This window comes from Leiobunum rupestre, chromosome 9 (genome assembly GCF_980474605.1).
Source record: "Leiobunum rupestre chromosome 9, qqLeiRupe1.1.hap1, whole genome shotgun sequence".
Classification (NCBI taxonomy): domain Eukaryota; kingdom Metazoa; phylum Arthropoda; class Arachnida; order Opiliones; family Sclerosomatidae; genus Leiobunum; species Leiobunum rupestre.
This window is the reverse complement of record NC_143392.1, coordinates 11,707,123-11,772,579: the sequence shown is the minus strand read 5'-3', so window position 1 is coordinate 11,772,579 and position 65,457 is coordinate 11,707,123. Positions and strand designations below refer to the sequence as shown.

Here is a 65,457-nt window from a genome sequence, read left to right as displayed (position 1 = left end):
GAAATGGTCTTCGGCCGTTTTAAAGCGAATGGCGTTAAATTAAAACCCAGTAAATGCTCTTTTTGTCGAACTGAGGTGGAATATTTGGGACATTTGGTATCTGGTCTGGGTATTAAACCTAATCCGGCAAACACATCGAAGGTCTTAAATTGGCCACAACCACGTTCTACGAAGGATATACAATCATTCCTCGGACTCGCGTCGTACTATCGTAAATTCGTTCGGAACTTCGCGTTTATTGCGGCGCCGCTTTTCACGTTGCTCAAACCGAAAATGGAATTCAATTGGTCGGTAGACTGTCAGGAAGCGTTTGAAAAGCTGAAACATCTATTAGTAACACCACCAGTTTTAGCTTATCCTGATTTCAAAGAAGAATTTCGGGTTGAGACCGATGCGTCGGGTCATGGTATTGGTGGAATTTTATCACAGATACAGCGAGGAAAAGAAAGAGTTATTGCTTACGAAAGTCGATCCTTGAACAAGAGTGAAAGAAATTACTCAACGGTTGAGAGGGAGATGTTGGCTGTGATGTATGCTATTGAAAAGTTTCGCCAGTACTTGTTCGGACGTCCATTTGTCATAATAAGTGATCATAATCCATTGGTTTGGCTTCGAAATATGAAGGAACCACGAGGCAAGTTTGCAAGATGGATACTGAAACTTGAAGAGTACGAATATGAAGTACGATATCGAAGCGGAAAAAAACACGCCAACGTCGACGCCTTGTCGCGCGTACCGGAAAGCTCACCAAATGTTACGGAAAACGGTTTGCCTCTGACCACCAACGCTACGTTTTACTGTCTACCTAAGATAACTACGGAACAACTTAAACACTTTCAATCGGAAGATAAAAACATCGAGAAAATGAAAAGAATATTGTTAACAGGAATCAAACCAAAACCCGATGATTTAAAGGGAGATCACAACCGACAATTTTCTTATTTTTGGAAAAACTCAAGTAGTCTTTATCTGGAAAATGGATTACTGTGGAGAAAGAAACCTAATTCTACGGTTTCTCAAATTGTTGTACCTGCGAGGTTAATTCCGGAACTAATTCACGAGTACCATGACGCTCCTTATTCCGGTCATCGTGGAAACGTGAAGACTTTAAAGGCTATTCAATATCGTTTTTGGTGGCCGCTAATGGCTGAAGATATCACTACATGGTGCAAGGAATGCGTTTCATGCGCTCAAACTAAACCACCGCATCATTACCAGGTTGCACCAATGGTAAACATAACTGTGGGACAACCGTTTGAAAAAATAGCGGTAGACGTAATAGGTCCACTTAGGGAAACCAAGAAGGGCAACGTCTACGTTTTTACAATTACTGATTATTTTACTAAATGGCCGGAAGCTTATGCGTTGCCGAATCAGAAGACGGAAACTATAATATCAGCGCTACTTCTCTGTGTCACTTCTTGGGGTATACCATTAACGATGATCACCGATCAAGGTCGAAACTTCGAGTCTGAAACGTTCAAAGTTTTTTGTGAAAATTTAGGAATCAAAAGAAACCGAACTTCACCTTACCACCCTCAATCCGATGGCCTATCTGAGAGGCAGAATCGTACGTTGGAAGAAAAATTAACCATGCACATTTCTAAGGAACAGAACGACTGGGATGTCTGGCTTCCGTTTATGCTTATGTCAATGAGAGGAAGTACCCACAGTTCAACCGGATTCACCCCATTCAAATTAGCTACGGGCAGGGAGGCGCGATTTCCTCCAGACCTTTACCTCGAAATTAGTAACGAGTCTCCACAAACTACAGATATGTATCTTCGTAATCTGGAAAACGAAATGAAAACCGTGAATCGCGCAGTCTTAACGGAAATTCTCAAGAGACAAGCGTACCAAAAGAAACAATACGACAATCGCGTCAAATTAACACCTTTCCAGATCGGAGACCGCGTGTGGCTAAACAACCCATATTGTCCACCAGGGCAAAGCGAAAAATTTCTTAAACCATGGACGGGGCCGTTCACAGTAATACAAACAATCGGACCGGTCAATTACAAAATCGAAAGAGATGGCGATAACAAGATTTCCGTAGTCCATCATAATCGGTTAAAAAAATGTCATGTCAATACAACGGTACCCAAACGTTTCCTCGTTGAGAACGTGAATACAGATTTGGATACAGAAGTTTCAAGTCAACAGGAACCACATTCCGAAATTTCTCAACGCTTCACCCCGACACTAGTTTGAAATCGATTTTAACATTATTTTGAGAGACTTTAATGGAAAAGTGATCAACGAAAATTCTTCATAGTTAAACACGAGGACGTGTTTTTTTTGGGGGGGGGGAGATATGTAATATAATTAGAATTGTTCTTGAGTCGCAAAATTAATGATGATATTTGTTAAGTTGAATAATTTGTGTGAGAAAGAAAACGGGCGAGATTAACGAATGGATTTGGTAATAACGAGATGTCGCGAGGAGTCTCGAGGAGTCAGTTTTAAAAAAGATCGAAAAAGGGTTAAGACATGTATTAAAATTAGGAAAGAAGGAGAAAAGATAGTAATAAAAGTATTAACGTAAAGTTCTATTGTATCAACTCTTTTACAGTAGGGTCTTCGAGCGGGTCCCAAAAGGCACAGTGGAAGGCGTCCTCTCGTTCCACCTATTCCTCCCATTCCACCCGTTCCATCCATTCCACCCATTCCTCCCATTCCAGGTATTCCACCAGGGAGTATACAGTGGAAGGCCACCTCCCGTTCCACCCATTCCTCCCATTCCACCCATTCCACCCATTCCACCCATTCCACCAGAGAGTAAACAGTGGAAGGCCACCTCCCGCACCAACCGCACCTCCCGCGACTATACACACAGAAAAATATTATTGTAGGTTTTACAGTAAGCTGCGGTCAGCATAGATGCCAGCAGAATGCTGTTAATTTCACAACCAACTCTGACTGGCTTTTTTATTGTCATGCTTCCTGTTAAATTTACTGGACACTCTGCTGTTTAAAAATACAGCAAGATAAAGTTATATAAAGAGTATTGCTGTTTATTTAACCTTCATTCCAGACATATTTAATACGGTAAATGCATGCAGTTTTTACAATAAAATCCAATATTTGTAAAATTCCAGTGTTTGCCGTAGTTTTAGTTATCAAACGTATTAAATACAGAACCTATTCACAACCTTAAATTCATCAACATTTTTACGGATCAAACCATTGTCACATTGGTTAAATTAAAAATTTTCACATATTTTTTAATCAATTCATGATAGAAATATTTAAAAATTTTCATCAATTTTCAAAATTATTATAACAAAAACTTTGTCATAATTTTTTCATAATGCAGTAGAAAAATTAATCGAAAATATCAAATTGACAACAACTCTAATTGATCATGTCAAGTTCGAGCCTTTGTACTTTAGAGTTATAGGGAAAACCAAAGGAAAGTAAACTATTAACTTGGTTTCAAATTATTAAGCACACGATGAACAAGGGTTGTAATTAATAAAGCATTTTGCGTGGGGTGCTACTTATACAAAAGAGTTTATAAAAATATTTTTATCGGATATTATTATATTTAAAACTAAAATGAAACTTGTGCGATTTAAAAAAATGTTTCGACAACTAAATAATAATTAGTTGTTTTATATACTAGCGCTTGCCGTTTATAACAGAAAAACAGCAACGTGTGGTAAATTTTACGCATTTTTGAAGTAAAACGTCAACCACGGTTTCATATTGTCATTTTAAAAACAGTACGAATATGAATTTTTACAGTCGCTACTGTTTTCTTCAAAAAACAGCAGAAAGCTGTAAATTTTACGACAAACTGCTGTTAACCCACTTCAACTGCACCTTGCTGTAAATTATAAGCCGTATTTGCGGTTTTTTTAACAGTAAGTTTTGAGTGTGTAGTGGTAAATACTTAGGTGGTGAACGTATGAAGGCAGGGGTGGTGCAGGTGGTGAACTTGTAAAGGCAGCTGCCTTTTTGTGTATTAATGGTTGACGTTCATCTCTTTACCCCCTCGTCGAAAGAAGGGTTATAATCATGATTAACAGTCCCCGCTTTCGTTGGGCGCATAAGAAAACGTAAAGACTGTACACTCAAAACTTACTGTTGAAAAAACAGCAAATACGGTTTATAATTTACAGCAAGGTGCAGTTGAAGTGGTTTAACAGCAGTTTGTCGTAAAATTTACAGCTTTCTGCTGTATTTTGAAGAAAACAGTAGCGACTGTAAAAATTCATATTCGTACTGTTTTAAAAATGACAGTTATATTGAAATTTACAATATGAAACCGTGGTTGACGTTATACTTCAAAAATGCGTAAAATTTACCACGCGTTGCTGTTTTTTCTCTTATAAACGGCAAGCGCAAGTATATAAAACAACTAATTATTATTTAGTTGTCAAAACATTTTTTAAAATCGCACGAATTTCATTTTAGTTTTAAATATAATAATATCAGATAAAAATATTTTTATATACTCTTTTGTATAAGTAGCATCCCATGCAAAATGCTATATTAATTACAACCCGTGTTCATCGTATGCTTAATAATTTCAAACCAAGTTAGTTTACTTTCCTTTGGTTTTCCCTATAACTCTATAAACTACAAAGGCTCGAGCTAAACATGATCATGAATTGAATATTTAAATATTTGAAATTTTTTAATTAAACCAATATGATTATGTTTAGTTGTTTTTATTAGCGACTAACAATATGATAATGGTTTGATCCGTAAAATTTTTGATGAAATGTTAAGGTTATGAATAGGTTCTGTACTAAATATGTTTGATAACTAAAACTACGGCAAACACTGGAATTTTACAAACATTGGATTTTACTGTAAAAACTGCATGCATTTACCGTATTAAATACGTCTGGAATGTAGGTTAAATAAACAGCAATACTCTGTAAATATAACTTTATCTTGTTGTATTTTTAAACAGCAGAGTGTCCAGTAAATTTAACAGGAAGCATGACAATAAAAAAACAGTCAGAGTTGGTTGTGAAATTAACAGCATTCTGCTGGCATCTATGCTGACCGCAGCTTACTGTAAAATTTACAATAATATTTTTCTGTGTGTACCCCGCTAAAATGAAAGGTTTATAGAAGGTAACAGCCTTTCTCTGTATTATTGAATTCCTACCGAAAAGAAGGGTTTTAATCCTGATTGACAGTTCCCGCTTTTCGTTGGGTGGAGAACTAGTAAAGATAAGACATCAGTGGTGGTGAACGTGTAAAGTTATAGAGAGTCTCAAAGTATTGCTCAATATTGTGTTTGGGGTAAACATAGAATTCTCCACCCTCTCGGACACCGTTTAGGCATACGTCATTTTTAACCAATGAGAATCTTGGTGGTGAACTGGTGGTGAACGTTCAAAGGTAGGGTGAGGGTGAAGTTAGCAAATTGCATCATGTCTAACAATGGGTATAAAAGGGACGTGTACACTGAGAGAAAAAAGCCCTGTTCAAATTACATTAAAGTGTTGGAAGCAGGGGATGCCAAGACGTTTCTGTAAATATAACAGCTTATTCCGTATTATAATATTACAAGTAATTTTATGTTAATTTAACATGATGAAATAGCTGTAAATAACCCAGTAATAAAGTCTGTCAAATCAACATGAATAACAGTCTGGAGTACGTGAACCTTATACGTAGTTTTATTGGCATATTAAAGTTGGTTTTACACATCCGTTGGTAGAAAATACTTTTTACATCGCAGTAAATTCGATAAGTAGCAAATAATTAATTCAACAAACAATATTGTAGAATATACACTGACGCGTTTAGTGAAATTTACGAATATGAAACGGAATTTTTTACGTGGTAGCTAGAAACAAAACAGCTAATATGCCGATCTCACATTTATCAATAAAATATAATTAAAGGTTATCCGAACAGACAATTCGGGGCTAAACGGGTCAAATCTCTCAGAGAGACCCGATAAGCACAACTTGTCCTTGAATTTTAATGGCTCAGCTTATGTTCAGTCTTTTTGGACTAGTATTTTTTAAAGTTTCATGCTTAAGGTTGATTTCTAGTATATAGCTAAGGTAGCCTACGTAAAGAGACTATATTCCAAAATATAGCACCATTATAATTTACATGCTTACGTAATCACTGATACACAGCTATTTCACTAGTAAAAATGATTTTGTTTAAAAAATAACCATAAAATCAGAAGAATGTTTTACGAGGCAACTGGGTTTTCCAGATAGGTACGAATATAATAGTGAGCCTCTCTGGTTCAAGAGAAATCGGGCCAAGACTTTGGCCTCTCTATTAACCAAAGTAAATAATCGCGTAAGTATTTAGTATTTTAGCGAATTGTTTATTGCTGTAAATCAATTCGACAAACGACTAATATTAAACGCTCGCTCTTTTCCGATAGAAACTCTCGCCTAGGTTGTATCAAATATCTCGCGCTTTTTTATATTTATTAATTTTTCTTACTTATTTCGTACAATTTGTATAACGTTTTAATTAATATTTAATTAAAACCATTTAAGGCCAATATCGGATGGCTATAGCCACAAAACATATCATGACTCTATCATTAATAGATTTCTAAATCGAGCTATTGAAAGTCAAAGTTTAGTCAATGCCTGCCTTGGGCAGTGCACCCAAAAATATAACTTTGGGAAATGTCGGAATTGAAAACATTTCTTTATCACTTTTTGGTCTGAGGGATTATCAAAAAAATTGCCATGAATTATGCCTAATTAAATTTATGGTATTAACTAACCCTTGTAAGTAGATGAAGGGTGATCGTACGCCCCCCCCCCCCCACAGCAATTAACAAATAAATACAAATGTTTAAAACATTTGTGTGCTTGATGAATTATATGTTTGAAGTTTGTAAATTGAAATTATTGGATTCCAGTATCTACAGTGTCAGATATGCTAAATGTTTTTAAAGAACTTCCATGTTAATCTTACTGAAGCTAGCCGTTTAAGTACATATCTGTTATTCAAGTAAACTTTACGTAATGAACTGTTAATTTTACACTCTCGGTGTGTGTAATAAATACAGCTGCAAATATTCTTGAACATTTTTACAATGTCCTTCTGTACATTTTACAAGACCAACCCATTTTTATAGAATACAGGCCATTTATGTGCTTATGTTCCTGTATAAAATAAAGGATACGTGTAATTTGTACAGGATTATTCTGTACAAGTTGTACACACACGTTTAATGTAAATATCTTCTGTTAAATTAAAGGATAACAGTAATTATCACAGGATTATTCTGTGCAAGTGATATACAGACGGTTCAAGTAAAATTATCCTGTTAAAACTAGGGTTTTTTCTCTCAGTGTAAGGGTGAAAAGGTTACATTCGGATTCAAGATGTATTCGTGTAGTATCTGTTCAACCGTTTTCTCCCAAAAGGGAAATTTCAACCGTCATATTGTATCAGTTCACGTTATATTTCGTTAAAATGTCCCTTGTGCCATAAGTCATTTTCGAGACGCGATGCCCTAAATCGTTATCAACGTAATTCTAACCACGGGGTGACCCCCGTTACGGTACCGCGACTGAATCGCCCGCTAACGGGACCACCACCGTATTGTCATCCCGAACCGACTTCGAGAACACAGCTGTCCCCGAGACCTGAAAAAAGGGTCTCAACTCCAAAGGGTCTCAACTCCAGACTCTTTTTCTCGTAAAAGATTTAAAAATGGTAAGTTTCTTAAAGAAAATTTTATTATTTGTCACATAAAGTATTTTTTCTATAGATGGTCAAGTAGATAAAGTAACTCAACAATCAGAAATATACGATCCCTTAAACCATCTATTAGAGTCTCAAGCGGAAGACGAGTGGCTTGCAGACCACTGGGATGAGCTTCAAGCAAATCCTCAACAACCAATCATAGTTGATCGATCCACTAATCAATCTACTAACCTACCTACTAGCCCACCCACTAACGAACACACTAACCAACCCGCTAACCCACACACTAACCAACCCACTAACCCACCCGTTGCACCTCCACCCAACCCGCTAGCCATTCAACCAGCCAATCAACCAATTCAAATAGAAGAGGTTAATGCGCTTGGTGACGCGATTTTTTCGGCTCGCATAACGGCACCAGATGGCGTTATCGACCCGGTGTTATTTATAAATGAACACCGTGCTAAGGTAGAATCGTATCTCCAAAACAAACTGTATACCAATAAAGGGATAAAATGGTATATGGTGGTTATACACGCGAACTTGGCAATACTGGTACGGACGTTGAGGCAATGCCGTATTTCAGGGGTTTTACACACGCGACAATATCACCAGAGATAATCCCGCAACAAATAAACTCTAGTCGAGACAAAATTGCCGACTCTGTGAACAATTATGAAGGGTTAGGAAGTGGTTGGGTTTTGGATAAAATTTTGTATTTACAAATTAACATTATCCAATATTTACCACTCGTAGGCGGTACATATTTTCAATTACCACCTGTAATTGAAAGTAAACGTGCCACAGTAAATGTTGACCCTGAAGACCCAAGTGACAAAAAATGTTTCCTGTGGTCAATATTGGCCAAATTGCACCCAACCAAAGAAAACCCCAAATGTATTTACAATTATAAAAGATATGAGAATGAACTCGATTTGTGCGGGATTACGATCCCTTTTGAACTTGATGCGTATAAACTTAAAAAATTCGAAGAGGCGAATAATTTATCAATAAACATTTCCGCGTACGAAAAGGGTTATTTTCCGCGTTATGTGAGTGAAAATCGTGTACCCGAGTCGAGGGAAATTGATTTACTTTTCGTGACAAACGGTAAAAATAAACATTACGTCTTGATCCGCCACCTAAGTCGTTTGTTCAGTGGATTCTCCAAACATAATGGCAAGACGTTTTATTGCCGCCGCTGTCTAAAAACGAGTAATTCTGGAAATATTATCAAAGACCATATGCGCGACTGTAATGTACACGACCCGCAACGTGTGATAATGCCACACAACGAACCAATATTGAAATTCAAAAACTACGAGATGATCCAAATGGTAATTTTAATTTCAATGTATTATGCTCAAAAATAATAATTTTACCCTTACATTTTAGGTTCCTTACACAATTTTTGTGGATTTTGAATCATTGCAATCGAAGATATTTACATGTTTGCCAGACGCATCTCTATCCTCAACCACGAGATTATCCTTACATGTCACGTGTGGGTTTTCTTACGTGATTATCGGACCAACAGGTTAGGTTAATCAAGTGTACATAAATAAGGCATTATCTAAAGATTTTATTATAGGTGAACTGGTAAAACACGAAACATATCGTGGAAACGATGGTGCGTTGAAGTTTTTGAAAATGCTTATGGATGACTCCTCGATCATATCCGATAAGTTGAAGGGAAATATACCGATGAAACTCACGGATGATGAAGAAAGATCGTACCAGTCAGCCACACACTGCTACGTTTGCGATGAAATATTTTCAAAAACTTCCATCAAAACCCGCGACCATGATCATTGCACGGGGGTTTATAGAGGATGCGCGTGTCAAAGGTGTAATCTGAAGTTGAAAGCTCCAAAATTTATCCCCGTTTTCCTTCACAACTTAAGCAGGTAATATAAAATATTATTTATAATTTAAACCAATTTTTCAAGTTGAAAATCTTACAGATACGACGCACATCTTATTATGCAACAAATCTCCCAAATTAAAAATAACATGCTCAAAGCGTCTGGAAAATGTTCAACATAGAAAATTTGGCTATGAATTAATTAATTATTGCTAGTTTAAATAAATTAACGATTTTAAATCTTTAAAGGGGGATACCACGATCTATATGTATTGTCTGATACACTCCTTCTAGCGGACGTTTTTCAAAATTTCCGTCAGATGTGTAGGAACTCATACCGTCTAGATCCTGCCCATTTCTACACCGGTCCAGGATTTGCGTGGCAGACGGCCCTTTTTATGACAAAAGTACGCTTAGACCTCTTTCTAGACGAGGACATGCATTTGTTCATAGAAAAAGGGATCCGAGGAGGGGTTTCAATGATAAGCCACCGCTTCGCACAAGCCAACAACAAGTATCTAGATACATTTGATCCGTCCAAGCTTGATAAATATATTTGTTATCTCGGTATGAATAATCAAAATTTTAATAATACATTTAATTATACAAAAATATAATAATTTTTTTAAATTTTATTTAAAAAAAAATTATAAAAAATTTAATTATAATAATTTTAATTAACAGATGCAAATAACTTGTATGGAACCGTAATGTGTGACGCCATGCCCATGAAGAGTTTCAAATGGGTTGATCAGTCTCCAGACAGTGAACGTGAAATTCTAAATTGCCCTGACAATGCACCGGAAGGTTTTATTGTCGAAGTAGATCTAGAATATCCAAGCGTGTTACACGACGAGCATAATTGTTACCCGCTAGCATCCGAATCAATGTCCATTAAACCCGAGTTATTATCCGACTATTCCAAAACCCAGATGACGAAATTGAAAATTCCAATCAAAGAAAGCCTACCGAAACTAGTCCCCAACCTTTTCAATAAAGAGCGATACGTAGTTCATTATCGAAACCTGAAATACTACGTAAAAAAAGGACTCAAAATATCAAAAATTCACCGAATTTTGAAATTTGAGCAGGGGGCTTGGTTAAAGACATACATCGACTTCAACACGGAGAAAAGGAAGATGGCGGCTAATGACTTTGAAATGGATCTATTTAAATTAATGAACGACGCAGTCTTCGGTAAGTAATTAAATTAAAAAATATTAAAATTAAAATTAAAAATTAAATTTTTTTGGGTTCTCCTAAGGTAAAACCATGGAAAACTTACGTTTACGTAAGGATTTCAAGCTAGTCACGTCCACTGAAAAGGCGGTAAAGAAAGCAAGTTCCCCGGCGTTTGAAAAATTCACTATTTTTCAAAATGACCTTGTGGGAATTCATTCGGCCAAGAAAAAGCTTATTCTAAACCGACCTATTTACACGGGGCTCACCATTTTGGACCTATCGAAACTCCTGATGTACAGATTTCATTATGATATCATAAAGAAACAGTATAGTGAAAAGGCTAAACTACTTTTTACCGATACTGGTAAGTACACAAATCTTCTAAAGCCATTTCAAAGTCTCCGTTTAATATTTTATTGTATGGTTTCAGATAGTCTCACATATCAAATCCCAACCCAGGATTTGTACGAAGATTTCGCCCAACAGAGGAAAATGTACGATTTTTCTGGGTACCCCAAAAATCACCCTCTGTTCGACGAAATCAATAAAATGAGACTCGGGAAGTTTAAAGACGAGATGGACGGCACACCAATCGAAGAATTTTGCGGCCTTAGACCCAAAATGTAGAGCATCCTGTCTGCCAAAGGCGAGAAAAAGACGTGCAAGGGTGTCTGCAAACGCGTGGTGCAAAAGCGCGTCCGTCACGAGGAGTATCGCGAAGTACTGTCTCCTAAACAGTAAATTAACTATCGCGGAGATGAAGCGCATAGTTAGTAATAAACATATTGTGCCAACTGTGTGCCAGATTAAACTATGTCTAAACCCCTGTGACGATAAACGTTATATTTTGGATGACGGTATCGCAACTTTAGCACATGGGCATTATAAAACCAAATAAAATATTTTTATGACAAATTTATTGAGTATTTCTTATACATGAATTCAGATATCATACGATCGTTTACATTTTTGTTTTCAGAAAATCTTTCCAATATACTAAACAATTTTATTCCCAGACACAAGTTAATAGCAAAATAAACGCAATAACCACCGCAGGTTTTACTTGAATTTCCTTGTAATTGAACAGAATTATACGTCACAGTTATGCTGTTTCGTTCTATAAAATAGTTAAATTTAAACAAATCAGGGCTGTTCCCGAAACTCTCGAAGAATGTACAATTGAGTGACCTTGAGAGATATATCAAACACCAATGTTCTCCTACCCCTATCGACGTATCAGTGTTCACGATGTAAAGTGAAGGATATGTTTTCACATTCTTTGGAAGTTTATCGGCAGGGAAGACTCCTCTGAATAAATATTTGGTATACGGGTCCTTCTTGAGTATGATTTCAAGTTGTTGCGCGTCCATTATGAACTTTGATCATATAAAACTGCTCTGTTCTTGTCGATCTCGACCAAAGATTGATATTCGGAATAGTAAATCACGCTAACTGTTGACGGCAATGATTCTCCGAATATTAATTCGTGACGAACGCTCCCGTTCTTTAACAGGTTGAAACAGTCAGTTGAACTTCCGTTGAGATCGGGAGTTAAGTCGAATACGAATAGCGCGTTTCCATTGGCGAATTCATCACGGTCGATGAAATTTCCTTCGTCAATATTCCATTGACCAGTTTGAAGAAAGAGATTAGCGTATGATCGCATAAACAACTTATCTTTGAAATTTGGATTTAATGGTTTTGCCGGGACATTACTTCCATCAAGGTATAGGGCGATTTGAGTTAACGAAAAAATTTTGAAGTTAAAAGGTGACATTTTGTAGTCTCCCAAATACGCATTATGGTCTACAAATCCGATCACCACCTTACTCGGTATTTGACCATTATATAAGTGGTCTTTGACGCATATTTTGTTCCCTTGGGAAATTGAAAACGAATTACATTCCGTACGGGTGATGGGATATTTCATTGTTGCTAGTTCCAAAGTTTTACCGTGGGATAACATAATCTCTGGCGTCAATCTAACTTTTCTGACAAACATTGATGCGTGTGTGAAAATGACTTTGCATTTTTCACCGTCTGTGTGTAAACAAAACTCGTTTGAGCTTTTAATAAACTTGAAATTTAGGTCTATCAGGTTAGGAATAAGTCGATTTTGTTGACAAATATCAGCTCGTACAACTCCTATCATGTCAATAACACCTTCTTGGGCAAATTTTGAACGTTTCTTAAATCCGTCGTTATTGAAAAATTCGTCAAATTTCCCAGCTTTGTGTTTATAGTTCAATAGAGACGCAGTTAAGAAACTTTCCTTGGCTGGCCCACCATATGTCAAGAGCGTTTGAATCATGCTCTTGTAAGGGTACTGTTGAGGGCATGACGTAACTGATCTGTCACCCAATGATACATGAACTTCACCAAAGAGACTATGTAAAAACAAATTTTCTGGACCAACTTTGTGCGCAGGAGTTGTTGTTTTAGATACAGCGTCGTGAATATCGGGTTTTGGTAGAGTTCCATCTGCTTTCACAATTTTCACTTGAACTTGAAGTAAAGTATTTTTCAAATCAATGTACGTCTCCGAGTTTCCAGCGATACTAAAGATAATTGCTTGGTTTTCATTTATGTTCGATGTTGGATTATTTTCAACCCATTGACTTCCTATTATGCCAGTTTGAGTATAAGGTACGTGAAATAAATCAAGTTCCGAGCTAATGCTGTTCTGCGAACTGGGGTGGGCTAACGACATTGTTCAATGATGATGATTACGAGAATATATCAGACTGAAGCAGAGAACGTCTTTTCTTATTCCTGGTTCGAACTGAACTGATGATGGGAGACGTTTTACGTTCCGTTTTACGTAAGTTTACTAAGTTTACTCACTGCTTCGGCGGCTCTTCTTAAGGTTTCTTTCTCCGCCTCTATCCCCGGAGATTTTAACGGGTCTTTAATAGACACACCACTCGAGACGTCGGAAGCAATTTTGGCTCCGGTATTTAAAAATTTTCAACCAAGGAATGTAGCACCTTTTTTGAGTAAAGGCATGGCAGACCAAAATGCCGAGGCTAATATATTTCCAAGACCATATCCTCTTTGCACGGCTACTCCACGGTATACCGGAATTGATCCGTGTCCAATTTGATTTAAGTAATAGTTATTATAATCGTTTACAGAAACGTGATCTAGATTACGTGGAGACATGTTTCTCCTTTGACTCGCTAAACACAAATGAACGGAAGAAAGATTTTACACCGGATTTTATAGATAAGCCCATGTTCTTCGGGGTCTAAAATGACGAGTGACGTGAACTTTTCCTCGTTCGAAATGTACAGGCTGACCCATTTCACTCATAATATTAATTTCAATGGTTTGAAAATTGTTATGCGCAATAGGCATATAATGTGGTCGTGAAAACTCTTTCTCAACAGTGTCTCCGTCTTTTCCTTGAATACTTATAATACGTAATAATTGAACATCTGAATCTCCAACCGATCGACTTTGTATAATGTCCGAGTATATGAACAGAAAATGTAACCCAGCGTCCATATCACAGCTAAAAGGCGCCGTCATGGAAGTAACTACAGTTACATCTTGGCCTGGAGTTCTCGTGAATCTTAATATGATGGCGATTTCATGTGGTATGAAAACTTGGTTAATTTCATAAAGTTCAACAATAACACGACGGTTTGGTTTGTTGTAATATAACTTGACTCTAGAGCTAATATTTCGCCCGTCGTCATCAGTAGTCATGATTTGCAGTAAATCTTGGTGGTATTAATATATTAACGAAATACATTACTTCGTTGAAATTTTCTATGTCAGTGTGTTTTCTCAGTGTCTTAGGTGTTTTAGTCTTTGATTATTCTAAGGAATCCGGTAGAGACATAGTTTTCCAAATTCGAACTATACATTCTTCTTGAACGTTATTCCAAGTTCTTGGGTAACTGATTTCAGCAAGTCCAACTTCGTAAGCTCCCTCGAGCCGTATACATTCTGGTAAATACGTCCTGAACTTGCTTATAGTGTTGTTTTTGAAATAGCCCATAGAAGAGTCGGACGGTAACGTGATATAGAAACTCATAGTACTACTATTTCTTGCACTCAAGAGTTAAAATCTGGACCGTAACCACGCCAACGTACTAGTAGTTCTTTAGTTCCGTCTGGTTTTGTTCTTTTCCTTAGAACTTTTTCGATTTTAAATAAGCAGTTTTCGAGGTCTTTACCGATTTTCTTTTTTCCTCCTTGTAGAACACACCCGAAATTAGCTCAGTCTTCAGATCCTTCAGTTTATATACCGGATGGTCTCTTGGTATGCATTGCACTACTTTGAATATTTCCTCGGTATAATTGGCTTTGTAACCCTTTTCGAAAGTTTTTTTATTCTTGCTAATTCGAACCAAGTCACCAACGTCAAAGGGAGATGAAACTGGAGGGGAAAAATGAACTTTCCCGTATAAATTTTGCCACACTTGTTTTGAATTTTCACTCGTCACTTCAACTGGTTTGCATTTAATTGATTTGTGGTAGTTGTTGTTATAAGCGTCCAACAAATCCGGTAATACGTCAATGTATATATGCGTATTGTTTGGCGTGAAATAACGGTACATACGACTTTTCAAGGTGCGATTAAACCGCTCTACGATGCTACTTTTCACCTCCGAATGGGTAGCGAAAAACTTGATACCTCGACGTTTTAATTCCCGTTGTACCTCCTTGCAAAGGAAATCGTTCCCGTGGTCTGATTGTACAATCTTTGGTTTACGACCTGATTCCAAGATTGATTTAAAAGCCTTAAGTATGGTCGTTCCTTTCTTATCCTTGGCAGCTACAGCGAAAGCGTATTTGCTAAATACGTCTATACAACATAATAAGTATCGATATCCACTATTGTGGTTTTTGATATCTTGCAGGTCTGCCAGGTCGAGTTGCCATTGTTCGTCTATCCCATATACTATTGTCTTGTTTCTACTGAATTTATGTTTTATCGGCTTGTGTAAAGTATACGTATCCTGACGTTTTAGAAATTCCTGAACGTCATTTATGGAAACTTTAAGACCCTTTGCTCTGGTAGCCCGATAAAGACCGTGTATTCCACCATAACTTCCGGGGTCCTTTACACTAAAGTATATTTCTTCAAGCCTATCCATTCATCGTACAGTTCAGTTTCCGTTCGTGATACCAGTACGCGAACTCAAATAGCTCAAAAACGATAATAATAAATAATAACAAAAACGCAGTAATAACTTTAGGTGATTTTAAATAAGAAACAAATAAAGAGGTTATCAACCCAGACGGAGTAGGATCCATGTTGAAGTCGAAAACGTAAGTGAAAGAACTGAAACCTGATGTATGATTATATTCTTTATTTCAAATTTATCCAACTCAATAATCCATTGCCATACATTGATTCGGGATTTGGGGGAAAATAATCTGAATCATCATATACCTTCTCTGGTGAATCGTTAGAAATAATAGGTACATTATCAATGGGGGATTCAAAGGGGAATTTATTTTTTACAAGTGATTTGGGTACATTTTCCTTTGATAGCAATTCATAAAATTTATCCAATCCAACAATTTCATGTTTCGGTTTGGTTTTATATCCTTTAACTGATTCGTGTAAAATGTCCATGATATTAGATTTAACTATAGGGCGTTCTTTATAAATAAGTTCACCACTGGTAGACCATTCAATTTTACTGTTTCTTTCAATCCACTTGTACAAAGTAATGACGGGCTTAAGATGTGAATCTGGTATCGCGATAGCTATTTCCGAATACCAGTCTTTCTTTCTTTTCGGTTCTTCAACGAGTTTCGCTTTCTTAGTTCTTTTGTTACGTTGTAATAAATGGTTGTACAACTCTACTTTTTGTGACTGATTAAGATTTTGATTATTTAAAACCATTTTCGTATCCAAGTTTTCGTCAAGTTTTGGTTGCGAATTAAGTCGTCGATACACGTCTTCGGGAACTAGGATCACCTTTCTAGCCATTTTTGATAGCTCTACTTATAGCCGCGCCTGCCGCACTGCTCACAATTGAAAGAAGTGGTGCTAAGAGTAACAGTAAAAATCCTCCCTTCTGTGTATTAATATCTTTTTCCGTTTTGCGATTGTATTGGGTTTAGATATCTTCCGCAAAATATGACAATGTCGCTTCAATCGCTTCTTATGATCATCTGACAGTTTCACATAGCCACGCAGAACATTTATACAACATTCCACAATAGCTTTAATCGCATCGTTATTAGCATATTTGATGGCAGCATTTCTCTGACACACGAATTACACTTAGACAGATATTTTAAAAACTCCTTATGATTATGAATTATCTTCATTTTGGGATAAAAACGGCAGCTTCTTCTCCTGGTATAAGTCCGGTTCGTAGTCTGTGATCATCTGACGTAGCTAGTTGGTTTCAAGTCCACCCATAAATACCCAAAGTCTCTAGCAATTGTTTGATGAAAGGCGTCGATGAAGTATTTACTGTTAGTGGGATAAATCTGTCTAGCCAAATGAAATATCACCGATTTGTCACGTGGTGTCTTGGAAATTATCAGATAGTGCGCGTTTAAATTTAACGCTCTAATTTCTTTCCCAGGATAATACAAATTTTGCATAAGTACAAAAACCGACGTGTTTTTATGATGAGTACCTCTTATAAACCAATTCGTGACATCCTTGTTATTTGATATCTCACAAAGTAAATCATCAAGAATAACAAAATTCTTGACATTTGGGTCTAAAATTTTCACGTCTAATAATCCTTCGTGAAATTCAACTGTGGGTGTATCATCTAATACCGAATTAAACAGTTTGGGCGGATATTCCGTATAGCACCATATAATTCTCTCTGGTGGGGGCGAAATACACGTATCTTTATATTTGATAAGACTAGCCACGAAAAAGGATTTTCCTGACTGAGTCGCACCCGCGATCAGACCGTTAAAAGGATGTTGCAACCTGAAATCCATTTTAAAGAATGACACATTTTCCCCAAATCAAATAGTTTTTATTCATAAATGTTGTTTAGCGTTACAGACTATTCTAGCGACCATGAATTTACAAAAATCTTCATTTAAAAAGGTTTTTAAAGTAATAAGTTTATCGTTTCACTTCAGAACCGCTGAAAAAGCATGATGATCCTGGGACGTCATCCTTCTCGAAGAATTTGAAATTCACCACCAGTGGTACCCTAGCGTTGCTAGTTCACCACTCAGCACCACCCTGCCTTTGTACGTACACCACCTGCACCACCCCTGCCTTCGTACGTTCACCACCTAAGTATTTACCCTTCATCATCGCCCCTGCCTTTGGCTGTTCACCACTTAAGTATTTACCACTATAGTCGCGGGAGGAGCGGTCGGTGCGGGAGGTGGCCTTCCACTGTATACTCCCTGGTGGAATGGGTGGAACGGGAGGTGGCCTTCCACTGTATACTCCCTGGTGGAATGGGTGGAATGGGTGGTACGGGTGGAATGGGAGGAATGGGTGGAACGGGAGGAAGCCTTTCACTGTGCCTTTTGGGACCTGCTCGAAAACCCTACTTTCATCAAGTAGCCCCCCTGTGAAACCGAGAAAATCCCATGCTTTTTTAAATGTTTTTTTTTCATTTTAAGTTGTCAAAAACATTTTCGGTTTCCATAGCAAAACGGAAGCCCAGCGTAACTTTTCCCTTGGTGAAAATTCATATTACCCCAAGGTCTACATACCCCCCGAGTTTCATCAAAATCGGTGATTTACACCTCGGGTACACTCCTCGTGAGTATAAATCATTGAGTTGGGAATATTAATCTAGAGGTCCAATCAAAACGTCGGATTTCAGTATTTCGCGAAACAAGTTTTTAAAAATAAGAATACTGTCGTCTGCTCCCATCGGCGTCCCAAATGACAAGAAAACGTTATCATTCTACCCGTGGCGCCGTCTATCTCTGAATGGTTCGTTCAAATAAGACGCGTTTTCAAGCAAAAATATTTTTTTTCTTCAAAATAATGGATGGCGCCACGGGTCATATGATAACGTTTGCTCGTCATTTTAGAGCAGACGGCACATTCGTATTTTTCAAAAACTTGTTTCGCGGGGAGCAGATTTGATTGGATCTCTAGATTAATATTCCCAACTCAATGGTATAAATAAATACATTCTTGATATAACGCGTTCTTTTCCCGATAAATAAAATTATTGTTATTATTTCTCAAAATGCACTGCAAAGAGTTACGTGATTTTTGCTTTCATGACTTGTTACTCATCGCGCTGGTGATAAGACTTACAATGTTAGTGGCGGTCATAGAGATAGAAAATAAATAGAGGCACTATTGTATCTGACGAAGTTGACCGCGAGTGCCGACCCCCTTTTCGCCAATGTAGGAAGCCATGTCATGGGCAGATTACGTGGCGCCATCGACGCGCGGTGAAATGAAATACATTATGCCTTTTTGAAAATCGACTGTCATTTGATGTAAACAAACTTAGGACCGTAGATATAAGAAATGTATATAAAGGTCTAGATAAATTTCGGGGCATCTAAGCCTAATAGCGTTTTCCATTTGATTGCTCAAGATTCGCTCTGAATCTGTCTCTGACGTAGTTGATCTCGCGCCAATCGACTAGAGTAAAACCGCAAATGGAACATTCCATGAACATATTCCCGCGCTTTGTTGTTTTTCGTCTGCTAGTAATTTAAATTTTCGCGTCTTGGTCTGCCATTTTGCCAAAAAATCTAAAAGGAACACGCGAAAATTTGCTCCGATCTCGATCCCTCCCCGCAGATGTACTTTCTGCTCAATCTCGTTGGACTTTCCGCAGCCGCACTCGGGAGTTTCTCCATTCTACCGTTTAATTTTTTTTCTTGCTTTTTGACTTGTGGGTTATATACAAGCTATTCTAGCTTCGTAACTTGTATTTTTCTTAATAATAATAATGTACTTACCGCTAACAAACCAGAAAAACAATACAAAGAACGGCTTTTGAAGCTACAGCAGGCGGCCGCGGCAAGCACGGTGCTTCAACGCGACTCTACGCGAGTACGCGACTCGTGTCGAGCGCCCACGTATGACGTCAGATGTCGGGAAAAAATACTTTCTACCCCCCACTTCGAAAACCCGGTTTCTGCCGTTTTTAGAGAAGCGGGAATGCTCCAACCTAATAGTGTATTTTTCTCTACGAACCTTGAGTTGGGGTTATGAGTAGACCATTTCGCCAACTTCTGTTGTATCCCGGAAATTAGTTGGGGTTATGAGCAGACCATTTCGCCAACCTCTGTTGTATTCCGAAAATTAGTTGGGGTTTTGAGTAGACCATTTCGCCAACCTCTGTTGTATCCCGAAAACTAGTTGGGGTTATGAGTAGACCATTACGCCAACTGCTACTGTATCGCTAAAATTAGTTGGGGTTATGAGCAACCCACAACGCCAACTGCCCAAAACCCCAACTACTCATTACTCCAACTGTTGGAGTAATGGGCAGTTGGTGTATTGAGTAGTTGGTGAAATGGGCAGTTGGGGAAATGAATGCCCCCCCCCCTTTCCGGGGTAAGGATCATAACGCCAACTCCCCATTACCCCAACTAAAAATTCCCATAACGCCAACGACCATAACGCCAACTGCTGGTGTAATGAACAATTGGTGTTATGGGCCGTTGGCGTTATGGGATGCTCATAACGCCAACTCGGTTTCGAGATACAGCGGCAGTTGGCGTTGTGGTCTGTTCATAACGCCAACTTGATTTCGAGATACAGCGGCAGCTGGCGTTGTGGTCTGCTCATAAAGCCAACTCGATTTCGAGATACAGCGGCAGTTGGCGTTGTGGTCTGCTCATAATGCCAACTGATAAAACATCTACAATGCGTCTACTGTAGAGTTAAAACTCCTACTCAAACCACAAATTTTCGGGTGGTAACGACAAGTCACCTGAGAGCAATAACCACGTAATTTTTGTCGGGCATTTTGAGAAAAACGTATTAAAACATTATTTATCTCGTGTCCCTATTATAAAATTCTAGCTTCCCCCCTTTTCTTAGCATACCCATACTTAAATACTCTGTGGTTATTGTTTTATGCCTTCATTTAAAATGGTCTAATATGGATAGATAAGCAAATCCATTTTTAATTACTTTACATTTGCATTCATTAGCGACTTTGAAATAGTTTAAACTTAGTTAATCATCTAGATTTTATTGCTCAAGTAATTCAGATAGAAAATTATGAAAACATAATTATCTAGGATTTAAAACATTATTTGAAAAATAACATTTTTCCGATAAAATAACCGAAAAATGAATTCAAAATTTAAGGGCGATAATATTAACCGCAAAATATCAGCTTTAATCGAAAAATAGATTATTCTAATAACACTTAATTTTACATTAATTGAACTAAAATTATTTTTAAATAATTATTTAATTTATTTATCATATTTATGAATAACTATGAATAATTTATTATTCATAGTTATTAATCATAATCTCTTTTTTCGTTCGAAAGTCAACTATCATGAAAACGGCCAAATCCGAGTTTTCTCGAAGGTTTCCCGCGTTTTCCCTTCGCTCATGAAAACGTAGGCTATAGAAGAGGGGGGAGGGGGGCCGCTCAAACATTGTATTGAAGGGCAACATTTTGAAACTTGACTAACTGTCAGTGCCAAGGCTTACCGTTAAATTTTGTTTCTAAAATATGAATAAAATTCCTTAATCAATTGATTTTGTAGTAGTAGAGATATTTTTCTAAGAATCACGAGTCATTTTCTTCGCTGGTTAAATCGCGCAATCCCGGAAATGTTTTGTGGATCGAGTCAATGACAAATGTCTATCTCCTGATTGGCTCAAGTGATTACGTAAAACGCAAAAAGGAACCGCCCATCTTAGCCCCAGATGGTAGAAAGGGTAATGATATATTTCGATATTCATGGTTGAAATGAATACATTCATGACACTATACAATTAAATGGGACACTTACTTGTATCCCACTAATTTTCTTACTTACAATTAGTTGGATACCGTTAAATAGAAGTGAAGAGAAGCACATTGTGAAAAAACTAAATTAAATAAGACTTAAAACGGTTTTAAAATTCACAATTTATTTATTTAAAAAGTCCAACGTTTCGGAGGAACTCTTCCTCCTTCTTCAGGAATTTTTACCAGTCTGTCAATATAATGGCATAAAGGGTATTTAATTGCGAATACATGCCACCATCCTCCCAAAAAATAAGTGCTCTATCAACATTAATTCACCGCGCTTTCACCATTTCCTCCAATTCTTCCTTCCTCTCCTCCGAAATACAATTAGTTAAATCCATAGCTTTAAATCATTCTTTTTCGGAATCCCAGATAGATCACATAATAATAAAAATATCAAAAAAAATTATCTAATACCGTCAGTTTTCAAACAACTCTAGCTCCTGAAGTTTCAGAACGTAAAAAATCTTTTTATCCTGGCTTCTCTCAAAAAAATAGCCAAAAATCTGAAATCAGTAGGTCTTGATCCTATTTATCTCCCACCACCCAAATTGTCGGCTTTATTGTGTAATAACAAAGAACCAACTGCCCAAGGTTCCTAGAACAAAGCTACGCTTTGAATAGACCCACGATGAAAGTTGGGGGGCCGAAAATTAACATTTTTACCTGGCAACTCAGCATTTGGACGGAACATCCGTTTCCTTACTTCCGCCTGTATATTTCAATGGCGGTCACGTGGTTCAAAACGTCACAAACAGGATGTTCCGTCCAAAGGTCTCACTTAAGCCTCGTCTGCGGTCCCTCTTTTGTTATGGATCTATTAGGTTGGCGCAAAAAGCCTCTTTTCAAACGAGAAAATATAAAACTCGCGAAGGAAGGAGAGAAAAGGGGAAAGAAATCGACTTATTCCCCGAAAGAAACGTCACTGGATGTCAGACAACAAGTCGTCCCTGTTCCTTTTTTACGAGAATTTGAATCTTTGACTGCGCACGTGCGAGTAAGCCACACTGAGGCTAAAACCTGTTGGCAGGTGGGATTCCTTTACAATGGTGCTCTTGATACTTCTAGCACTGGTTACTTGACAGCGGAATTTAAGAAATGTCAAAGTTCTTTGTCACTGATTTCAATAGATATACATCTGCCTCTGTTGTTAGCCCCAAGAAAGTTTTTCGAAAAAGGAACAGTTTCAGTCTTCGTTTCTTCTTCCTTCATATATTTAATAATTAATAGTGTTTTATTTATAAATTTCATAATTATTAGTGTTTTATTTATAAATTTCATAATTATTAGTGTTTTATTTATAAATTTCATAATTATTAGTGTTTTATTTATAAATTTCATAATTATTAGTGTTTTATTTATAAATTTCATAAGTATTAGTGTTTTATTTATAAATTTCATAATTATTAGTGTTTTATTTATATATTTAATTATTAAGTGTTTTATTTTTATATGTAATAATTATTAGTGTTATTATTATATATTTAATAATTAATAGTATTTTATTTATATATTAAATAATTAATAGTATTTTATTTATATATTTAATAATTAATAGTATTTTATTTATATATTTAATTGTTAATAGTGTTTTATTTTTATATTTAATAATTAATATGGTTTTTAAATAATTACAATTAATTATGTATATCAAGTCAATATTTCTTAAGAAGTCAAGTTATATTGAAACTAAAATAGTTTGCTAAAATTGTTGCTAAAACCTGGTGCTGATTAGATGTGTGTATTTTACTTTACTATCGTAGCATTTGTAATGAGTCTAATGACTTCCATAGTCTACGTTTTCAAGAGCGAAGGGAAAACGCGGGAAACCTTTTTACTTTACTATCGTAGCATTTGTAATGAGTCTAATGACTTCCATAGTCTACGTTTTCAAGAGCGAAGGAAAAACGCGGGAAACCTTTTTACTTTACTATCGTAGCATTTGTAATGAGTCTAATGACTTCCATAGTCTACGTTTTCTAGAGCGAAGGAAAAACGCGGGAAACCTTTTTACTTTACTATCGTAGCATTTGTAATGAGTCTAATGACTTCCATAGTCTACGTTTTCAAGAGCGAAGGAAAAACGCGGGAAACCTTTTTACTTTACTATCGTAGCATTTGTAATGAGTCTAATGACTTCCATAGTCTACGTTTTCAAGAGCGAAGGAAAAACGCGGGAAACCTTTTTACTTTACTATCGTAGCATTTGTAATGAGTCTAATGACTTCCATAGTCTACGTTTTCAAGAGCGAAGGGAAAACGCGGGAAACCTTTTTACTTTACTATCGTAGCATTTGTAATGAGTCTAATGACTTCCATAGTCTACGTTTTCAAGAGCGAAGGAAAAACGCGGGAAACCTTTTTACTTTACTATCGTAGCATTTGTAATGAGTCTAATGACTTCCATAGTCTACGTTTTCAAGAGCGAAGGGAAAACGCGGGAAACCTTTTTACTTTACTATCGTAGCATTTGTAATGAGTCTAATGACTTCCATAGTCTACGTTTTCAAGAGCGAAGGAAAAACGCGGGAAACCTTTTTACTTTACTATCGTAGCATTTGTAATGAGTCTAATGACTTCCATAGTCTACGTTTTCAAGAGCGAAGGGAAAACGCGGGAAACCTTTTTACTTTACTATCGTAGCATTTGTAATGAGTCTAATGACTTCCATAGTCTACGTTTTCAAGAGCGAAGGAAAAACGCGGGAAACCTTTTTACTTTACTATCGTAGCATTTGTAATGAGTCTAATGACTTCCATAGTCTACGTTTTCAAGAGCGAAGGGAAAACGCGGGAAACCTTTTTACTTTACTATCGTAGCATTTGTAATGAGTCTAATGACTTCCATAGTCTACGTTTTCAAGAGCGAAGGAAAAACGCGGGAAACCTTTTTACTTTACTATCGTAGCATTTGTAATGAGTCTAATGACTTCCATAGTCTACGTTTTCAAGAGCGAAGGAAAAACGCGGGAAACCTTTTTACTTTACTATCGTAGCATTTGTAATGAGTCTAATGACTTCCATAGTCTACGTTTTCATGAGCGAAGGAAAAACGCGGGAAACCTTCGAGAAAACTCGGATTTGGCCGTTTTCATGATAGTTGACTTTCGAACGAAAAAAGAGATTATGATTAATAACTATGAATAATAAATTATTCATAGTTATTCATAAATATGATAAATAAATTAAATAATTATTCAAAAATAATTTTAGTTCAATTAATGTAAAATTAAGTGTTATTAGAATAATCTATTTTTCGATTAAAGCTGATATTTTGCGGTTAATATTATCGCCCTTAAATTTTGAATTCATTTTTGGGTTATTTTATCGGAAAAATATTATTTTTCAAATAATGTTTTAAATCCTGGATAATTATGTTTTCATAATTTTCTATCTGAATTACTTGAGCAATAAAATCTAGATGATTAACTAAGTTTAAACTATTTCAAAGTCGCTAATGAATGCAAATGTAAAGTAATTAAAAATGGATTTGCTTATCTATCCATATTCAGAGATGGGCAAAAAATCATTTGACGAATAACGAATAAATTTTTTTCGTGTCAGTTGTTATTTATAAATAAGGTTACAGTTAATTTATTTAGAGAAAAATATTTTAAATAAATGTAGAAAAATATGTTTTAATAAAATAAGTTTATAAATAAAAAGGTCAAATATCTGTTTTATTAAATCATTTGAAATAAATGTATTTTGCAAATAAGAAGACTGAAATATTTTGTCATCAGATATTTCGGGTTGGCGTAGTTTACAAATAGATCGTCAAAAATAGCTTCCGTTTATTTTTTATTTAGTAGATAACGAATCATTTGAGAGGGCTAGACTCAAGGAAAATAACTGAATACATGTCCAATTTGTAAGAAAATGCAATACAAATTCCAAAGACAAATTAATTCTGGTGTCAGAGACGAAATACAAGTTTCGACACTATTTTTATTTTAACAATGAGTATCAATATTACCCAGCAATGGTGGTCACTATTTAATGGCACAGCGAAGGCACAGCAGACCTGTCGGAGGGGAGGCAGCGACATGTGAGCGAGGCCCCTTCTCACAACACACATGTTTTGCGAAGGAATAAATGAGGGGCCCGAATAAGTGCCGCAAAGTACGGGAACCCCAAAAAGTGCCGGACCTCAATAAGTGCCGCTAAGTAAGGGGACCCCTAAAAGTGCCCTTAGGTGTGGGGACCACAAAACGTGTCGCTAAGTGCGAGGCCCTAGACGCTCGCCTCTTCTAGCACCGGCCCTATAGCTACACCACTGTAGCTATTAATTATTTAATTAATGCTACTAATTTTTACTTGAAAGCATCATTTACCTTTACTATATACACAAACCTTACGAAGATACGTGAATTTGGTTAATAAAAACATTAATCTAATACTGCCGATCGCCTAATTTACGTAGCATCGTCCAAACAGTGGCGTAACTAAGGACCTGCAGACCCCGAGAACGGGGGGGGGGGCTTTTCATTTTTAAGTATTTTTACAAGAAAATCTTGTAAAAATGGAGAAAAATCGGTTACGGGACGAACAAAAGACAGGCTTTAAACAATACTAAAATTCAATCTCACTCACTATCCGACGGTAGAAATCGTAAAAAAATATCTAAAGGTAGCTTTTGAATATAATATTTTAATTTTCAAATTTTAATAAATGAAATTCGCGGTTTTTAATTTAAATAGACATATTATATATTGCATTTCATTTACTACGACACTACTAATACCTTATAACAAATACATTTTTTTTTATAAAGGGGCCTTTTGATATCCTGCGGGGGGCTCGAAATTTGTCATTACGCCACTGCGTCCAAAGCTTCTAACTGGAGGTGCTTTGTCGGTGGCATTAGCGTTAAATGTTGCCATTATCAAGAAGTCAAATATCCCGCAACAGTTTACTCCATATAGTGCGATAAGCATTTTATTATGAACCTTGCGTTTACTCGATTAACTAAAACAAAAAGAACAAAGGTCTCCTTAATCCTTATTCTTTATTTAAATTAAAGAAAATATTTCAATTTTTTTTATTCCGCGAAATAAATGACTGAAAATATTTTGTAAAAAAACAATTTACCAAATGGATGTTCATGAAATATTCGTAAAATATTATTTTCCAGATAATAGTCGAAAATATTATTTTTTAAATTATTTACCAAATAAGACCACGACCAAATATTTTTTTAATTGCCAAATAACTATACCTAAAATATTTAGCCCTGTCAATCGACGAATAAATATGATCAGATATTTTGTTATTTAGTAATTTATTCGTTATTCGCCAAATGATTTTTTGCCCATCTCTGTCCATATTAGACCATTTTAAATGAAGGCATAAAACAATAACCACAGAGTATTTAAGTATGGGTATGCTAAGAAAAGGGGGGAAGCTAGAATTTTATAATAGGGACACGAGATAAATAATGTTTTAATACGTTTTTCTCAAAATGCCCGACAAAAATTACGTGGTTATTGCTCTCAGGTGACTTGTCGTTACCACCCGAAAATTTGTGGTTTGAGTAGGAGTTTTAACTCTACAGTAGACGCATTGTAGATGTTTTATCAGTTGGCTTTATGAGCAGACCACAACGCCAACTGCCGCTGTATCTCGAAACCGAGTTGGCGTTATGAGCATCCCATAACGCCAACGGCCCATAACACCAATTGTTCATTACACCAGCAGTTGTTGTTATGGGCCGTTGGCGTTATGGTCGTTGGCGATATGAGTAGTTGGTGTTATGAACAGCTGGTCTTATGAAAAGTTGGACTTATGAGTACCACCCCCTTTCCGCAGGCCGTAGTCTTTAGACACCATCTGTTGGTGACTTTTAGTATAATTTTTAAGCAGGAGATAATGGCTCTCGCAACGATAGCACGAGCTTTCTTACCGATAGATAGCGCCCTATAAGGACAGCCTGTAGAAATTAACCTTTCTGCTAGCTGTCACCTCCGTATTCACTCCCTTTGAAATATTTTATCTAGACCTTTATATACGTTTCCAATATCTATGCTTAGGACGTCCATGGTCAATTCCACTCAAAAAAGACGTTTATATTCGCTTAAAATTAATTTATAAAATATAATTTTGTTTAGATTTCAGTTATAATTGGAAATGGTTTGTGTTATTCAATAAATATACTGGAATTTGAGACTAAAGTATTCTGGCAAAGGCTTCAAAGAAAGTTTAAAGTGGCGGGTTGGTTGCTGGCGGCATATTTGAAGGCTTTAAAACTTGCGTAGTTTTTACGATACCCTTGTAACTATGGATGCAAACAACGACGGCATTTTAGAATCTTTGAATTCGATTGTGCTTGGAAACATAAATTTGGATGACATTTTGAAAGAAGTATGTTCTGATTGTTTTCACAACCTGGTTTCATTACTAAGTTCTCAATACTTAGGTGGGCCATTTATTTATTTAACATCTGCTCAATAAACCTCTAAAAATGATTGTGGGCTTTTGTTTATGGGTGTGACTAGAGACTTCCCTGTTTTGCTTGATGGCTTATGCCATATAATGACTATTATTTAACTTTTAGCTTTCAACTTGTCCAAACCAAAATGTATCATGGCTTTGCCCATCCGCTCAGCCTCTTCTTGAGCTTCTAGAACAACTTCTAAAGCTAGTCTACAAGTCTGAGGACGATATCGACTCTGTATATTTACAAGATGAGATTCAATCTGTGAGTCAACCCTGCTATTTTCACAATTTTCAATGAGATCTACATTTAATAATCTTACATTTATAGAAACAAATTGAAACTTTTGTTTCTAACATTAGCAACTGTGTGGGCAGCGGTGTAGCTAGAAATAGTTTAAAAGACAATTTTGCATTGTCAATATGCTCCGAGGTAAAATCCAAAATAAATTGAAGCCTTTTATTTAAGTCTTGTAAATTGTAATTTATTTGGAATTAATACAGTATCAACGACCATTGCCACTGGAAGTGTATTGCATTTTAGACAAGCATTACATAATTTCATTAAGAGATTTTTTTTCTAGGCATGTTAGTTAAAATATTTAATTGAATTAATTTTAAGGCTAGTACTAAATAAGTTATTGCTTATAAAATATCTAGGATATCATCTGTTTCTGATGAAAGCACATATAATAGATTTTGCCAATCTATTCTGAAACTTTTTCTGATGCCAAAGCGTTCAAATCCAAATACAAAATGGATGGCTTCTAGTAAGCTCTCTTCAATTAAAGCGCCACAGTGTCATTTGAATAATTTCAGCCATATTTCAAATGTCTCTTCTTGCGATAGCAGATCCGACTAGTCAAATTCTGGAGACCAGAAATTACTGAAATTCAAATGATAAACTGTGTCTCATTAACTGTTATGCTGTTATTTAATATAACAGAAAAACATAAGAAGGGCAAATATAAGGTTTATTTTTTTAAAAAACAGCTGTTATGAAAATGATAATGGATTGTGTTTTTGAAACGGGGTTGAAAACCTGCGTTAAACACGTATGTAATTATTTGTTATTATAACTTATTATTGGATCTAGGTCTTTAAAGATAGTCTGTTTTTTTTTATAGAAATGCACCATTCTTCTTGAAACTTTGCTAAAAAGTAGGGTTTTATTTTTTTTATATTAAGGACACCCATACGTCTAAAGGTTAAATTGTAAAATTAGGATTAAATTCCACCAGTAATATTTTCAAACCTTCAAAATGACACACAGAGTAGACCATCATAGGCATTATTTTTACTATACCCTTCTGATACTGACATGAAATTTTTCATACTTAGAAGCTGTGTTGATATCCGCAACAGATGTAACTGTTCAATTAAATGATAGGTATTTTTACATGTTTGTGGATATAGAAGGAATTACTTATGTTTAAATTTAATTTTTGTTTTAGAATTAACATGTTAGCTGCTGCGATGCAGATTACAGGAATTTCAATTAATAAGCTGGAAGTCTTAGCACGATATTTTTTATCATACATACTCAATATTGAAGAAGCTGATAAAACTTTCGGTATTCCAAGCATTTTTGATTAATTGATGTAGTATTAATTTTTGTATAATATTAATAGGTTCAGTTATTGAAGCTATTAGAATGCAGCATTTGTGGTTGTGTAAACTAAAATCTACTTATTTTATTAGTTTTATTCATAGAGTTAGTAATTTCAGAAGTATATTTTATATCGCTTATGAGAGAAGGACCCATTTAGATCTTAAAAATTAAACAAGGCCTTAGGCAGTTTTCAATTTTCCCACCAAAACGTGGACGCTACGTATTTGTGCATTCTTAAATATTTTCTTATTTATAAACCATATTTTTCCAATGTTATAGTTCAAGTAAATCACTATGTAATTTATTTCACCCCACATTATTTTTTTTATTCCATAACAAACATTCCGGCCCGTATTTGGGGGGGGGGGGGGCGCCATGGGATGCTCAGTGCCCCTAAATGAATACTTTGGCATCCCCAACCTGACTGACCCCAAAAAAATTGCTCAACTACCAACTAATATCATATAACATCGGTTACCTGTATTTTTAATAAAATATTCTGTCTTTAACGAAGTCGAAATTCATAATTTAAAAAATAACAAAATAAAGCCAATTTCAGTATATTTACTAATTTCAGGAGTGGGAGTTAAAAATTCCAATTTTTAGTATCAAGGCATTGGAGCCCCCCAAAACAATTTGAGCGCCCCTGAGTTTTGGCGGCTTGTTACGGACCTGAAACAACTAGCATTAGCAATATAGGGAAATGGATTCGTCTCTCTCTAAGATATATATTATATACTTTTTGTACTGTTGGTATATTTAAAAAACAAGTATAGATAGTAATTTAAATATTTGTGTACTAGATTGTGGTAATTCTAGAGCCTCACCAGATAATAGACATAATACGAAATTTGTTTCAAATGGAGTGCTTAAATTGGCATTCATTACTAGCCATTACATCAGTAATGCTTATAAGTCACGCAAAATCCATCTCACTTATCTATGGTAAAAATTTTTTAGTTTAAGGCACAATACTGGTATGATATATTAATTATTGGAATAAATTGGTTAGAATTGATTGAGAATCTTTTGAAAGATTCTTTAACAAATAGCCAAAAGAATGGGCTTATCTCAGCCTTTATTTTGGCTAGACAAGCAGCTCTTGAAAACCCACCTTCGAGTTTGTCGTATGAACAGTGGTTTCATGTATGTTCTATGATAACGCTACAACAGGTTTAAATAATGACAAACTTATTTCTTCATAGAAATATTTTGGTGACGGCTCTACCTCTTATACAAACTCTCTCAATAACTTTACATTTCTAATGAAATGTTTAACCGAAATAGTTCCGTATGATCAACCTCAGTTTTTGAAAGTAAGAGTAAAATTTAATCGGTAGAAATAAGTATATTAAGGATTTTGAAAAATTATTCTAGGTTCATTTGATAAAACTACCCCATGTTCCTTCCAAATGCCGTAGTTTACTCAATGATTACATTACTCTGGTTAAAACCAGGCTTCATGATTTAAAAGTAATTAGTAGTATAAATTGAAATTTAAACTGCTGTATACTATAACTGATAAATTTACCTAAGGAACCAATCGAAGATTTAGGAATTTTTGCTACAAATTTTGGAGGAAAGGTTAAAAGTTTTTTAGACCCTGAATTTGAACTTATAAACATCAGATAATTCATTTTACACTTAAATAGCTTGAAGAGCAAGCTCGGCTGGATGTGAATATAGCTTTAGAGTCCTATGAAACCAACAATAAAATACCAATGAATGTTATAGAGGCTAGGTGGGTGTTCAATGAATATATATAGAATCTTTTTCATTAAATTTCAAAACATTTATTTTTATTAGTATTTTGAAGAAATCATACTTCATAGACCGGTTCTTAAAAATTCTACTAGAGCCTAGAGTGGTTTGTTTTATTTTACTTTGTGTTCTATTTATAAATAAAATGGTAACAGTGAAAAAATTCCCTTGAAATTTAGTTACCCGATGCGCCTGATACAAGAACAAAGTTGATTGATGATTTGAAAAAGTAACAGCTAGGTCATTTTGAGAAATTTCTACATATCAAGAGTAAAATTTTTTATTTATTATAGAGATGGCAAAATACCCCAAAATTTATACGAGAGATATCTTGCCATGTGTAAAACTGAAGCAACAAAACTATTTGAAGGTGTATTTTCCTTCAATTCACAAATTATAATCAAAATCTAAAAATAACCATGAATTGTAGGAATTGAAGAAGATATTGTTATGGATTCTTTGGAAGAAATTTCATTAGATCCCCAACACGATGTACTTGTTGTTCTTGATAGTTTTTGTAGCTCCTTTGCTGATTTTTCAGGAGGTGATTTACTCTATTATTGCTATAGTAAATTTAACGTTGCACGTATAAAAGGAAATTTTTAACCCCTTTTAGACCAAAGTGCTATGATTATGAACATATCCAGCAAATTAGCCAATTATGTTGAATCATTGCCACCCAACCTTGTGGTAACTAGTAATTGTTACACCATCAAAGACCTTTCATTAGATTATCCAAGAACTATAGAAGTATGCCTAAGAAATTAGATTAGTGTAAAAAAAAATAATTTGCTCAATGTTTATTTAGGTTGTACAAAAAATTGTGGAATGCTTTTGTAAAACTCAGGAGTATTTTGAAAACCACCCCCAGTATTTGTCACAGGACACGTATGGTGCTAATTGGAACCATTTGTTTGTTTCAATGTTGACTTGGCATAAAATTCTCGAATTGCCTCTTTATAGTTATATTTGGAACAATTGCGTTATAAATGTAAGTTGTTGTATTACTTTATTTTTACTGGTTTCATTAATTTTTTTTATATATAGAATCAGCTACTACAGCCCGAAAAGATTAGAGGTTTTTCTCTTTTACTTTATAGAGTAGACCAACTATTTGAATCATGCGTGTCAGAAACTGCCAATGTTACAGATAAATGTAAACTTTCAAAAGCTATTTTTAAAAATCTCAACATTTCTGGCCCAAAAGATAGGGAACTATTTTTAAGGTATGAAAAGTTAATTTTATTTTTTACTATTGTGATACAATTGTCACAACTTTAGGGCATCTTTCGAGTTTTTACGAATCTGTTTGGACGAACAGAATTTCAATATCGAAAGGAATGAATTTTTATTTAAGAAGGTATTGAAATAAAGAAAACTATTGGAAAAAAATGTTATTACAAAAACGTTTTCATTTCTAAATAGTTCAACTTTGTGGCTGTACGGAAAAAGCCAAATTTGAAAGTGGTTAAAGGAAGCTCCACAAATTTTGAAGATGATTTCCTGTTATTTCTTTATGAAAATGAGGATTTTCAAAATAATTTACAAAAAATACAAGTATTGGCAGTTTTAGTACTACTGTTATGAATAACAATTTTTCTATTTCAACCTTTAAGAATACCGGTATCTTTTTATACATTAGTTTACGTTTGAGGATTTCATTTTGTTGGAAAGTCAAATTCAAGTTGATGATTTGTCCCCTGAAGACAGGTAAATTTATACATCTAATTGTCTGAAATTATAGCATTAAAAAAGTACATTATAGGCTTGAAAGGTTACATCTGATGTATTCTTTGTGCAAAATAACTACAAAAGAAGGAATGAGGGTCATAATTGAAGCACTTTTGGAAGAAAAAGTTTCAATTTTCTTTCCCCTTGTCACAGTTTTACAAGTAGGGGATTCAATTACAGTTATGTCATACTTTTATAATTTTAACACCAATTACAATACAGGAACTAAGTTATCAACTAGAAAATGTAATGGTGGATGATATTCCTTGCTTACAAAAAATATTTTGTGATTTATTTAAAAAGGAAGAATTGTCGCAAAGTCCCATTTATACTGTGAAAAAGTTGAAAAGTTTCTTCAGGTGAATTATAATATATGGACTTTATTCCTCCGATGCTTAAGCTAATATATTTTTAAGAGTGGTATGCAGTCTTCCACCACATTTATTTCTGTCGAACAATTCCAATGAAGTTGTTCAGGAAAATTCTCTCAAGAATGGGTGCAACATTATTAACAAATGGTTGGTAAGTAATCTTTTTGCGTAGGGTTTGTTATAAGTTTATAGATATAGTAAAATAGACAACAAAAATACAGTTATGGCACTGTGCTTTTTTGGTTTTATTAAAAATTTACAATCCCAAATTATTTGAGATTATTGTAAAAACTGTTTAGGAACGGCAAGAAAGTGATTTCTTCCATACTAAGAACACTCCTTTCGTTTCTGAGTGACTTATTGGAAGTGTTTAATGGGATCGTTTGATATTTTTTCGCCAACAAGCTTAGTTTGGGCAAAATGTTTGACATGGTTTTCCACCAATCCAGAGGGTCCCCTTTAAAATCCAAGCTTGAACAACGATTATATTGAGCAATTTCTTCTTGAGCTTTTTCTTGCGTGTCGTATTCCTCTATTTCCATTTGAAGGGGGAGACTTTGAAATAAGTTATCCAAGGAATTGTAACCATTATCAGTTTGCCCATTTTCATTTGTTGCGGGGGTTGTTAGTCTCTGAAGTTCAGTCAAAACCTGTTCTTCAACATTCAGCTTATTGTTCATGAGAGCCAAATTTTTAAATCTTGGATCCAACCACATGCTCTTCTCCAATAGTAGTATTGTTTCGGAGTCTGAGTAGTAAGATTCTGTTTTAGCACTCATGGCCTTTTTGAACGATTCTGCAAGAGGCGAATCATTGGGGTATGGTTTTATTATTTCAAGGAATTTATATCTCAAGGGAATCAACATAGACAAAGGGACGTGGTTCATATTGTTAAGAATGGATAAGAAGCTAGACACTTTGTCTAATTCGCATCGGAGCTCTTTAATTTCTATCCATTGTTTAGTTGTTAGTTTCAGCCCTAAACCAGGCACTCGTTGATCCTTGTGTGTTGAATTCTGAATAGTTTCTTGCTTTAATACTTCCTCTAGTCGAGTTGTGACTGTACGGTAAACTTCCAATACCCTCATATTTTCCACCTCAAAATTAAGGTTATCCAATAAACGGCCACAATTTCCTTCGCATAAAGCTTCTTTTAGTGACGTGCATAAAACTAGTTCTAAACTGGGTATATTCATGGCTCCTAAAACGTTGTTTTTCATTCTTTTATTTTGAAACATTGCGCTGGTGGTTGAAACTATTTCTTTGTTTCCTGTAAATGCGTTAATGTTCATTTCATTCAAAAGGGCTGTGATTCTCTCAGTCAGTTGTTTATTAGTTTGACTAGGGTTAATTGGGATGTTTGCCAGTAATTGGTGTATAATTTTCCATTGGGAATTGACAAAGCTAACGCTAACTTCCAAAGAAGTTACGTAATTGCTAGAGGTCCATTCTTCTAACATGACAGAAAAAATCTCTATTTGTTGCTGAATGAGGGATACTTTGAAATCTGCCTGGTATTTTTGATACTTTGCCTTTAATTTGTTGGTTAAAATATCACAATTTATGTTGAAATTTTCCATAATTTCTGGATTGAATGATTTTAAAAGATTTTGAAAGCCTTTTTTCTTTATGACATTAATCCCTATGTGATCCGTTATCATATAATCTATTAAGAATTCGTATATTTTGTCTGTTTCTTTGGGCTTCATTGGTGTAGCTATAGGGATAACTTCGTATTTTGGCCGGGTAATGGAATTTTCTTGACACTGTTGCTGGCTTTTGGTTATAGAAATAATTTCTAAATTTGTGTTGGCCTCTTCGTAAAAGTTACTTTCATCATTTAAGTCGCTTTCCTCTATGGACTCTCCACGTACCCTCTTGTAAGAATCTTTCTTTCCCAAGGGTCTACCTCGTTTCTTTCCCTCTGACCCACCTCCTTCCATGTTGTTACTCCCAAATTTGAATATCATTCTTTTCTGTGGTTTTTTGGGTATGCATGATATTGCACCTTCATTTTCATCAATATTTCCGTAACTTGCATACTCGTTAATGACAAGATGCGACTTGTCATTTCTTTTTCTAGGCATTTCAATATCGGGATGTTTCCTTTCAAGGTGGCCATATAGATTGGTTGTATTCCCACAATATCCAATTTCTGGCGATGTGCATCCTCCCACTAAACAAAATACTGTACCAGAATGTTCTGGCATTACGGTTACTCCGTCTTTGGAACACATTCCAAAAAACTGCCATATTTGGGACTTTCCTTTTGGAAGAGGAATCAGATAATAGCCTAAAAAAGGAGAGACAATTCTTAATTAGGACTTGAAAACTCCTGTGCTTTTATCATAAACAAAGAAACCAATAATAATAACCTTGGGAGCTCAGTTGTGAAATTTTCTCATTTGCCGTACACGTCGTGATAGCTATAGTTTGATTATTATTTCCCACCTCATCCTCGTCTGAATGATCTTGATTTTCTTGCGAAAAATCCGATTTTTCTGGTATAATTTCAACTTCGTCCTCGATTGATGTAAAAGTTGACATCGATTCTTCTCTTGTATTATCGCCCTGTTCGCCCTCCATTGTTGACAATATCGTTGCGCGGCAAATAACGGCATCGGCGTCTTTTCCGAGCTCAAAGCGGAGGGGAAAGGGAGGGGGATCGAAGTGTTTTTCAAGTAATGCGTTTTTTCACATCTCTTATCGATTTATCTGTTATTTAATCGATTCATCATCGATCGCTTTGACACGGATAATAGAGAAAAAAAATCCATTTTTAGAGTTAAAATGATTAGAGGCATGGAACAAACTAGTTCCATGATTGAAATAAGTATTTTACTTGATTTTAATTATTTTTAACAGAAACCGAATTTATGTGAAAATGGTTTCTTATCCAAAAGGTTGACAGTATTTTTCTTTACTGTAAGTTGATATTTTCAATTCTAATAATATCAACTCAATTTCAACAATTTATTCCCGCCCATTAATGTTTATCGCCATTCTTTGGCGCGAAATTTGACTTGTGAAACTATAGGTAGTTTTCTATTTTTTATTTTATTTAGGGTATTGTAAGAACTCGGAATGCAGAAACGGTTCTCAATTTTTTTTGCATAAATAGTCCGTTTATTTTAGCGGCAATTGTTCACCACTGGCCCTTAAATGTTTCTTATAACAATGGCCAAAACATTTATGTTGATACATTCTTTAAGGACATGGAAGCCATTTTTAACAATATCTCCAAGTAGGAAAATTAAATTAAAATATTATCTTAATTTTACGCACATTCTAAATTATAATTTTTTTTTAGCATTCCTAAATCTACCGCCATTCCATTAGAGTTAATTGGCTTTATAGTTTATAAATCTGGTTTGAGAAACATTGTGGAAACGTATAATAGGAGAAACCTAAATGAAAATATTTTTGAATTGGCTATGCACTTTATGGTGATGGACAGAGTGATTGATTTAGAATCTTATGAAGTAAATATTTAAGTAATTTATTATTTCCTCAAATGGATAGCTATTAATCATTATGTAAATTCTTTAGCCAAGCATCATATGGTCAAAGCAGTATTTAAATATTGTCGCAAATGTTAATGTTATAAAAGGCCTTGAAAAGACAATACCTGTTGGTGGTATAATTTCAGCAATATTTAGCAAAGCAGCTACCATTCTCTATCCCTTAGCCTGTGTAATGTACGTTTATTTTAACTTTAGTGACATAAGTTTTTTTAAGTAATATTAATTTTGTTTTAAAGAATTACTTTGGAGTTGTTTGAATCGGGAGCGATGGATTCAGTATCATTAGATCTGAGGATTAAAACAATGAATCTCATGTTACAAAAACTATCACTTATTACGAACATCCAAGATAGCAATAAGTACTACCTGATAGTGGAACACCTTAATTCCATAATTAATGTAACAAACAGAGTCATTGATGTTATCAAATCAACGCCAATTTTGCTGCTCAAATCAGTTCCAGAAGTAATGTATTTTGAATACAAAAATGACTTGAGCAAATTTAAACTAGTATCTTTTTATAGGAACTAATTATATGCTGTGATATTCGTACACAAATGACAATCCAAGAAAGGGTTAAAAAAGGATAATTTTTCTATTTTCTTGATTTGAAATACATTTACAAATAAATTACAGTCCAAATCTAGCTGGTAATCTTTTTGGGGTAGCGGGTGTACCTGGTTCCTTCCTGCCAGGTGTAACTATTCTAGTTCTGAAATATTCAATAGCAGAAGATAAGGTAATTTAAAGTAAAATAAAAAGAATCTATAAAGAAATATTTACTTTTTTATTAGGGAGATTGATTTAGCTTCTAATTCATCTTTCCTCTGCCTAATTTGCTCTTGAGCTAAAGCCATTTCGTCTTCCATCAACGTTTGATTTTCTTTGGCAATTCTTCTTCCATCCTTCAAAATTTTTACATTTAAAATACAAATAGTATACCTATGTAAATATATTCAACACTTACTAATCTTGATTTTCCTGCGTGTTTAACACTGAAAAACATGGGCCCCAATTCAGCTAACCAGTTTCCATCAACCGCAGTTACGCATTGCATATATTCCTACAAATATTATTTCAGTAATATTTTTTTACGAATAGTTAAATTTAAATATACGTACCTTAGAAGTCATAACTAACTCATGATATACCACATAATCAGGAGTGAAACCCATACCAAACAAAGCGCTGGTTGGGTGCAAATGGCAGGGCATGCCAGTACGACAGTTAACGTATTCCCCAATTCCTTTAAGCCTGGCTGCTTGATGGAAATAGGCAGAGCAAATGCATTTACGGATGATATCCCAGTCAGTCCCACATGATACCAACTTCATTTTTTGTTGATCCATTATTTCTTTCAATTGCTGTCTTACTTCCCGGACTTTTCTCATAGCTTTCACGTGTATGAAATGCTCATTGCACCAAGTAGCAGAGTAACTATAATTTAAATGCATTTTAAATAAATAAACAACCTCATAATAGAGCTTTAAATGTACTTGTGTTGTTTCCACTGAATATAAACGTTTAAATACGTTAAATGATCGCTTTCAGGAACTTGAAATTTTTCATGCGCAGCATCACTTTCCTCTTCTCTGCCTTTTGGCCGGTAAAAAATGGCAGGCACAGATAGCATAGACACTATAATCTGAAATATTTATTTAAATTATATTTTAACATAAATTAATTGAACCATTCCATTCTTACAAGTATATCTACGCTGCATTCCATTTCGCAAGATGCGATTAACATTTTAGACATGGCAGGATCTAAGGGAAATTCTTCCATTGACCTTCCCAATGGAGTTAGGTTTCCTACGTTATCCAACGCACCCAAAATCCACAATTGGTACATCGAATTTAACATGTTATCCTACAATTGAAGTATAAGGTTATTATTTTTTTTAAATATTTTTAAAATAAAAATATAATACTTCAGGTGGTGGATCCATGAAATGAAATTGCAAGAGATCTTGCACTCCCAATGATTTTAATAATAGCACTACATTAGAAAGATTGGTACGTTGAATTTCAGGTACTGTAGTTATTAGCATTTCTTGCTTGTATTGGCTCTCGGTGTACAGACGGAAACAATTCCTATTAATATTAAGATATTATATAGCTTTAACTTTAATAAATTTTGATTAGGCATGAAATTACCCAGGTCCTGTCCTTCCAGCTCTGCCAGATCTCTGGTTAGCATTAGCTTGACTGATTGGGTAAATTTGTAGGGCATCCATACCAATTCTTGGGTTGTACACTTTTAATTTGCAGTAACCACTATCCACCACAAATATGATGCCATCAACTAAAAAAAGAAAATATTTATAAAATTTTTGGTACAGAAAGTGCGTAATGATGACGCCACACACACCTGTTAAAGATGTTTCCGCAATATTGGTAGCGACCACGCATTTCCTTACACCATCGGGAGCTTTTTGGAAGATTTTAGCCTGCAAATCACTGGGAAGTTGAGAGTAAATGGGTAATATTGCTAATTGAGGAGCATTATCTATTTCACCCAATCTATCTGAAAGTGTATATAGATTTAATTGCATGCAGCGTTAAAAGACTACTTTTAATATTATTTTACCCGAAATGAGTTCGCAAGTAACTTCGATGTCTTCCTGACCAGGCATAAAGATGAGAATATCTCCTGGAGTCTGCTGAAGATGGATTTGTAGAGCCTGTTTCACAGCCGCATCTACGTAATCTTCAACCGGGTTTTTGCTAAAAAAGAGCTCCACTGGAAACGTACGTCCTGGGATGATAAATTCTGGTACTGAACCAAAAAATGAGGCAAATTTTGTTGAATCCATAGTGGCGGATGTGACGATGAGTTTTAAGTCTTGTCTCCGCGCTATCACCTATTAAAAAGAATTGTAATTTGTTTCCAGGATACAATTTATTGATGTTGAGATACTGACTTCTCTAAGTAATCCAAATAACACATCAGTGCTTAAAGATCTTTCATGAGCTTCATCCATTATAATAGCGCTATAATGATCCAAATCAGATTCTCTAAGAGATTCTCTGAGTAGGATTCCATCAGTCATGTATTTGATGATAGTGTTCTGTTAAACAATTATCCAATTAAAATTTATAATCCAACATTGACTTAATGTTGCCATACTTCATTTGTACAGTCTTCAAATCGAATAGCGTAGCCCACTTCCTCCCCCAAATTGCATCCCATTTCATCAGAAACTCTCTTTGCCACGGACATGGCAGCTACACGTCTGGGTTGAGTGCATCCAATTATTCCATATTTGCTATAGCCATCTTCGTGCAAATACTGTGTTAATTGCGTCGTTTTGCCTGAACCTGTTTCTCCAACGATGATCACAATACTGTTTTCTCTAATAACATTCAGTAGTTCTTGTCTCACGGCAAATACTGGCAAATATTGCCTCTGTTGTAACATTGACCTTTTACGGGCAAAATCACTGCTGGCTTGGTTAGTTGTTTTCATGTGTTCTGCAAATCTGTGCTCGGCTTTGTAATCTTTATTGTCTTCTTCATCATCATCAGGTTTCTAATCAAAGGTTTTTGTTAGCGGAAGTTATTTGAAGTATTTATCTATTATAGTTACCTTTCTTTTACCGTCGTCATCTCTTTTAACCCCCATAATTTCTCCAATTCTGGTGCCAGCAAGCTCCCATTCTTTCTTTTGAGCTTTCCTCCGTTCTTTTTGTTCTCTGTAGTAGCGAACAATAGCACTGCCTTTTCTGGATATGATTGCCATATCCGAGGCTGGATCCTGTATTAATTAGGATTTAAGAAATGTTTGTGAAGTTAAGAGCATGTAGGGGTTTACTTACTTTAACTGGAATGATTGGTTCTGGTTGTTTTGTGAATACAATTCTTCCATCTAAGAATGGGGGAACTAAATTATGGACCAGTAAATGTACCCTGGCTTCGCTAACTTCTTCGAAATCATCATCATGTTCAATTTTTTGAACAACACCACTGGTTAGCATTCTGTTTGTTTCCCACATTTCATTATCCTTGTGAATCTGCCTTTGTTGAGCTGACATTTTTTTCTTCTTTCGTAGTTCCATCGCTTCTTCTTTCTTTTTGGTGTATTCCACTGAGAGCCCAGAGAAAGGGTTATGCACATCATCATATCCTTCATCCATGGAATACCATTCCCGATCTAGCCTCTTTTGTTCTTCCTCCCAGTATTCTTTTTCTTCCTCAGCATCCCACGGAATAGGTTTTCCATCTTCCCCTATCTTTTGGTTAGAGATTTGGGGTGTCGCTCCTGTTTTTCTTCTATCTGCGGCCCAAGTATTATACTTGTGTGTTGGAGTTGCAGCTGGAGTATAATCGTAAGGTCTTCTCTCTGATCGGTCCCCTCTTTCACTGCCTCTTCTCAAGTTTGGTGTTGGTAGATCCCAAGCTGATCTTTGAAATGGTGTCACATCATCATCCTCTTCCCAATTAGTTCTTGAGGGTGTGTCTTTTGGCCTGTGAGAAGGTGATGGTGGTTCCCTCCTCCTTGGACTTTCATCCCAATCTCTCCTGGAAGACCTACTACTGGTGGAATGTTCACTCCTGTGCGGACTTTTGTCATACCTATCGGCACTCTCCCTATGTCGCTTGGAACTATGTTTGTGTTTATCTTTCTTGGAAGATGCGTAAACACCCTTTTCACGTTCTCTGTCGTGCCGGTGATGTTGCTTTTCCTTGAATGAGTCACTGACTCCTCCAGTATGAGATGGAGTTTCAATACGAGCTGGTCTGTAATGTCTAAGCACAAAAAAAAATTTCAAGATATTAATTTATAAATAGGTAAGGATGGTTACCTTGGTTTTTCTTCTTTATTTTTAGAATCCTTTTCCTTATCAATTTCAACATCCTCCTCCCAATCTGCATTGTAAGAACTAATACGAGACCGTTTTTCCGGTTCTTCTTTTACGTTAAGTTCTCTTTCCTTTCTTTTGGCAGCAGCTAAAATATCCAACCCCAAAAGCGAAGTTTTTCGTTCTGGTGCCTTAAATAAATGTTTATCGTCGGAATCTTTTGGTTTTTTCAATATCAAACCTCCGACTTCATCTTGACTACCTTCTAATCTATGTATAGACTCTAAATTTATATTTGACTTGTTCATATTAATTTTAATACTTAAATATAAATTAAATCAACGAAAATTCCATTATTCATGCGTCTAACTAGGCTTAGCTTGTCCCTTAATATAGTAAGCAGACGATACATAAACAGCAGTGCTTTCAGTTTATTTTTTAGGTATTTTCACTTTTTTGAGAGAAAGAGGGAGCTTTTAGTTCTTTATTCCGTATTTACAGTCTTACAGAGACCCATCAAGCAGGCTTGAAAATAAGGTTTATTTCTAAACTGGTCTATTTGGCCAGTGACTCCCAACTCTGGAATTATTTCAGTGGTCACGTATACCAGTTGGTTAATAATACGGTAGATAATTTTGAATTAATAAACTGGACACTGGACCAGTGAACCCCTAGCTTTTGAATAAAAAAACTGGTCCGAGCAATTAATAAACTGGTCTTCGACCCAGTGACCACCGCTTATTTCCAAGCCTGCCATCAAGACGCAGAGAGTTAATTCGGGGATTCAACCATATTTAGGGAGGGGGGCACTGACATTCTGAGTGCCTTTTTAAAAATATTGTCCCATAGATTACGGGCGGCGCCATCTATCATGTAATGTTTAAATTGCCAATTACGGCTAGCAAGCCATTTAAATGTTGTTAGGAAGTTAGATAAAATTTCTCCCGAACATGCACTAATAAATGGCCCCCGAGTGTTGAACGATTTGCCATTAGATTTTTTTAACTGCACGAAATGGGAGTTGGAAAGTCAACTTCGATTGCTCAATTCTCTAGTCTGGGAAAATAAAACAAATGCAAGTGAATTTTGGATAGACGTACACCGTTTTCAAGATGCCTCTGGAAAGCACATAATAAAGGAATTAGCTGAAGGTGCAATTAAACTTTTAAGTTTACCAATTTCTAACGCGCAAGTAGAACGAGTTTTCTCCCAAGTGAACTTGACGAAAACTGATCTTAGAAACCGAATGAATCTCGATTTATTGTCTAATATATTATATGTTAAATGGGCTCCAAAATTCGGTGGTAAAAAAAAGGAAATTGAGCATGCTTTTCATTCCCCCAAAGATAATATAACTACGTACCCCAAAAGTGACATAATTACCAAAAGTGTGACAATCCCTGTACTTTCGTATGCTAAAGGTTTAATGAATGCTCGACTCGAGATCGACCACATAAAAGACTATTTATTGTCGCCTTTCTGGATCTTTTTTAGTCTATGGTATTATATCGTAGGTAGATGGCGATAGCGTCTCCACAGAACGACGAAAAATCAAAAAATACACTAACTTTGACCAGTGCTACTTAGTTCCTCCGTTCCACACCATGAGGCGTTATCTGTTGGTTCTAATTTCCTTCCCTCCCCAAGGAATACTTTCCCTTCTCCCCTCCCAACTTTTATTTCGCTCGAAACATTCATTAAGATATAGATCCGATTGACACACTTGTGGTAATTATGTCACTTTTGGTACCCTAGATTCGAATCAAGCTCCTTGCACGTAACGCAGGCTCTTACCAAAGATAATATAACTACGTACCCTAGATTCGAAATCACGGCGTTTCTCGATAGCGCATTTTCTCGTGAGGCTTTTACTGAGTTCGCGCCGGAAGTCGGAAAAATCGGGCTCCATAGCAGGGTGAGAAATAAGGAATTTCAATAGATAACCCAAGATTATATTACTCACCTTTAGTTTTCTTTCGTTTAGGAACATGTTTAGAGCTACATGCATGATCCATTATTGTTTTAAAACAATATAACGCAAAAATATCTGGTATCTTGAAAACCACAAGTCAAAAACCACAGCGCAATTTTCACTAAAACTTTACGTTTTAACTATATGTCGGTAGCCCTGCCAGCTCCATGGAGGCAGTTCTTCCGACTTCAGCCGGGAACTTCAATAAATGCCGCTCTCTTTCTCTTTCGCGCGAGTCACTGAATTAAATAGTCGCGTGTCTATGTTAGCATTATTTGTAAGGTTAAATTTTATAGCGCGCTCGAATTTTTTTATTTCAGGAGGCGCGTGCGAAATTCAACGAGCCCTTCTGTATTGAAATATTAAGCAGCACGCGCTTTAAAATATAACGATTACAAGTATGTCCTGGCTCTTACGTCGTTAGTATTACTACTTCTAGGCAAATCACTGAACAGGTTTTATTTAAGCGTCTATTATAGTCTTTATAAAACGAATGTATTTTACATTCTATTAAAATATTTAAGTGTTCTGACTTTAAAAATACTTAGTTTAACATAAATATATTAGAAAACTAGGTTTGAATCAATATATTACACTTTTGAAATGAAAGGACGATAGTGTTACCATATCTCAAAACCAAATAAACAGATTTATGTGGTTTTGGAACTAAAAATTTCAGTGCCAAAAACAAATAAATCATTTTTTTTACTCAACTTAAGAAATAAAAAGAAAAGAAATTCACCATTAAAAAACACACCTAGAAAATGTGTAAAATAATCTAATATATTTGAAAAATATTGAGGAGAAAGTTTGAAAACTACCAAAAGTCGTTTTTCTAAAATTGAACTTTTTTAGATATCTGGTTTTGGAACTCAGGTAACGTTGTGTGCTAGTGTCTAAGGCCTTGGGTCGACACCGATGTGTGGATGTCAAAAAAAAAAAAACGATCTGGCAACGCTGATTCAATCATTGAGTTGGGAATATTAATCTAGAGATCCAATCAAATCTGCTCCCCGCGAAACATGTTTTTGAAAATTACGAATGTGTCGTCTCCTCTAAAATGACGAGAAAACGTTATCATATGACCCGTGGCGCCATCCATTATTTTTGAAAAACAAAATCTTTTTGCCGGAAAACGCGTCTTATTTGAACGAACCATCGAGAGATAGACGGCGCCACGGGTAGAATGATAACCTTTTCCCGTCATTTGGAAGCAGACGATGGTATGCTTATTTTTAAAAACTTGTTTCGCGAAATACTGAAATCCGACGTTTCGATTGGACCTCTAGATTAATAATCCCAACTCAATGGATTCAATGGTCTGCTGTTTGCTACAACAAATGTCAAGGTTCAAATCGAGGGAATTTATTTTTGCCACATTAGTTTCCAGAAAGTACTCAATTTATTTTAGTCGTTTTAAATAAATTTTCAATCCATTGACAATGAAATTGTTAACTCATAATATGTTAACTTCGCGATGTATCAAAGGTGTTCAAGTGGGATTTCCGTTGGGTATCAAGGCTAACGAAGTGAAAGAAGTTACCGTTGATTTCAACCCAGAATTTGTTTCCAGAATGATTCCCAAAGTAGATTGGGACGCGCTTTGTCAAGCGGCCGAAAATTTAGGGAAGCTTGATGAACTACCACGAAATATCACACCAAATTATGAAAATGATCCAGATTTCTTAAAGAAAGCACATCACATTTTATTTGAGGTTGAAGTTATTGCTGGCGAACTCATTTGCCCAGAGACTGGACGTAAATTTCCCATTGACAAAGGCATTCCGAACATGCTCTTAAATGAAGATGAAGTATAAAATAGAGCAAATTGTATATTTCATTTTAAAAAGGTCATTTATTTAAAATTAAGTCATTAAAATTACAAAGTTCAAGCATTTCTCTCAAAAGGTTCCAAATATTTTAACTTTAAACAAGAAAATAATTCTTCTTCATTAGAAACAATAACATTTTGTTGTTTAACTACATCATACAATCCATGACTAGACAAACGCATGTTAAGTTCTTTTTGAGCATAGTCTCTCAGGCTTCTATTAAACATTTTATTTCCAGTCCATCCTACCAAAGCGTAAGGCCACTGTGAATTTGGACAAACAACCAAATCTACTCTTATAGCTTTCCATGATCGCTTAATATTTGCAACATTTTCGATATCTTTAAATGCATAAAACGCCGTATCTGTGGCAGAATTTCCAATAATTCCTCTACTGTTATACTTCAAAATGGTGAAACATTTATCAAAGTTATCTATAGTTTTTGATTTAGTTCTTCCTGAATGTGTATGCCGATGTTTTTCAATTTCTCCGTGTAATATTAAACCTTTACTTTTAAGCTTAGAATATAATTCATGCAATAAAGTTACCTCAGTCCCATTCGCGTTAGTAATTAAAAGATCTAAATCATGCCCATTAGTTTTCCCTCTACGAAAACCACCGGTTACTTCAATTAGAGCTTCAGGAATTAACTTTTGCACGACATCTTTAATATGGTTAGCTTCTTCTATAGTGACAGGGGTTTTTAAATCCTCATAAAATGCAAGCCCAAAGTAAATTCTTTTATCATTGCTCCATAAATTTGGTGCTTTTTTAACATCCTCTATACTTCTGACACCTTTGTCGTACCATTTCCTGGCTGTAGCAGGGCCAACGCCATAAATTGTGGTTAATTCTTGAATAATGTTAAACCATTCTGATTCTTCAATTTGTGTTACTTCAGAACAGTATCCACCTTCAAAAATTTCACTTATTACCAGTAAAGAATGTGGTCCAATATCTGTTATGTTTTTTAAATGGTCTGTACTAGTAATTTCTTCTATTTGTTTTAAGGCTGTGCAAGCTTTTCTGAAAGCTAAAGCTCTTGAATAATCTCCAAAATCATCTCTTAATTCAGCTTCCTTCGCAAGAATTTCTATAGATTGAACCAGTTTTTTATTTTTGTGATTTAGAAGTGTGGGTGTTTGACACAAGTAATGACTTTTCCTCTGTATTTTAGTCTTTGAATCAATTTCACTGCTGTCTTTGTTGGTTGGATTCTTTCGTTTTAATTTGAATTTTTCTTCTGGTTGAGCTTCACGATTCTTAATGCATTCAAAAAACCATTTTAATGAAACCAAATTAACATTTATATCTATATTCTTAGCGTTTGGAATTTGTTTCAAGGCAAGTTCTTCTGTTTCTATTTCGGTTACAATGTGGGTAACTTTTTCTGACAGCCGGTCAGTGTATTGAAACCCATTTTTTTCTGCACATGACCTTATACTTTGAAGACGTTTCTTTTGAATAAATGCAGGTATGAAGTATATTAACATCTTTATTCAGTTTAGTTTCGTTTAAAGTCAAATTGCAACTATTTGCTACATGTGTTCACGAGAGTTTTTACCTCTCCGAGGGGACAAAGTCCCCTAGGAGGGGTTATACAACGACCGTGTCTGTCTGTGGGTCTGTGGGTGGGTCTGTGGGTGTGTCTGTCTGTCAGGACTGCGAACGCGTTCGCATTTTCGGTGCAAAGTGTAATCACTGCGTACGCAGTTTCTCAAAGGGTTGGCAAAACCACCGTGTGACGGTGAGCGTTAACGGATGCATTTGCGGTTTGGTTTGGATGGTGTTTTTTCGCTCACCGTCGTGACGGTTTGGTGTATTACGTTTTTGTAATGTTTATGCGTAGGTTGTGAGTGTTGAATTTGTTGTGTTTGTGTTCTGATGGTTGTGCATGTTGAGTCTGTTGTGTTTACATGGGCGTTTTCTCTCCAACTTCTTCTTAATGACTTTGGGACGGACCGAGTGCTGAGTGTAATGCTACCTCTCAACGTCCAATGGCAGGGTTTCCACCAGTTGTACACGGTATTCGTCTTAGTATCAATTTGCGATCGCATCGGGCGGGATTTGAACCCGAGACCTCCTGATTGACAGGCGGACGTTCTACCACAGAACCACCGACACTTGTTACGCCTTATTGAAAATTAGACCTTCAGCTTTATCGGAAGCGTATTTAATAGAGTACGAAATTTTGGTTTAATTGAAATAGAATTGAAATTGAAATTATTGCATCGAAGAAATTCTAATTTAGCGTTTCTCTATTGATTAAAAACAAATGCTCCACCCAGGTTTCGAACCCAGACCATCCGGCTTGGCAGTCGAGCGCTCTACCACAGAACCACCGATAGCTGCTTAGATTCACTGAAATTAAGACAGGCATCGTAAGCATAATAGGTAATAAAGTCTTTTTTTATTAATGAATTTATGAAGGCCTAATCTGGTATTTTTTAAAGGTTAAATCTTGTTTTAGCGCAGTCAGCCGAGATTAGAGGGTTAAAGGGTAGACCCTGTGGGTGGTCCACTTTCTTAACGACCTATATATAGTTCTGTTAATTCAAAGGAGATAATTTAACGTTAATTGCTTTAAGAGGTGGCGGTTAGTCAAGTGGCTCTCTGTGCTTTGTTGATGGTAAGGTTTTTGCTTCTTGTAAATACATTTGGTGTGGATATTTGGATATCTACGATTTCTAACGCAGTCAATGATTTCTTGGGTGTGCGAGTCATTATATGATATTGGAAATTGGACGGCATTGGTCTTTTTCATGTGGTATGCGTCACAACGTCAACAGGAAGTGAACGAGTCGTCCACTACCAGATATCTACGGTATCTTCATCAAGGGCGAGTGTTGAAATAAAATGAGCGTTAAAGATGCGGCAAGTATTTCGTAAGCGAGTAATTCCAAAAAGCCTCTGTAGATATTTCTTTCATTAAAATTTGCTTCGTATTATATTTAACTGATAAACTTGTTCTGTAAAAGGGTTTAATTCAATTGTGCATTGTTATAGTACGTCTAACTTACTGTTGTAACTACTTAACTTATGATATTCTGAATAAATTAAAATTGGTCGTTTCGTCTCAATTATTTTAATTATAATTAAAATTTTATACCGGGCGGGATAGAAATGGGTTAATATTTTTAACAAATAACTCTAAATTGCGGAGATATATCTTTAAGGGTTATCTCGAGAAATTAATACCACTAGGGACAATTCTACCGAGGAGAGGTATATTTTGGCTTGCCAACTTGTAAATTATAACTAGGGCCACAAGCAGCGCTGTCAGATTTTAAAACGGAAACAGCGTTGCCAGATCGAAAATCTGAAATTATCGTATCTACGCCAAAAAATTATCGATTTTCCTGGAAAATTATCGTACATTTCTTTTTGGCGATAAATCTTAATTCATACATAAATGCGTTGAATTTAGATGATTTTTTAAAGCACTACAGGAGTTTTATTTCAGGGAAATAAACAAAATGTCTATTATCATTATTAACTGAACTTAATATGTTTAAAAAGGTTTTAAAAAATGCGGTAATAGCTAGGAGTAATAAACTCACACTCTGGACTACGCTTACAGAAAATGTATATCATTCATTTTTAAGTAGAAAAGTTATATATATTAATAATAAAATATAAATCGTTCGTAGGTTTTTAAAAAAATTTAAAGATTATCGTACATTATAGTACGTTGAGGCAGAATTATCGAAATAATGGTACGATATCGTACGCCATGAAAATTATAGTACGCCCTAAAAATTTTGATTAAATTATCGCACTGTGCGATAATTATCGTACGTCTGGCAACGCTGAACGGAAATTATGGTATCGACGGTAAAAAATTATTGAAATCTTGGCAAAATTATTGCACCTCCCATTTATGACGTATTTAGCTAGTTTGGCGGGAATTTCAAATCTAAAAGTAATGCTGTAGTCGTTTTAAGTGTTTTCCTCAAAGATTTACATGTTCTTGAAATACTTGACCTGTCATTCGACCATAGTAAATAACTTACTGCCGGCAACAGTGACAGACCACGTGACGTTACGGACGCTTGAACGCAAGGTTCATATAATTGGCTTGAACGCTCCTCTGTAGGTTGAAAGAGAGGGAACGACTCATAATTACGAAAATCACAACTCCGAATTCAAAATTCCCATAAATTCCCATATCGCCGAATTCCCATTTCTCCGAATTCCCATAACTCCGAATTCCCATTACGTAGAATTCTCATATCTTCGAACCAAAACCCCGAATACAAAATTCCCATAACTTCGCATTCCCATAACTTCGAATTCCCATAACTTCGAATTCCCATAACTTCGAATTCCCATAACTTTGAATTCCCATAACTTTGAATTCCCATAACTTCGAATTCCCATAACTTCGAATTCCCATAACTTCGAATTCCCATAACTTTGAATTCCCATAACATCGAATTCCCATAACATCGAATTCCCATAACTTCGAAATCCCATAACTTCGAATAGTAGTTTTTTGGGTACGGAAATGCTAATTATTATTCTCAACTCAATGGTGAAGTTTGTTTTCGTTGTAAAGCTCTCTTGCGGAAGTGAATAGGAGAAAGCGTGTTGATTTCAAATAAATGATGAAAAAAGGACTATAATTAACGGAAATAATGGAAAGATTCAATAGACCATATCATAAGTAACATAATAACAGTAAGTATGACAATTAACGAGATTTACAACGGAACTGATCTTCATAGCTATTGCGCAATCCAGATGTTTTATCAGCACAGAGCCCCCTAGTGTCTAAAACACGCGAGACTTCCGCCTAAGCCAAACTATCTGGTTTCCGATAGATCGGCGGAATATTACACTTAATTGATAAAATAAAAAATAAAATTCGGCGGCACGAGCCCAAATGAAATATGTTTTTTGGCACGCGGGCTTCAAAACAAAGGCAAAGTTCCTCACGACTCCAGAACGGGCTCTCCGTTTTTACCTCTCCGAGGGGACAAAGTCCCCTAGGAGGGGTTATACAACGACCGTGTCTGTCTGTGGGTCTGTGGGTGGGTCTGTGGGTGGGTCTGTGGGTGGGTCTGTGGGTGGGTCTGTGGGTGGGTCTGTGGGTGGGTCTGTGGGTGGGTCTGTGGGTAGGTCTGTGGGTGGGTCTGTCTGTCTGCCAGGACTGCGAACGCGTTCGCATTTTCGGTGCAAAGTGTAATCACTGCGTACGCAGTTTCTCAAAGGGTTGGCAAAACCACCGTGTGACGGTGAGCGTTAACGGATGCATTTGCGGTTTGGTTTGGATGGTGTTTTTTCGCTCACCGTCGTGACGGTTTGGTGTATTACGTTTTTGTAATGTTTATGCGTAGGTTGTGAGTGTTGAATTTGTTGTGTTTGTGTTCTGATGGTTGTGCATGTTGAGTCTGTTGTGTTTATATGGGCGTTTTCTCTCCAACTTCTTCTTAATGACTTTGGGACGGACCGAGTGCTGAGTGTAATGCTACCTCTCAACGTCCAATGGCAGGGTTTCCACCAGTTGTACACGGTATTCGTCTTAGTATCAATTTGCGATCGCATCGGGCGGGATTTGAACCCGAGACCTCCTGATTGACAGGCGGACGTTCTACCACAGAACCACCGACACTTGTTACGCCTTATTGAAAATTAGACCTTCAGCTTTATCGGAAGCGTATTTAATAGAGTAGGAAATTTTGGTTTAATTGAAATAGAATTGAAATTGAAATTATTGCATCGAAGAAATTCTAATTTAGCGTTTCTCTATTGATTAAAAACAAATGCGCCACCCAGGTTTCGAACCCAGACCATTCGGCTTGGCAGTCGAGCGCTCTACCACAGAACCACCGATAGCTGCTTAGATTCACTGAAATTAAGACAGGCATCGTAAGCATAATAGGTAATAAAGTCTTTTTTTATTAATGAATTTATGAAGGCCTAATCTGGTATTTTTTAAAGGTTAAATCTTGTTTTAGCGCAGTCAGCCGAGATTAGAGGGTTAAAGGGTAGACCCTGTGGGTGGTCCACTTTCTTAACGACCTATATATAGTTCTGTTAATTCAAAGGAGATAATTTAACGTTAATTGCTTTAAGAGGTGGCGGTTAGTCAAGTGGCTCTCTGTGCTTTGTTGATGGTAAGGTTTTTGCTTCTTGTAAATACATTTGGTGTGGATATTTGGATATCTACGATTTCTAACGCAGTCAATGATTTCTTGGGTGTGCGAGTCATTATATGATATTGGAAATTGGACGGCATTGGTCTTTTTCATGTGGTATGCGTCACAACGTCAACAGGAAGTGAACGAGTCGTCCACTACCAGATATCTACGGTATCTTCATCAAGGGCGAGTGTTGAAATAAAATGAGCGTTAAAGATGCGGCAAGTATTTCGTAAGCGAGTAATTCCAAAAAGCCTCTGTAGATATTTCTTTCATTAAAATTTGCTTCGTATTATATTTAACTGATAAACTTGTTCTGTAAAAGGGTTTAATTCAATTGTGCATTGTTATAGTACGTCTAACTTACTGTTGTAACTACTTAACTTATGATATTCTGAATAAATTAAAATTGGTCGTTTCGTCTCAATTATTTTAATTATAATTAAAATTTTATACCGGGCGGGATAGAAATGGGTTAATATTTTTAACAAATAACTCTAAATTGCGGAGATATATCTTTAAGGGTTATCTCGAGAAATTAATACCACTAGGGACAATTCTTCCGAGGAGAGGTATATTTTGGCTTGCCAACTTGTTTTTTATTATATTCTTAAAGAAAATTATTCACCAAGGACGGTAACTTCAAGAGAGTATTTTTGTCGCAAAAAGGTTCTGTAAGGAAATTAGAATTAAAGCAATAGAAAGTGTCCTACTTATTGTAGATATGGCACCTATGGCTATATCTAGTTATATATTTGAAACTCAGGTATTATAAATATCATACATCTATAATATTATTCAATAAGTATATCACTTTGGAAAATATTTTACTAACGTCTCGTAAGAGCTAATCACAGAGTGACGTCATCATGGTACGAAAATCGCCCGGCTAGACACGATAAGGAGCAGACGCAAAACGTCACCGAAGTCCTTTATAAAGTCTCTCGTATCTAGCTCTCAGTAAAAGTTTTGCATGTAAAAGGAAGTGACAGACTTATGTAAAATATTATAAACTTATGTAAATATGTACTGGTGAAATAACATCACCCGAGTTCAACTGATAAATTACCTATACTTGAAAATTATAATTAATGATTATTTGTAATTTAAGATTAAATCTTGTCACATCAGGGCCGTGCCGAGCTTTCGTGGGGCTTCGATTTGCACTCCCCCCCCCCCCCCCCTTGAACTTTTCCCGTGGGCACCTTCAGCTTGCGGGCCCCCTAACAGTCCCTCATGGGCCCTTTTCAACGGGACAATGCGGATTTTGCCCCCCCCCCCCCCACTTTCCCCTTGTCTGCACGGCCTTGTGTCCCATATCAACTCAATCTAATAATCACCCCGATAATCAACCCCGATCATTTCCAATTTATTTGTTGAGAATTTGGAAGACGTTTTATGGACGATATTTTCTTTGTGTGGTCACGCAATAGACAAAATTTCGACGCTTTTCACCAATCTATTAAAGGGATAATGCAAAGCCGAACCAACCTATTTTTTATCGATTCGCATACCTAAAACTTGTACAAAAATCATACTCACCCTAAAAAATGGTTTGAAATTAAATTTAAATTAATTTTTAACTTTGAGAAAATCGGGCCTTGGCACTTCCGATGGCCTCTCAACTGTATTTGCCGCGCATCCGACGCGTCGTCTGAAATAAGGTCCCCGACCAATCAAAGCGAGGAGCACCCTTTAATCCAACATCCAATGATTTATCTCTTTTCGCACGTAATCGCTCGAAGCATAGACATTAGAATAAGAATAACCTAGACAAATTATTGATAGTAAGGAAGAGCGCGTGCTTGAGTCGGAAAATTCATCTCTCCCCGTCATTTCGCGTGCTCTGCGCTAGATGGCGAAAATACGTGGTGCGATCTATCGAGTAGTGGAGTAATTAAAAAATGTAGGAAATTCAAATCGTACGTAGTCTAAACCCAAACTTTTTAGGTTTGACGCAAAATGTAGGCGATTGAAATTCAGTAAATAAAGTTTGATTTTGGAAATATTCGAATTTTAATATCTAAAATGGGTAAAAAATGTGCTGTTGCAAACTGTAAAAGTCGTTCTACGAATGACAAAATATCTTTTCATAAGTATAAGTTTCAATTGTTATGTTTATTTTCAATAATTTTTCATATAAACTTTTTACGGTTAAGATTTCCTCAATCTAACATACATCAACGCAAAAATGGCTAAATGCTATAAGCCGGTTAAACTTCAAACCTAGTAATAACCATTTTGTGTGTGGAAAACACTTCAAAGATGATGACTTTCGCGTTAGCAAAAAGGGGAGTCATGATCAACTGCGGAAAAAACTAAAAGAATGCGCAATTCCTTCTGTCTTTTTGGAAAAAATAATTTCGGATTTAAAACTAAAATTTAATAAAACTGGAACAAAAGTATTTAATTATTTATTGTTAAATTAAAGTAGTGCACTTCCTAGTACTGAGAATCTTTCAGAGACATTAGATTTTTCAAAAATCTCTGCATTCTTGGATCCAAATGAATACTTCTGTAGTCTTGAGTGGGAAGTACAAACAGACGATCTCACAGAAGTAAGTAGTTGTCCAGGGACGTCAAAAATGCGTCAAATTTTTTTTTTTATTTGGGTCCAAGTGACTTCCATGTAGCTATCCTAACTGGTGTCCATGTTATTAATAATGTAGGCACCGCCCTAATAATAAATATATTAGTTTTTACTGTTTTGGTAAATAAATTGAAATTATATTACATTTTTTGAAATTCGCAGTATGTAGGGATGGAAGTGGAGACCTCAAATGACAAATCACCTAATGAATTTACTGCAATGAATTTTACTAAAGATGACCAAATGATTGAAGTTCTTGGTGTTGAAACAACGGATATTGAAAATGATAAGTCCTTAGGGAAAAAAACAAATCACGATCATGTAGGCAATTGAAGCAGAACTTAATACTTGCCTGCTTAAAATTAACAAATATTATGTTTATGAATTACAGACATATTTCAGTGGTATTGAATCTCCAATGCTGATTCGCGAAAAAGAAACTCTTGAGATTCAAACTGGAGCAATGGAGACAGTGGAGGTTCAAAATAAATCGACTCAAACATCTTTGCACTGCTTAGCGCTCCAAAGAAGTTTAGAAATTGAAAGGAACAAAGTCCAACCAAACTCTTCGGAAACATCTCAAAATAGCTAAACAAGCAAAGAAAAGAAAAGATTTAAAATTGTCCTCTCTGAAGCACATGCATCATCAAATTACGAGAAAAAATCTGCTCTTAGAAGAAAATGCGCTCGACATTGAACAGAGGTTTGGATCAACTTCAATTGAGTTGTTTAAATTTCTGCACCAAACAAAGAAAATAAATAAAAAGAAGCAAAAATATCCTCAGTTAATTCGAAGTTTTGCTATGACAATGCATTTTTATTCGCCAAAAGCATACCAGTTTCTAAGAAAACATCTATGTCTTCCGCATGCCAGCACACTACGTGAATGGTCAAATAAAGTTGATGGTAAACCAGGATTTTTTTTGAGAGCTTCGAATACATAAAAAATGAGGTTAACAAAATTGAACACTCACTTCTGATTGCTCTATCCTTGGACGAAATGTCTATAAGAAAGCACACAGAATGGACCGGCAAGGAATTTTCTGGATACGTAAATGTCGGGTTAGATCATGACACACAAGATACAGATGAAATCGCCACTTCAGCCCTGGTTTTTATGGCGGTAGCCATCAATGGGCATTGGAAAGTACCTATTGGATATTTCCTTGTCCATGGAACCCCACGCTATTTGCTTAAGAATCTTGTGACAGAATAATAATAATAATAATCAGCTAGGCTAATACCCAAGGCACCACCCTAGGCCTAAGTCATTGGGTGCCAGCTTTCATCCTCCTAGCTTTTACAGCATTTAATTCAAGTGGCCGGGTTACAACGCGTAGGAGGGTGGTGGCAAGCCCTGCAAGCCACGCGAGCCAAAAGCTCCCTTCACTAACGATTACCGTTAACCTCAACAGGTTTTTATGGAAGGGGAAACCAAAGAGCTCAGGGGAAAACCCCTTTAAGAAATCATTGAATGCCGTTTCCCAAATCCCGGTACAAACAAAAAAATGTTTCGTTGGCGCACCCAGAAAGTGAAAATTTGCATTTTAACCGAGAAAGCAGTGAGGTATTTCATACCAATAAAAACTGTGGCTAAAAACATAAACTTGAAAATCGAATGTTTGTTGCAGTGGATACTTTTCCAACTTTACATGAACATATGTTTGATGATGAGCTTGGCTCCCAACACCACGTAAATGTACTAATAAAAAAGATCATAAAAATTTATGTACACATAAGACTCAGGAAAATAAGCCGAGACATCAATCATCAATTACAAAAAGAACTTGTTAGGAAAAAGCTCACCAAGTTAATTCTTTTTCAGGGACAATGAGATCAGCAGCCTTGTATTCAATTCTCTCTTTGGGCAAAATGTTTAGATTTTCTATTAAATTATAAAAAATATTAATAAAACTTGATATTAAAGAAAAATAAGTAAAATATCTACTCACCAAGTTACGACTATTAATTTAAATTATTACTCTAAAACGTCTTTTTCTTTCGTAGACTTCCACCACGTGACAACCAGCTGGTTGGTGGTTGCCTTATTTACGTTTTTATTTTATCGCGGCTATAGATGACGCCACATATTTTCACAATTTAACGCAGAGCACGCGCAAGATCGCCCGCGCGGTCTTCACTTTCCCAGATTCAATAATTCCTCTACTTACTTCTATCTCTATGGCTCGAAGCTTCCGGGAAAAAATCAATCGATTCTAGAGCTCGCTAAGCCTCGGTCGTTCCTAGTTCGTTGTTTGTAATATTTATTACGTTATAAATTTTGTGAGGAGTTAAATATCTCTTTAGTTTAAACCTAGATACTATGGAGGATCAAAACTTAGGCGCTTAACCATATTTGTTTGAACCGAGATTGGCTCAACATCAACCAATTAATGCTAACAATGATAGTGATAGTGAAAACAAAGCATTAGATGTAGGCCTAAATCTTAATAATGAACGAATTGGCAATACGAACTGGTAAGTAATCTTATCTAAACTCTAATAATAACTTTTAATAATAATGTAAAATTAAATAGGTGTCATTGTAACAATTGCAAAGAAATGCCAACAGTTATCGAAAGTTTATGTTGCCAAGAGGTTCGCCAAATAAGAGAAAAGGTTTTTGGTCATTCCTGCATTCAAACGTATCAGAGATTCATCAAAAATTGTACTGATATTGATGTGTTAGAAATTCACTACAGAATGTACGGCCAGAACACAAATGATAGGAATGACTTTAATATCCACGAGTAAGTTAAAAGGGTGAAGGATACATGTTTCTGTGCATGAAATTGATCATTTTGTGAATTCTATAGAAAATATCGGTATGTTGCTTATCGAAATTATATATACGTTGTGCATGGAAAAATGGGAAGGCATCGTAGGACACCCATACCAAGTTGTGTGGTATCGAAGATAAGGGAGTTGTTCCCAGCGGAATCTGAAAAGTATACGGGATTTAAATACCCAAGATTTTAAGATGTTTGATATATAAATAATTGACTATATTGTTTTTGTTAAAATAATTTATTAATTAAATCAGCTGTATTTTATGGAAATGTTCTTTTCATTGCATCAGTTATATTATTTAAAAATATTTCTTCTACTGGTAGTAAAAGGGCCCCCGATAGGTGTTAATCTAGCACTGAATTTATCAATCAAATCGGCTTTGTTTCTTTGCTAGGATGATGCTCTTATCTACCCCTTCTGAATACTTTGACGCTAGCGTTTCAGCTGTACAAGCAGAAGCCATTAACTTAACCCCTATGGTAGTTTCCAAGGCTTTTTCATATGCCATTTGTAATAATTTTTCCACATATTCTAAAAAAAAATAATTTAAAATTTTCACAAAAATATTTTCTAATTTACCACTCACCGTAAGTGTTTTCCTCAAGAATAGCGTTTACAGTTGGTTCTCCAGCTTTGGCTTTTGGATATGCCAAGTAATACTCTTCTTCACCTTGTTGGTTTATTTGTTTCGCTTTCTGTCCATTTTCATTAAAATGAAGGGCCGCTAAACATGTTCTAGAAGAACGCAATGATGTAAATATTAAATAGAAGCAATTGCCTATTTGAACTATACCTGGAGACCATAGAATCTTTGTGAAAATGAATCCTCTTTGGCGTAAAAGAATTTAGTACAGAATGAAACACTTCTAATGTAAAAGTTTGATACTTTTGTGAGAGCTGGGCTACTGCAGCCAAAGTGTGAGAGGCGTGAATTATTGGTGAAATTTTTTCGTAAACAACGGACTCTATTCAATTTAAAAAAAAAGTTATTTCAACTGATTTGGTTTAAAGAATTCTTCGCATTTTCCTTTTACGCTCTCAGATTGATCTTTGAGTGCTCGATTTTCAATTTCAGCGAGTCTGCGATCTCTGAGTGAACCAAAGGATAACGTTATAAGTACTTCACCAGTGGCGTAGCCAGGATTTGGTTTCGGGGAGGGCCCACAATGAAAAAAAGTAAAACAAAAAATAAAATAATTGTGCATACAACCATACGTTTTGGGGGGCGCGTGCCCCCTGTGCCCCCCCCCCTTGCTACGACACTGTACTTCACCTCTGTGTAACCAAAATCGCTCTTCTTCCTTGGAAATCTCATCATGGAGGCAATTTGGAAAGGCTTTGCTGTGACCCTGGTGTATGTTGCATATGTGGTTTAGCAATGATGTCCATTTTCCGATACGTTCTTCTTTAGTGGTTGATGAGCGAGCTACCCAATATAAGTGATTAATAATGGATTGCATCCAAACTTCGAGATCTTCACAACCCTTTGTGTTAGCTACAGCTCTTAATTTCTTCTTTATATCTAAAAATTTTTAGAAAATCAGTAACTAAATTATTGACAGAGTTGGCACATTTTTTCCAGGGTTGAAAAAAACCATGGTTTTTCCCAAGAAAAGACTGGATGACAAATTTTAAGCTGTTTTTTCCACTTAGTTTTTCCTGGTAAAAAGTGGGACGTAAAAATGAACTTTTCCTTGGTTTTTTCACTTCCAATGGCCAAAATTGAAAAAAAATTCATTTAAATTAATTAGAGTAACAAAAACAAACTTTTTCTCAAAGAGATGAACTAATTGATTTTGATTGGAAATTTGGAATATAGTAGCTGTTTTATTATCTAATAAGCCTATATTTAAATCTGAATACATCAGTAACAATTTAATTATTTTAAAGTCATATCAAATCTTAATATCCCTTAATTGGTTTTCTCCAATTTTTCTCGTTTTTTCCTCTTTTTACCACTTGTTCCGGAAAAAAACCACTTAGCCGGGTTTTTTCCAACCCTGATTATTGAACAATTATATCCTACTTTTAGCTACATGCCAGTTGTCGAATTCGTGGTTTATTTCTGGATGTTTTTTCCTCAAATGAGCTGTGATTGCGATATGACGGTCAGATACGAGAGTACCAATTTTTACTCCTTTATCATAGAAAAATTTTAAGCCTCTAATAAGGCCTTCCATTTCCATTTGATTAGATGATACAACTTCAGTTGACTGTCAAATTTTAAGTTTAAAATTAGTTTAAAGAGGTTTTTAGTTAAAATATTTATTTAAATTACCTGCACAAGCTCGAAATGTATTATTTTTTTGGATTCTCCCGTCATAAAGTTGTACAGTCCGTATTTAGCTGAGTAACCTAAATGAATAAATGTAATAATATTTTTCTGAAAATTTACATAAAGCGCAGTTAAAAGTATTTAAATTAAAATGAAATTTCACCGGGACTATCTGCTCTGCCGTCTCCACACACATTTAGGGGTGAAGCTTTCATTTCATTCAAAAGTTTATCCTGTTCGCTTAACCAAAGCTAAAATATATATGTCCAAATATTAAAGAAAACCGAAATGTAAAGCAAAAACAAAATGATTATACTTTTTCTATTACTGGATGAAACATCCTTTGGTAGTAGAAATACATCCGTGGGCCAAAGCATCGAAGTTTGAACTGTTTACAAACCAGCAAAAATTTTGTGGGTAAAACTCCGGAAAAATACATGCAAGCGGCAAGCAAATAGTTCCCCCAAGAGGTTCGACCAAACTGTGGGTGGCTTTGCCATTTAAAAATATGACCTTTGGTACATTCTGTAGTAACACACAAACAAGAGCCAATAACTCTACGTTTAATGTCTATGACAGGGCTATTATGGCAAATTTGACAGATTCTGAAGAGAGTCAAGAGACATGATGAGAAAACAATAAATTTATCCTCCAGATGGGGCTCAAGTCTAGATGGAAAAGTCTCCCTACAAATAAAAAGGATTGTTAAAAACCAAATCAAGTCAATAATAATTAAACCATACTCGTCTGATTCAAATTCCTCGCTTTCTGGGCTAACAATAGTTTCACTACTAGGTTCGTATGTGACATCACTAGGGTGGTCCTCGCTTTTAGCTGATTCAGTTTCATGACTAAAATTAATTGCCTTTGGTGTTGGCTCTTCCACCGAATCTTCATACTCAGATTCAGAATCTGTGTCATAAGACGTTGTTCCACTTGCAACAATTGGGGAAGAAAACATCAATGGAGCAGCGAAAGGCTCTTTAATTCCTAGATCTATAATGCAATTTTATAAATAGTTTTAAAATTTACATACACTGTATTTTTTACTCTTACCAACAGGTCGCACAAGAGTTCCTTTAGATTTTGTTTTACTTAGTGAAACAGAGGTTTGTACACTCTTGGATGAAATACTTCTCTAAAATAATTAAGCTTTTTTAATCCTTAACTTTTGAATAGGAGTAAAAAAAAATTATCTAACTCTAGATGCATAAGAATGAAATGTCAAAGCTTGAGCTGAATCCACAGGCTTGCAAGAACTGGTGTCCCCAGCTTCGTGAGAACGGGTGTCCCCAGCTTCGTGAGAACGGGTGTCCCCAGCTTCGTGAGAACGGGTGTCCCCAGCTTCGTGAGAACGGGTGTTCCCAGCTTCGTGAGAACGGGTGTTCCCAGCTTTATGAGAGCTGATGTCCCCAGCTTCGTGAGAACAGGTGTCCCCAGCTTCGTGAGAAGAGGTGTCTGAAACTGATGTTGCTAATGGCGGAAGGGCAGAAACAGTAGCAACGCTTGTTTCTCCAGAATCGACACTGGGCCCACTTAATCTTAATCTTTTAGGTTGAGTTGAATCAAATACATTAGGTACTACTCCAGATTTAAGATGTTGTTTTACACCGTTGCTATCGCAGTTATAACAATTATCAGAGAAATGATTGGAGCATACAGCTAAACTAGAGGTCGGTATCCAGTCTTCCGATCGTCCAAGAATTCTTATCCATTTGATTCTAAGTTTAGGATCCTTCGGGAAGTAATGGAATTTAATGTCTTTCCCTTTTGTATTTTGGCGAGTATTATCACAGTTGAAAGCTGCACATTTACAACCTCCAGGCATCTTTCTTAACCTAAAATAAACATTATTATATTTTTATCAAAGATAATTTACGATTATTTCAAATATTCTTACCGAAATATTTCCAAAAACAATCAAAACTACACCTTAGTACTGACCAGGTGTTTAGAGAATACTGATAGTCCTCACGAAATGGCTGGGTTTATTATTATAAGATATATTTAACCACTCACGAAATTGTTAGTTTTATAACACAAGTATATTTATAAAATAAAAGCGAATAAAAATGCTTGAAAATCTCCTACAATATATTAAATAATACAAACAGCGAACTAGGAACGACCGAGGCTTAGCGAGCTCTAGAATCGATTGATTTTTTCCCGGAAGCTTCGAGCGATTACGTGCGAAAAGAGATAAATCATTGGATGTTGGATTAAAGGGTGCTCCTCGCTTTGATTGGTCGGGGACCTTATTTCAGACGACGCGTCGGATGCGCGGCAAATACAGTTGAGAGGCCATCGGAAGCGCCAAGGCCCGATTTTATCGAAGTTAAAAATTAATTTAAATTTAATTTCAAACCATTTTTTAAGGTGAGTATGGTTTTTGTACAAGTTTTAGGTATGCGAATCGATAAAAAATAGGCTGGTTCGGCTTTGCATTATCCCTTTAATAATATTAATTAGAAAATTAAATTTACTTTAGAATTAGAAAACTCTGGTTGATTATCGTTTTTAGATATTAATATTGAGAAAAAACAAAATGGCTTATGTTTCACGATGTACCAAAAACCAACTCGTCCAAAAACGTTTCTAAATTTCAATTCCAATCATCCTCACCAGGTGAAAACATCAGCGATAAAGGGTCTAAAAAGCCACATTGAGAAAATATCTGGTAATCCCATTTTAGATAAACAAATTATAACTAATCAATGAACAAGCTCGGACTATCCTAAAAGTTTGGTGACTTCTATTCTGAACCAAAATATAGTTCAAAATTTAAAACCAGTTGATTCTGAAAAATTAAAAACATTGGTTCTCCCATACATGAAGAACACGACGGAAAAATTAAAACGTATTTTAAAACCATTTGGTATTAATCTAGTTTCGAAAACCACTATCACATTAGGAAAACAACTTTCAAAATTAAAACCAAAAATTTCCGAAGAAAATTTACGAGGTGTAATTTATGAAATTCCCTGCTCGTGTTCTAATGTATACATTGGAGAAACCAAACGTTCAATTACCGATAGAATTAAAGAACATAAAATTTGTAGAAAGAACTGTGATTTGACAAATGGTATTGCGAAGCATATTTGGGAAAATTCTTAGAAGGCATATTTATTCGAAAAAAGTGTACTTTAAATTTAGATAGAGGCTGTTCAGAAATAACTAACTGGGGTTTACTTAATAGGTGGTTTTTTTTTCGCCTGTCCCAGGACAAAAAGTGTAAACTTTTTACCCTAAAATGTTTTATTCGCCTGTTCTCGGGGTAAGATTTACCCTGTTCCGAATTTTGTTCGCTTGTTCCAGAGCTCAAACGTTACACTTTTTACTCCTCCTCGAAAGGAGGTCTAGAGGGAGTAATCTTGCTTATATATAAAATTCATCTGCTTAAATTTCATTTCACGAAAACATAACGGGTTTTGAAGCTTTTAATAACGAATATCCAATTGTTAAATGCTATTTAATGACTATAAAAGTTGCTTGATGACCACTAAGGTGGTGTCTTGGGTATTAGCCTAGCTGATTATTATTATTATTATTATTATTATTATTATTATTATTATTAAATAAATAAGCCCGGACAGACCCACAGACATACAGACAGACCCACAGACAGACACGGTGATTGTAATACAACTCCAGGGTACAAAGTACCCTCGGAGAGGTAAAAACCATTTAATATGTTTTTGCTTAATTAATTAATAGACCTTCATTAAAAAAAATGCTATTGGCAAATTTGTTACTATCTAGTTTATACCAATTAAAGTGTTATTGCACAGTAGTTTTAAAATATCATGACTGATGACGCGTCTATATCTAAAAATATTCAAGCTAGAAAGGTTTGTTGATTTAATAATAATAATATTTCGCAAAATAAAACTCTGCGGGCAACCACAGAGGCCTATACGTGGTGGTTAGATTCCATTAAAAATTAGATTAAAGATTTGAAAGCTCTACAAGAAAGGTTTAAATAGATAAAACCCAATTAAAAAAAATTAAATTTAACATAAGAAATTAAGAATTTTGGGGAAGCCAAATGCCAAAAAAGAATTCCGATACGCAAGAACGAAATAGCGGAATTGAATTCTGAGTGACATTCTCCCTGATTCCAGCCCAGCACCGTAACCAGGATTTGATTTCGGAGGGAGCACACAATGGGAATAAAAAAAGCCATACGTTTCGGGGGAGGTGGACTTGCCCCTTGGCCCACCCATCTGGCTATACCACTGCATGCTCCTCTCTAGTTGAACTCTGTTTGAACCCAAAAACGAACCTTTTTCTATTTGACTAGGCAAAAACCTAACTTTCCCCCCTACCCCTCTAAGACCGAGGGGTAAGACAGTCTCATATAATCGGTACACCGAGTTCGTGCATTTAGCACTGTTAAAGGTACATATTTTCAAGAGTTCGCGAGTTCCATTTAGCACTGTCAAAGGTACGGCAGTGTACACCGAGTTAACAGAGTGTCTTACCCCTCGTCTAAGACGAAACACTTAATTACATACGTTCCTGATTTCCATACGTGACAAGTCACAACGTAACTAAAACCAAAAAAAGAAATGTCATAGCACCCACTTAAAGGAAGAAACAACTGGACCATGATTATCCAAATTATAGTTCGACTATTCAAATTTGTTTAATGCTGGGAAAAGGGTGGGGCTACTACCACTCTGCTGAGCGCCTGACACGTAGTCACAGAGTGGATAAGAGATTGGTTATGTAAGGTTACAAGGTAGTCGTTTTGGTACGGGTTTACCTCAATAGATCACCGTAAAACGAAATAGAGGCTACGCGGTACCGTATTTCGACTTACTCGAATTCGTTTTTTAGTGTTTGTCGAAAGAGTATTTCATATTTCGTTTATACTATAAATATGAAAAATAGAATCAATATAGTTTCAAAATTATTGGTTGTTTTCATTTTGAAAAAGCATGGGGTAAAAGTTAAACTGTTATTCAATTTAAATAAGCTTAATTGTTTTTGAACTAGCGTATTGACGTGGGATCTTTCGGGCCCCCCTGATCCAGGAACTCTAAGTCCGCCCCTTTGCGTCTTTGCGTAATACAGCAAACCGGAAGCTGTCAAACATGCATTGAAACCGGGTAAATCGATATTGTTTCCACATATTACAATTAAAGATTTTGTAAAATTGCGATGTTTAAATCGGGCGCCGAATTCGTGAGGCTACCGGCGAGCCGCGAGCGGTCGAATTTCTCACGCAAAGAATTGCTATTGCGGTTCAAAGAGGGAACGCAGCATCAGTTCTTAACTCGTTCCCCCCTGGTGCTTCGCTCGCCGATTACCTGGCAACCTTGTGCTAATTTATTTTATTTTATTTTGGTTCACCATAAACATTCTATGTAACTTTGTTTAAGTGCTTAAAGTGAATAAATCTATTACTAATAGTACGAAGCGCTCTTCAATCACACGTTTAAAGAAGAGGAAAAAATTCGCCATTTTGGAAAATGACGACCAAAGTTATAAACAAGGAAACAAAAATATATTTTTGTAATATGAATCGTGTACCCGTGTGTTTTCTCAGATTGTTTATTGTTAGTAGTTATTTTAGTTTAAAGAGTGTAATTTAATATTTTTAATATTTTTGGAAATACTACTGAAATTAAATACTATTATAAATAATTATAATTGAAAAATACAGCAATTCCAAAATTCTTGGTTATTTTTATTTGTAACGAGATGGCGTTGGGAGCCCAAAATGAATTAAAATGACAAGATAATTAATTCGAGGAATTTCAGTAATATAAATTATTTGATATAAAAAGCAGATAAAATGTTCAAACTGAAAATAAAATTAACAGAAAAAATTTATCTAAATTATATGCGGAAGCGAGATTTGAACTGACGCCTGGTAGATTGACAGAGCGCGTCTTTAACAATTGCACCGGCCTCTTCGCTGAGTGCAATGGCCAAAAAGAAAAATATGTATAAATGTAAAAGCATCCAAGTCTTAGCGATAAATTGACAACGAAATAGCCA

General features: G+C 35.7%; 8 protein-coding genes and 3 long non-coding RNA genes across 12 annotated transcripts; 4 read left to right on the top strand and 7 right to left on the bottom strand.

Annotated features, from left to right (window-relative positions):
* Positions 1-12,074: 12,074 nt before the first annotated feature.
* On the bottom strand, positions 12,075-13,415 carry LOC149926549 (uncharacterized protein F54H12.2-like). Its single transcript, XM_090157708.1, has one exon. It carries the CDS (start codon positions 13,413-13,415, stop codon positions 12,075-12,077), a length of 1,341 nt encoding a protein of 446 aa, XP_090013834.1.
* A 14,239-nt stretch (positions 13,416-27,654) lies between these two features.
* On the top strand, positions 27,655-28,646 carry LOC149926548 (uncharacterized). Its single transcript, XM_090157707.1, has 4 exons — positions 27,655-27,977; positions 28,171-28,314; positions 28,381-28,482; positions 28,554-28,646. The coding sequence occupies exons 1-4, from the start codon at positions 27,894-27,896 to the stop codon at positions 28,644-28,646; spliced, it is 423 nt and encodes a 140-aa protein (XP_090013833.1). The 5' UTR covers positions 27,655-27,893.
* A 79-nt stretch (positions 28,647-28,725) lies between these two features.
* Positions 28,726-37,694, top strand: LOC149926546 (uncharacterized). 2 transcript variants are annotated; one of them, XM_090159402.1, is made up of 31 exons: positions 28,726-28,819; positions 29,043-29,104; positions 29,177-29,210; positions 29,391-29,439; positions 29,504-29,622; positions 29,681-29,763; positions 30,465-30,606; positions 30,674-30,807; positions 30,867-30,977; positions 31,039-31,134; positions 31,198-31,245; positions 31,314-31,402; positions 31,468-31,528; positions 31,602-31,651; positions 31,716-31,792; positions 31,853-31,966; positions 32,039-32,172; positions 32,231-32,413; positions 32,470-32,648; positions 32,704-32,782; positions 32,848-32,979; positions 33,065-33,132; positions 33,188-33,314; positions 33,376-33,512; positions 33,570-33,675; positions 36,390-36,449; positions 36,590-36,768; positions 36,835-37,006; positions 37,074-37,222; positions 37,285-37,513; positions 37,573-37,694. In XM_090159402.1, exons 1-31 carry the CDS (start codon positions 28,777-28,779, stop codon positions 37,636-37,638), a joined length of 3,312 nt encoding a protein of 1,103 aa, XP_090015528.1. In that variant the 5' UTR covers positions 28,726-28,776; the 3' UTR covers positions 37,639-37,694. The 2 variants fall into 2 exon arrangements, with proteins under 2 accessions (XP_090015528.1, XP_090015529.1); XM_090159403.1 differs by lacking the exon at positions 36,390-36,449.
* On the bottom strand, positions 33,486-36,430 carry LOC149926547 (uncharacterized). Its single transcript, XM_090159404.1, has 3 exons — positions 36,367-36,430; positions 35,900-36,268; positions 33,486-35,817 (listed from the first exon to the last, which is right to left on the bottom strand). Exons 2-3 carry the CDS (start codon positions 36,108-36,110, stop codon positions 33,794-33,796), a joined length of 2,235 nt encoding a protein of 744 aa, XP_090015530.1. The 5' UTR covers positions 36,111-36,268; positions 36,367-36,430; the 3' UTR covers positions 33,486-33,793.
* Positions 37,619-42,224, bottom strand: Prp16 (ATP-dependent RNA helicase l(1)G0007). The gene is made up of 15 exons (XM_090159401.1): positions 41,853-42,224; positions 40,866-41,796; positions 40,637-40,804; positions 40,178-40,579; positions 39,972-40,118; positions 39,638-39,911; positions 39,419-39,574; positions 39,205-39,352; positions 38,979-39,141; positions 38,753-38,917; positions 38,545-38,693; positions 38,170-38,485; positions 38,016-38,111; positions 37,832-37,953; positions 37,619-37,760 (listed from the first exon to the last, which is right to left on the bottom strand). Exons 1-15 carry the CDS (start codon positions 42,155-42,157, stop codon positions 37,679-37,681), a joined length of 3,624 nt encoding a protein of 1,207 aa, XP_090015527.1. The 5' UTR covers positions 42,158-42,224; the 3' UTR covers positions 37,619-37,678.
* Positions 42,225-45,155: 2,931 nt separating this feature from the next.
* Trmt112 (tRNA methyltransferase subunit 11-2) lies at positions 45,156-45,718 on the top strand. Its single transcript, XM_090159165.1, has one exon. It carries the CDS (start codon positions 45,264-45,266, stop codon positions 45,636-45,638), a length of 375 nt encoding a protein of 124 aa, XP_090015291.1. The 5' UTR covers positions 45,156-45,263; the 3' UTR covers positions 45,639-45,718.
* Positions 45,672-47,254, bottom strand: LOC149926543 (DNA nucleotidylexotransferase-like). Its single transcript, XM_090159164.1, has one exon. The coding sequence runs from the start codon at positions 47,144-47,146 to the stop codon at positions 45,710-45,712; it is 1,437 nt and encodes a 478-aa protein (XP_090015290.1). The 5' UTR covers positions 47,147-47,254; the 3' UTR covers positions 45,672-45,709.
* Positions 47,255-55,051: 7,797 nt separating this feature from the next.
* On the bottom strand, positions 55,052-55,947 carry LOC149926542 (uncharacterized). The gene is made up of 3 exons (XR_016474049.1): positions 55,361-55,947; positions 55,223-55,264; positions 55,052-55,123 (listed from the first exon to the last, which is right to left on the bottom strand). It is a non-coding gene; the product is annotated as an uncharacterized LOC149926542 (long non-coding RNA).
* Positions 55,948-55,970: 23 nt separating this feature from the next.
* On the bottom strand, positions 55,971-56,427 carry LOC149926541 (uncharacterized). The gene is made up of 3 exons (XR_016474050.1): positions 56,339-56,427; positions 56,193-56,271; positions 55,971-56,088 (listed from the first exon to the last, which is right to left on the bottom strand). It is a non-coding gene; the product is annotated as an uncharacterized LOC149926541 (long non-coding RNA).
* An 80-nt stretch (positions 56,428-56,507) lies between these two features.
* Positions 56,508-57,439, top strand: LOC149926540 (uncharacterized). Its single transcript, XR_016473787.1, has 3 exons — positions 56,508-56,864; positions 56,924-57,136; positions 57,203-57,439. It is a non-coding gene; the product is annotated as an uncharacterized LOC149926540 (long non-coding RNA).
* LOC149926539 (uncharacterized) lies at positions 57,429-61,388 on the bottom strand. The gene is made up of 12 exons (XM_090158463.1): positions 61,352-61,388; positions 60,653-61,289; positions 60,508-60,589; positions 60,195-60,447; positions 59,768-60,137; positions 59,615-59,702; positions 59,455-59,531; positions 59,203-59,389; positions 58,450-58,698; positions 57,970-58,141; positions 57,763-57,911; positions 57,429-57,707 (listed from the first exon to the last, which is right to left on the bottom strand). Exons 2-12 carry the CDS (start codon positions 61,277-61,279, stop codon positions 57,541-57,543), a joined length of 2,421 nt encoding a protein of 806 aa, XP_090014589.1. The 5' UTR covers positions 61,280-61,289; positions 61,352-61,388; the 3' UTR covers positions 57,429-57,540.
* Between the last annotated feature and the right edge of the window lie 4,069 nt (positions 61,389-65,457).

Coding starts and splice junctions, on each gene's coding strand:
- LOC149926549 (XM_090157708.1), bottom strand. CDS start 13,415: ATGTCGTTAGCCCACCCCAGTTCGCAGAACAGCATTAGCTCGGAACTT.
- LOC149926548 (XM_090157707.1), top strand. CDS start 27,894: ATGGATGCAAACAACGACGGCATTTTAGAATCTTTGAATTCGATTGTG. Junction 28,315..28,380: donor TACAAGATGAGATTCAATCT/GTGAGTCAACCC, acceptor TTACATTTATAG/AAACAAATTGAAACTTTTGT. Junction 28,483..28,553: donor CATTGTCAATATGCTCCGAG/GTAAAATCCAAA, acceptor GAATTAATACAG/TATCAACGACCATTGCCACT.
- LOC149926546 (XM_090159402.1), top strand. CDS start 28,777: ATGCCAAAGCGTTCAAATCCAAATACAAAATGGATGGCTTCTA. Junction 31,967..32,038: donor CTTTGCTGATTTTTCAGGAG/GTGATTTACTCT, acceptor AACCCCTTTTAG/ACCAAAGTGCTATGATTATG. Junction 33,315..33,375: donor CCCTTGTCACAGTTTTACAA/GTAGGGGATTCA, acceptor ATTACAATACAG/GAACTAAGTTATCAACTAGA.
- LOC149926547 (XM_090159404.1), bottom strand. CDS start 36,110: ATGGAGGGCGAACAGGGCGATAATACAAGAGAAGAATCGATGTCAACT. Junction 35,818..35,899: donor TTCACAACTGAGCTCCCAAG/GTTATTATTATT, acceptor CTCCTTTTTTAG/GCTATTATCTGATTCCTCTT.
- Prp16 (XM_090159401.1), bottom strand. CDS start 42,157: ATGAACAAGTCAAATATAAATTTAGAGTCTATACATAGATTAGAAGGT. Junction 39,912..39,971: donor TATTTGGATTACTTAGAGAA/GTCAGTATCTCA, acceptor TCTTTTTAATAG/GTGATAGCGCGGAGACAAGA. Junction 37,954..38,015: donor ACGCAGGAAAATCAAGATTA/GTAAGTGTTGAA, acceptor AAAATTTTGAAG/GATGGAAGAAGAATTGCCAA.
- Trmt112 (XM_090159165.1), top strand. CDS start 45,264: ATGAAATTGTTAACTCATAATATGTTAACTTCGCGATGTATCAAAGGT.
- LOC149926543 (XM_090159164.1), bottom strand. CDS start 47,146: ATGTTAATATACTTCATACCTGCATTTATTCAAAAGAAACGTCTTCAA.
- LOC149926539 (XM_090158463.1), bottom strand. CDS start 61,279: ATGCCTGGAGGTTGTAAATGTGCAGCTTTCAACTGTGATAATACTCGC. Junction 60,448..60,507: donor AACTCTTGTGCGACCTGTTG/GTAAGAGTAAAA, acceptor ATTGCATTATAG/ATCTAGGAATTAAAGAGCCT. Junction 59,532..59,614: donor CGGCAGAGCAGATAGTCCCG/GTGAAATTTCAT, acceptor TTATTCATTTAG/GTTACTCAGCTAAATACGGA.